The sequence below is a fragment of the Sminthopsis crassicaudata genome, chromosome 2 (genome assembly GCF_048593235.1).
Source record: "Sminthopsis crassicaudata isolate SCR6 chromosome 2, ASM4859323v1, whole genome shotgun sequence".
NCBI lineage: Eukaryota > Metazoa > Chordata > Mammalia > Dasyuromorphia > Dasyuridae > Sminthopsis > Sminthopsis crassicaudata.
The window spans coordinates 473,138,758-473,198,718 of NC_133618.1; the positions used below are offsets into that span (position 1 = coordinate 473,138,758).

Sequence of the window (59,961 nt, forward strand, 5' to 3'; positions counted from 1 at the left end):
AGAGGTTCAGTTTCCTGGCATGGTGCAGGTATACTGTCCAGATTTCACAGGTACACAACAATAAGGTCAGCACAACTGCTCTGTAGACCTTCATTCTGTAGTCTGTCTAATCCCTCTCCTCTCTCACACTTTCCTTCTGAGCCTCCCAGATATCAGCTAGCTCTATCAATGCATGTGTCAATCTCATGATCAATGTGGAGATCCCTGGAAAGTAGCCTGCCAAGATAAGGGAACTTATCCACAGCCCTCACAACTTCATCATATATTGTAGCTGATAGTTCCACATATGGATGGTGTGAAGCTGGCTAATGGAGGACCAGTGTTTTCTGGGTATTAATTGTTAGGCCAAAATTAGCACAAGCTGCAGAGAATTGATCCATATTAAGGGACGTTAGTTCTATATCCTCATTTTTTTCCCCATTCATTCTGTGAACTGCTGAATATTCTATGAACTCTTGAACTATTTAAAATTTTTATTGTTATTTCATGTTCAGGACTTTTTATCTCCTATGTAGGCTTTGTGAAGTGAAACCTTAGTATCCTTACAATATATGAAACATGGTAAGTCCTAAGCATGTATTGGCTTATTCCATGTGATTTAAACATTAGGTGGAAGGGGGAGAGAAGAGGGGGAGGTTGTGTGTGATTGTGAACAAATGTTTCTTTTATTCTGCATACTTCTTATTTTACTGATATGGACAGTTAATTTAAGTTTTAATAAATGGAATCTACTGCTTTTGCATAACTTCTAAGGATGAGTATCTTGAAGAGGAGACTTTTATGTTTATATTTGCATTTGCTCCCCCAGGTCAGGACCCACATCATCTTTTGTTATTAACTATTAAAGGCCCATAGTAAGGTATCAACTTCATAGTGGGGAAGTCAAAATAAAATTCAAGTGGTTCTCTGAAGGTGCTATCTAGCAATTGATCTAATCTGATCATTCACTTATTGCCAAAAGTCACAGGAAATAGAAGGAAACCCAGTGGCCAGATATCTGAAAAAAGAATCCTTCCTTGAGCATACTTATTACATTGACTCTCTTTTTAGAATGTCACATTGCAATTCAGGTACCTCATTAGGGAAATACTTGAGTGCTGGTTCCCTTACAAACCTGTGTAAAAGCAATGTTTTGATTAAAAATAATTTTTTTGACAAAGTCAAACTATAATAGCGCAGTTGCTGAAAGAAGCCCCTCCTTGGTCCCAAGGATGAACTTGACTATCTCCTCTTTAGCAGAGGTCAGCCTCTCTGACTCGGATCGGTGTAAGGAGAAGCAGTTCACCCAAGAAGGGAGAGCTATTAGCTTAGATTCCCACTAAAGCTGTCACCATGATGATGATAGATGAGAGAAGGTTCTGAAAATGAACACATGTAAGCCCCAGCTCTTGGGACTTAGTCCCCAGTGGAGGGAAAGATGTTTTGTTGAATTAATCAAATCTGGCTAGGCTTCCTTCAGGGATTTGAAGGTCAAGCTTCTCTGACCACCAGTGGAAAAGTGATGGAGAGAGATGAGGCCGAAAAAAAGTGAATAATAGCCCTAACATCAAGCTAGTCCGACCAAGTTTTTTTTTTTTTTTTTTTTCACTGACTCAAGAAAACGCATTACTCCTCAGAGACTAGGTCAGTAGCTTTGGCCCAAAGTTGACAAAGGTGTGAAAATTTTGGGGGAAAAAGATTTCATGTGACTCACGGTCCTTTTTTTTTTTTTTTTTTTTTTTTTTTTTTCCATTTTTGAAAACTCCGATAATAATCTATCGCACCCGGGAGGACCAGGACTTACTTCCCACTAGGGCTAGAAGCAGCTGTGACAAGCTGGGACTAACTTCTCTTCCTGATACCTTCAGAACGTGCTGCGGGTCCTGTCCCTGCTATCTGGAGAGGTCACTTAAAAAAAAAAAAAAAAAAGAATAAAAAGGGAGCTAACCGAGGGGACAGAGAGAGCCCTTCCCGGAGAGGGGGCCGCCTGCCACCCGCGGCTCCTCAGGCAGGTGGAGGGAAGGAGCCGCGCACTTTGCATTCCACCGTGGGCTGGTTGGCCGGCTCCCCCTCTGAGGTGACACCGTCAGGAAGAACAATGGTGCTCACACTCAGTGCCACCGGCAGAAAGAGGAGAAAATCCCCCGAGACCCTGACAAGTAGCAACTCTATTAGGATCAAAGGCAAAGAGAGGGTTTAAGGTGCAAAGCCAACTGGAGAACAAAGAAGTCTTTAAAAGGAAGGCAGCGCTGATGACTAATTATGCCATGGAGCAACCCGACGTAGGAGAGGCTGGGCAGCGATCCCTCGCTTATCAGGCCTCCTGCGGTGGAGGGAATGGGTAACCGACGGAGGGAAAGCTGGCCCCGACCCGGACCGTCGGCCCTGGGCAGTCTGCTCCTGGGGGCCGGACGAAGCCAAAGCGCTCTCCCGAAGCGCCTCGGGTTGAAGTGCTTCTACGAGGGTTGGCCAGCACCCAGCGGCACAGGCCCTGCTGAGGGATCGGAAAAAGCCTCAGTGCCCTCCGCTAGCACTTATTAAACACCTCCTCGGCATCCGCCGGACTTGGGCTAACAAAGAAAGGCAAAAATAGTCCCTGCCCTCAAGGAGCTCACCATCTAACGAGAGGGACGGCTGCACACAATCCTACACCTTTTTCTCTTACTGCGCAGCCTCTCTCGGCGATTGTGTCGATATTTGTAAATTATATATTATCCATGTACATATAATCCTATGTGCGTCCATGTACGTATGTATGTATACGTGTATCTACCTTTTTTGTGCTGTCGTTTTGCGACTCTGGTTCCATTTCTGGTTTTCTCGGGAAGATCCTGGAGTGCTTTGCCATTTCCTTCTCTAGCTCATTTTATCGGGCAAATAGTTAAGTGACTTGCCCAGGGTCACAAAGCCAGGACGTCTCTGAAGGCAGATTTGAACTCTGGAAACTTTTTGTCAATGTCAAGAAAACACTCCGGAGCTGGCGCCCACCCCCTAGCTGCCCCCCCCTCACTTTTCCTCTTTCCCCCCTCTCCCTTTCCCTTCTGCCTCCCCCTCTCTCTTCCTAGACAGACAGACAGACAGACAGACAGTCCTTTGCAGCGTTTTGTGGCTTCTGCTCTTACTGCTCTCCTTAAAAGGTCACTTCCCCTTCCACAGGGCTTAGCTGGAACTGCCCGGACGTTAGACAGCCTTGCCTACTGCCCAGGGTGTGGACGGAGGGCGCGTGGCCCACTCGGGGCCCAGAGGGGTTGTCCCTCTCTCCGGGGAGGCTGGGCTGCTCTAGTTTTTCGAAGCGGACCAGACTCCTCGCCGCCGAGATCCCCCGATCCTTCCCTCTCTCTGGACCCCTTTTCCCTGCCGCGTTACTGAGAACTTGTGCCTCCGCTTGTGGCTGAGTTGCCTTCTGCTATTGCCTAACCTTCACATTCCCAAATTACAGCGCACCCTCTGTTAGGTGTTGCAATTGTGTTGGTATTCCAGGCGCTTGTAAATACTCGTGCAAATCAGTTTTTCTGATGTTTGACTGCAGGGCGAGGTGTGTGTTTACAGGCCTCAGGAAACCAGGGGACGCATTTGCAGCCAAAAGGGAGGAGCAAGCAAGCCAGCGCCAGCGCCGAGGAGTTAGGAGGGGTTGCGCCAGCCAGCGCTGGCTCAAAATGTTTGCACATGCAAACCACAGGCTTCCTGGGATTCGTGGGACCTCCTTTAGTCAGAAACATTCCCAATTCTGAGGCACTGGGCAAGGCTGTCGCTGACACTTTAGAAAGACTTTAAAGAGCAAATTTGGTTTAAAAGAGAAAAAAGAGGTTACATTGTGGCCGTAGAGATTTCCGTGGGCTCAGTACCACTTCTGTTTGCTGTGGAGCTCTTTGTTCCCTGTCACCCAACCTGCAGCGCAAATGATTCACTTCTTCCCTCGGGGGCAGTTCACCTTCGCCTTTGCCTTTCCCCCGGCTCCCGCGCTCCCACTGGCCACTCTCCCGGGGAAGCCTCATTCTTCTCCGCGGACGGTTCTGAGGCAACCGCCCCGGCGCAAAGCCCCCTCCCTGCTGCTGTTATTCCTTGGCTGGGTGTCTCGCTTGCCTCAGTGCAAGATGGAGTTCAAAGGAGAGATGTCAGGAGTCAGTTGTTCTATGATAATAGGAATGAAGATAAAATATTAAATGCCGCTGACTATTTGCCCTCTTCTTTGTATTTCTCAAAAAAGAATCTGCAGCCCATTTCCCAGGGTCTTTAATTGGCACCTGAAAAAATGAAACAATTCCTGTTCTTCAGTGTTGGGGGGTTATTGTTTTCTGCAGAGGCCCTAGTTCGCTGACTGTTTCCCAATTTCAGTACATTTATATGTGCAAATGATGGGATCGAGAAAATATGTGTTTGGAATACTATAACGAACTGAAAAAATTATGAGGTACACTTTTTACATGCCAAGTATTAAATTCTTTTTTTTTATTAAAGCATTTTATTTTAGGTATTAAATTCTAAAATTAATTTAATTTATTGAAAAAATTTAGCTAGGAGGGACATTGGAGATTACCTAGCCCAACACTTTCATGATATAGATAAAAGAAAAAGGTCCCGGGGAAGGAAAGTGACTGCCCCCAAATCACAGAGTAAGTAAGAAGCACATCTGGGAGTCGGGTTCAGGGATTTTAGTCAAAGGTTCTTTTCACCACAATATACAGCTTCTGGTTTCTACACAGTAGCCAGCTAGCAGAAATAGAATATAGGAGTTTACCTTCCTAGCCAAGTTACTGATTTTTTTAATTGAAGTAGGGTTTGATGATAATACCTAGTGCTCAAAGCCTTTGTCAGTTTTTTATGCCCAAAGCAGAATAATTATGCTTATTAGACCCCACCATCACCAACAACGTAATAGGGGAAGAGGACCCAACTCCTGAAGATTTAAAAAATTTTTTGCTGTCCATAAAAATGCTCTGATTTTGGTTCTTAGCAGGGGTGTAATGCAAAATATTTAACAACCAACACTGGGAGGAAGGGAATGTACATTAGCTACACTTTAAAATTTAACTGTATTATTAATTTTCTCCATCACTTTGGTCTAGACAATTAACAGAACAATAAATCAAGCCCCGATATGTAGTACTTGCCAGTTTCAAGGTATGAATGCTTGCACTGAAAACTTAGCAATTGGCTCTCACAGCCTGGTTTGAGCTGAATCCAGCACACTCCTGGTTCAAGGTCTTGTAATATAATTCCAGGCCACACTGCAAATGAGCTGTAGGCTTGTGAATATCTATTCACTTTCTTATCAAACAGGAGATGGGGCTCTTACTGTATCATTTCTTCTATATAAAAATGATACTACCAGCTCACCATCAGAAAGACATACATAAATGTTCTGTTCAGCAGAGGGCAGGGATAGAGCTGATCTTTCATCTATTCTGTTTCTAGGTTGCCTTGGGACCAGCAGCATGTATTTAGGGGATAAGCTAGAGATGAGTCAAGATTCTGGACCATGAATGGAGTATATAAGAATGTGGATCCATAATTTTTGCTTCAGCAAAACAGTGCTCTATCTATCACAAAGAGTGATAGGGAAAATTTTTTTTTTTTAAATCTCAATTTTTTTTTTACCAGTTCAAGAATCAATTTATTCATAAGAATTAGTAATTAAACCAAATACATTGAAAAGTAATTTTTCCCATTTAAAATATCATTATCATCATAACTCTATATTTTTCACTTTAAGAAATAATATATACAAATAATTGAAATGTAACTATTCCTTAATTGGACAGGATTAATGTCATTTTTTTAAAAAGTATTTTATTATAGCTTTTTATTTACAAGACACATCCATGGGTAATTTTTCAGCATTGACCCTTGAAAACCTTCTGTTCCAACTTTTCCCCTCCTTTCCCCACCCCCTCCCCTAGATGGCAGGTAGTCCCATACATGTTAAATATGTTAAAGTATATGCTAAATACAATATATGTTTATATATCCATATAGTTATCTTGCTGCACAACCTGAGAAGGAAAACAAAAATGCAAGCAGACTAAAACAGTAGGAGTGGAAATGCTATGTCCACACTCATTTCTCAGTGTTCTTTCACTGGGTGTAGATGGTTCTCTTCATTACTGAACAATTGGAACTGATTTGGATCCTCTCATTGTTGAGGATGGCCACGTCCATCAGAATTGATCATCACATAATCTTGTTGAAGTTTATAATGATCTCCTGATTCTGTTCATTTCACTCAGCATCAGTTGATGTAAGTCTCTCCAGGCCTCTCTGTATTCATCCTGCTGGTCATTTCTTACAGAACAATAATATTCCATAATATTCATATATTATAATTTATTCAGCCATTCTCCAATTGATGGGCATCCATTCATTTTCTAGTTTCTGGCCACTACACAAAAAGGGCTGCCACAAACATTTTTGCACATGTGGGTCCCTTTCCCTTCTTTAAAATCTCTTTGGGATATAAGCCCAATAGAAACACTGCTGGATCAAAGAGTATGCACAGTTTGATAACTTTTTGGGCACAGTTCCAGATTGCTCTCCAGAATGGTTGGATCTGTTCACAATTCCACCAACAATGTATCAGTGTCCCAGTTTTCCCATATTCCCTCCAAAATTCATCATTATCTTTTCCTGTCATTCTAGCCAATCTGAGAGGGGTATAGTGGTATTTCAGAGTTGTCTTAATTTGCATTTCTCTGATTAATAATGCTTTGGAACATCTTTTCATATGGCTAGAAATACTTTCAGTTTCTTCATCTGAAAATTGTCTGTTCATATCCTTTGACCATTTATCAGTTGGAGAATGGCTTGAAAATCTTCATTTTTCAAAGTTTATTCCTTCTTGTAATTATATTTCACCTAGAAAAAGGAAGTGTTTCTCAACATTGACAAAAGTTTCACCTTCTATTACTGAGGAAGGTGTTGACTACACATTAGATTTCTCTTCGATCATCTTATACCAGTTCAGCCAGTGTGTGTGTGTGTGTGTGTGTGTGTGTGTGTGTGTGTGTGCAAATCCACACATGTGCAGAAATGGAAAGAGTGACCATCAAACAAGGATGAAAGCCTGAAGAGTTCCAAATCTTCCAGGTGATTGGGAAAAACACATTGCAATTCTCACATTTAAAAATCTGAGAAGGAAGAATTTCATTCTATACAGCCAAGAGGAGGAAAAAGTGCTTATCTGTTTATATTTTTTAAGTTACTAAAATTATAGGAATAAAAGAACCTAATCTAACTATAATACAAACTCTCTATCCAAAACCAAGAGCTGACATTTATTAAATTGAGAGGTAATAAAGGCTTTCCCAGTAACACTGGAGATAAAGCAAGAATGTCCTTTATCTATTACTATTTCAAACTATAATTGTAAGACAAGAAAATAAATTTAGGAATAAGCAAAAGCAAAGAAGAAACAAAATTTTCTCCATTTATAGGTAATATGTTTGTTTAGAGAACCCTAGAGAAACAAATTAATTGAAACAATAGCTTATTAAAATAGCATAATATTAAATAAGTTAGAAATCATTAGCCTTTTTGTATTTTGCTAATAAAATACAGAAGGAAGAAAAAGAAATTCTATTCAAATAATCACAAAATACATAAAAGGTTTTATGAAGTTTATATAAATACAGCTATAGAAAATGTGGAATAAAAGGTTTAATTGGAAAGATAGAATTGTTCATAGTTTGTTTTGACAATATAATAAAATTATTTCATCATCAATTATCTAATTTATTATCCATCTAAATAACAACAAAATTCATTGGGAAGAACAAAAAATCTAGAATATGAGCAATTAATCTGGGGTCCACAGGTTCTCTAAATGGTCCAGGGATGGATTTTAGGAGGTATGTGGACTTAAACAGGAAAAAAAAATTATGTCTTTTATTGCAATATCATTGTGTTGTTTTTTTTTTTTTTCAGTTAGCCTACATACTTTACACTTTTCATGTAAAAACATTTTTAAAAAGTGCCCATAGGCTTTACTGGATACCCTGAGAGTCCATTATATAAAAATGGTTAAGAACCTGTAGCTTATAAAATAATGAAAAATAGTATGAATGAAGGTGACTTCCCAATACCAGAGATACTGGTTTAAAAAAAATTGAAAACTCAATCATTGGAGCAAACTAAATAAAGAAGATTCAGACACAATTGAACACAGTAGTCTGGTATTTGATAAATGTGCAAACACAAAAATTCCCTATTCAATGAGAACTTTTGGGGAAACTGAAGAGCATTGGCAGAAAATTCAGTCAACCCATGATACAATAAACTCCAAATGTATGTGCAACTTAAATAAAGTTAAACTATAACAAAAATTAGGTTAGGCAGCGTGACAGAAAGAATAAAGATACAGCATTGAAGTCTGGTTTTAAGTTCTGCTTTTAACATATATTGATTGTATGACCCTGCGCAAGTAACTTAACCTCATAATGCCATAACTCCATAAGATTATAAGATACGAAGCAAAAGCCCATCTATATGGATAAAGGGAATTCCTATCTACCAGTTAAATCATAATTTTCCTAATTAAAAAAAATAGAAGCAATTGGAAGAAAGTAATATTTCATAATCTATGTCTTAAGGGACAATTCTTAACATGAACAAATGATAGTTTACCATGAAAGAAAAAATAGACAGTTTTGATTACATAACTTTTTTGATTACAAAACTTTTTATCAAAGAAAATCTGGCTAGCATAAGAAAAAAACCCCACTGTACATGAGGAGAGGGGATTTTTAGAAAATATTTTTTGATAAAAGATTAATATTTAGGATATGGAGAGAATTGACATAAGCATATAAGACAAAAAATCATTCTCTAATTAATACATGCTCAAAATATAGGAAGAAAAAGTTTTCAGAAGAAGGAATGCAAATTTTCAATATGTGGAAAAAACACTTCAAAACAACATATTAAGAAAAGTATAAATGAAAATCTCTTACCTATCAAGTCGCAAAAATGATAAAAGACAGAAAGAAAGTTGGAAGGACTGTGGAAAGATAGGGACATTATAATATAATTTTGGGGGAACATACATTGGCTTAACTGTTCTGGAAAACAATTTGGAATTATGAACAAAAGTCAGTAAATTATTCCTACCATTTAATTGGTACTTCCTTTAGAGAATTTAATAACAGAAGAAAAAAAAAAGGTCCTATAGATAATCAAAATATTCATAGCAGCTCTCTTTGTTTGGAAACAAGAGGGTGATTATCAACTAGGTGAATGCCAGACCAAATTGTGGAATATGAAAGTAGTATAATAGTATTCTACCTTAAGAAAACTTGAGTGACATGAAGCAAAGAAAGCGAAATTTAGAACAATATAGAGTACAGATTATAGTAATGTACATGAAAAGAATACTAAAAGACAACTAAATTCAGATTAATTGCAGTGAACAATCTTGGTTTCAGAAAATAGAGGGTGAAACACAATCTCCCCCCTTTTAGGAGAGAAGGATAGTGGGCTATATATATGTATGTGGTTGCTTTGATGGTCAGTATTTCTTAATTACTTTTCTTTGTTACAAGGAAAGCTGGGTGTGGGGGTGAGGAGGGAGGGATGACTAGGTACTAGGAACTGTGATTTTTCTTAATAGAATAAAAAATAATAATTTTCTTTATTTTAGAAATAAATTTTGTTGTTTAGTTATTTCAGTCATGTCAGACTCTTTGTGACTTCATTTGGGGGTTTCTTTGCAAAAATACTAGAGTGATTTGCCATTTTCTTCTCCAGCTTATTTTATAGATGAGGAAACTTAGACAAACAGGGTTAAATGATTAGCCCAGGGTTACCCAACTAATAAGTATCTGAGGTAGAATTCAAATCATTTCTTCCTAACTCCAAGCCCAGCGCTCTATTAAGTCACCTAAAAAACCATTTCCTTGTATAGAATCCACCAGATTGGCTGCAAGTGTTCAGCCTCTGAGAGTTGAGAATGGCTGGGGTTTACTCTGGTGGAGGTTTGATATAAAGGAAAACTTGAATAATTAGTCCTATGCAGAGTAGGATGGCCTGTCTCAAGAGGTAGTAGCTTCCGGTTCACTGACGGTTTTAAAGGAAAGTCTAGATAACTCTCCCAATCCCCAATGATATTGCCGCAAAAGCTCCCCAAAGCTTGAGTGGATACTTCTTTTACTCAGCTTCTAGGAGTAGCCCTGAGGAGTCAAGGGCACTCACTGGTGTGTTTCCTCCTTTGATTATACCTACATATATGTTTGTATGTGAGCATATCTATCTATATACATATATATGTAAATGGATAATCACCCTTCCACCTTGAAACATATAGGATCAGCCAGACTAAATCAACTTTTAGAAATAGGCATTGGCTTTTATTTAAAACAACCTCCTTCATTTACTCCAACTCTATGACATATTCTTAAAAATACATAGAGAGTCTAGGAGAAAATGGGCTCAAATGTAGCCCACATGTGGCAAAAGAGATAACTCCTGGCTCCTAGGAGTCCTTTTGCTATAACCCTCAACATGTTCCCCTTAGGTATGAGGTAGTTCTTCTGCTGAGATTCCTGTTGAGTTTTGAGCTCAAAGATCATAAGTCTGGCACAAAGAAATAATATAGTGAGAGGGGACTTGAATTATCTAAACATTTTCAGAGCCTCTTTCTCTTCCCAAAGCATGGAAGCTAATAGTTTTTTGATTTGCCTTAATGATAACCTCATCTTTCAAAAGATGGAAGAACCAACAAAGACAAATTATATTTTTAATCTGCTCCTTGCTGAAAAACAAAACAAAACAAAACAAACAAACAAAAAACACACAGGGACGAATTAGTTGCTGAAAAGGCAATAACAGAGACCTGGGGGAAAAACAATCATTTTATCTTTGTCTTTTTTGATGGAGGAGTAGAAGAAAACTGGGAATACTCAGATGTGTCTCTAAAATTTAGGAAAAGCTGATTTCAAAAGGTTCAGATGAGGGAGCAATAGAATACCATAAACTAAAATTTTATATAGGAAGATATCAATCTATAAGAGATTGGAGACTCTAAAGAATGAAATTCTGAAAACACAAAAGGGAAGGAGTTCTGATGAAGAGGAAAAAAGGGAAGGGTATAATATAGATGCACAGGGAACTCACCAACCAACATAGCTTTTTTTCCCCCCTTAAGGCAATTGGGACTAAGTGACTTGCCCAGGATCACACAGCTAGGCAGTGTCTCCAACTTGTATCTTAAAAAGCTACAGATGGCAGATAAGCACAAGTGAAAGAGAATGAATACAAAAGTGTGATGGTCTTGCAAGAATAGATTTAGGAATAATAAATCTCAGGATGAGCTGCAGTTAGGAAGGAAAGCAAAATATAATTTTTTTGTTGTTGTTAGTTTGTTTTTACCTATGCTTGGAGGATGAGTGGCTGGGATGGTAGTGACTCATGATGAGAGAGAGCTTCAGGTTTTCTTTTGCTTCTTTTTTGTCAAGTAAGGAGAATGACATTTGGACAAGAAAGACAGAAAAAAAATGGCTATACAGTTGATAGTGAAATAAGTGAGGAACGAGCAAGAGGATACTGGTCAAGTGAGTGGTACAGTGGATAGAATTCCAGGCCCAAATTCAGGAAGGCTTATTACTTTGAATTCAAATCTAGCCTTAGACACTGACGCTGTGTGACCTTGAATGAGTCACTTAACCCTGTGTGCCTCGGTTTCCTCATCTGTAAAATGAGCTAGAGAAAGAAATGGCAACTACCCAGTATCTTTGCCAAGAAAATTCCAAATGGGATTACGAGTCAGACATGACTGAAATAATAGAAAAAACAGCCAAGAAAGAAAACATTTAGTTTGGTCTTTGATAAATTCAAATCAAATGAACCAGATGAACAATCTTTCAATACTAAAAGAACAAACAGATAAGAGGCAATATGGTGCAATGGAAAATGTACTTGATCTCAAATCCAAGGACCTGAATTCAAATTCCACTTCTACTACCTTTGTAACACTAGACAAATTATTTAATCTTTCTGACTCAGTTCTACCATCTGTAAAATGAGAGGGTTGAACTAGATGACCTCTAAGATCCATTCCATCTCTAAATCAATGATCCTGTGACATAGATTGTTGAAGAACTATCAGTGACTTATGACTATGGAGAACTAGAGCTGGATTTAAGAATGGAGACTGCTGTTCTAACTTCAAAACGAAAAAGCAGGGAAAGAGAATTGGATTTTGAAAACCATAGGCCAGTGAGCTTCATTTTTCTATTGAGCAAAATTCTAGAATGGATTTCTAAAGAAACAGTGAGCAAGAATCAAGAGAATTAAATAGAAATCCCTAAGAGCCAGCATGGTTTTATCAAGAGGATGCCAAACTAACCTCATTTCCTTTTGTGATATGGATGCTAGATAGGTAGATTAGGAAATGCAGTAGATCTAGTTTATCCAGATTTTAGCAAAGCTTTGACAAAATCACATTGTCCTTGGGGAAAAGAAGAAATGACATAGACTGGGTGCTTCAAAAGTCAAATTCAAATCTCTCTGATAGAAGTCTTGTTTCTTAAATATATAAGAAACTGAGCCATAAGAATAAGAGCCACTCCCCAGTTGACAAATGGTGAAGAGATATGAATAAGCAAGTAGTTTCCAGAGAAAGAAGTCAAAGCTATCAAGTCATATGAAAAAAAAAATGTTGTAATTCACTAATAAAAGAAATGCAAATTAAAACAACTCTGAGGTATTACCTAATACCTGTGAGATTTGCTAAAATCACAGAAAAGGAAAATGACAAATACTGGAAGGGATGTGGGAAAATAGGTTTACCAAATACACATTGGTAAAGGTGTGAACTAATCCTACATCCTAGAAAGCAATTTGGAATTATGCCTAAAAATCCATTAAATTGTACATACCCTTTGACCTAATAATACTACTACTAGATCCCAAAGAGATCAAAGCAATAAGAAAAGGATGCATATGTACAAAAATGTTTATAGCAGCTGTTTTTATAGCAGCAGAGTTAGAAACAGGGGAAATCCTATCAATTGGGGAATCGCTGAACAAATTGCAGCATATCAATGTGAGAAAATACTATTGTGTGGTAAAAAATAATGCAGGATTCCCATAGACTTGAGGTGGAAATGCCATCTGCATCCAGAGGGAGAACTAGGAGACTGAATGTGGATCAAAGCAAAGTATTCCACCTTTTGTTATTATTTTGTTTCCTTGTTTTGTTTTTTTTTTCTTGTTTTTTTTCACCTTTGATCTGATTTTTTTCTTCACAGCATATCAAATATGGAAATATGTTTAGAAAATTGTTCAACCTATAGTGGATTGCTTACTGTCTTGGGGAGAAGGGAAGTGGGGCAGAAAGGGAGAAAAGTTGAATGTTGAAAACTTTATTTGCATGTATTTGGAAAAATAAAAGACTATTTTTTAAAAATGAAGGGGATAGTTTCAGAAAAAACCTGGGGTGACTTATATGAGCTGATGCAAAATGAAGTAATGAGTAGAAGCAGAACAATTTTCATAGTAACAGAAATATGTAAAGATAATCAATTCTAATATTTTGTAACTCTGGTCAACAAAATGACTCCCCACAATTCCAAAGGAATTAAAAAAAATCTCTGGATAGAGCATTGATGTACCTAGAATATGTTATAATATTTATTTCCTCTTTATTTAGCTTGTTCTCCTCTCTCCTATAATGATTGATGTGGAAATTTGTTTTTTTGTGTGACTTTGTAATGGCTTTTGCATTTCTTGCTTTCTCAGTGGGCATGGAGGAATGGGGAGAGAGAGATGGGGAGAGAACCTGGAACTAACATAAAAAAAAATTAAAAAAAAAAAAAGCAGCAGCAAGTTGGACAGAGACAGAACTGGTTGAAAGGTCAGACCTAGAATGCAGCTATTAAATGGTTTGATGTCACCTTTGAAGATTTTCAGGGACCTGTGCTATTCTGTTACCTCCGGCAGATAAAAGTGCTGTGTCTGGAGTCAGGAAGATGTACATCCAAATCCATCCTCAGACACTGTTTGACTGGGCAAATCACTTAACCTCTGCCTGCCAGAGTTTCCTCAATTATAAAATAGAGAAAAGATGCCTACTGGGAGGTTTCTGTAAGGGTCAAATGAGATCATATTTGTAAAGAGCTTGGTACACAGTAGGCACTTAATAAATGTTTGTTTCCTTCCTTCTTTCATCTGGATATTCACAGATTGTTTACTTATCAGATGGACAAATCCCATAAATGGGAGGCATAGCTAACATGCTGCACAATGGAATCGGGATTATGAAAACTCAACAAATTTTGGGACAAATATGAGAATAGCCAATAATATTTCCTTCATATGCATAAGATGTGGAAGGTGTGGCCAGACAGGTGTTTAGTTTCATAAAAGATCTGCTTCTGCTCATCACTTCATTTTGCATCAGTTCATTTATCTCACCAGGTTTTTCTGAAATCATACTCTGCATTATTTTTAAATAGTATTTTATTTTTCCAAATACATGCAAAGATCATTTCCAACATCCACCTTTGTAAAATCTTTCTTTGCAAAAACTCTCCCTCTCTTCCCTCTCTTCCCCTTCCCAAGAGAGCAAGCGATCCGATATAGTTTAAACACGAACAATTCTTCTAAATGTGTTTCCATATTTGTCAAGCTACACAAGAAAAATCAGAACAAGGATTGTGAACTCCATGGGTATCTGGTGTGAGATTTCAGCCAAGGATGCTAATACCTCCTCCAGCTGCATGAAGAGGAGGCAGAGCATCCGGCACTAGGGAGATAATGGTGCTTCTTTTTTTTAATTTTTTTTTTTTATTCATTTTTCCAAATTATCCCTCCCTCCCTCCACTCCCTCCCCCCGATGACAGGCAATCCCATACATTTTACATGTGTTACAATATTACCTAGATACAATATATGTGTGTAAATACCATTTTCTTGTTGCACATTAAGTATTAGATTCCGAAGGTATAAGTAACCTGGGTAGATAGACAGTAGTGCTAACAATTTACATTCGCTTCCCAGTGTTCCTTTTCTGGGTGTAGTTGTTTCTGTCCATCAATGATCAACTGGAAGTGAGTTGGATCTTCTTTATGTTGAAGATTTCCACTTCCATCAGAATACATCCTCATACAGTATTGTTGTTGAAGTATACAGTGATCTTCTGGTTCTGCTCATTTCACTCAGCATCAGTTGATATAAGTCTCTCCAAGCCTCTCTGTATTCCTCCTGCTGGTCATTTCTTACAGAGCAATAATATTCCATAACCTTCATATACCACAATTTACCCAACCATTCTCCAACTGATGGACATACATTCAACTTCCAGTTTCTAGCTACAACAAAAAGAGCTGCCACAAACATTTTGGCACATACAGGTCCCTTTCCGCTCTTTAGTGATAATGGTGCTTCTGATCAGACCCACCTGGACTATTCCATTCCATTCTCAGTGCTGCGTTTTGGGAAAAACATTGATAATGGAGAAAGGGCTCGGAGAAGAGCAGCCAGGATAACCAAGGGCCTCACCTGCATGCCATATGAGTTGAAGGAACTGGGAAGATTTAGCTCTGGCAAAACTTAGCATCTTCAGGTATGTGTAAGGCCATAGTATGGAAGAAGGATGGGAATTATTCTGCTTGGGCCACAAAGGGGGGAAGTTGCAAAGATAGAAGGAAAAAGTTCCTCACAACTCCATATAGTTAGGTGAGGGGAAGCCAGTAGCACAGTGGATAGAGCTCTGGTCCGGGAGTTAGGATGGTTTGAGGGCGTGTGGCCTAAAGCATTTCCTGTCCGTGACACCCTGATTTCTGTCTGCCTTAGTTTCGTCAAGTGTAAAATGGGAATAATAATGGCACCTGTCCTCCCAGGGTGATTGTGAGAACTAACACTCTATTGGAAAAGTGCTTATGGTGGCTGATCCTGATCCGGGGCTTATTTCTTGACTGCTTCCTCCTAGAACGCTTGCTCCCAAGGTTGAATGAGGGGTTTGGGTACGATTGTAGAGGGAATCCTTGCTTAGGCACAGATTGGATTAGGTGTCTGTTAGGGCTACTTCCAGTTCTGGGATTCTAAGACTTGACTGTTTTCTTCTTTTGTAACTGTGGGCAAACCTCTTCACCTAGCCTCAGTTTCTCAATATTGCTTCCCCAAACCCCTCCAGTCTCTCCACTGAAAATAGCTATTGGTCTCAATCCATGACCAAAATCAGAGCTCCGGGACTGTAGCTAGTGGGAGGCTGTGGAAACCCTCCCTTCCCCAAGAACTTGGAGCAGAAACCACCTCAGAGGGCCCATGGAAGGGAGATGGGACATCTCAGTTCCTTTTATTCTGTTCAGGCTGCAGAGACTGCACAGGAGGCAAATGAGCCACCCCATTTTTTTTTTCCCTTTTCTGACTAGGCAAGAAGACCCAGGCATTCACACCAAGTTCTTGCTGACTGAGAAGCAGCCAAGCTCACCTTGAGATCTGAGTGGGAAAGAGCAGTGGGTTATGGGGGAACGATTCAGAATGGCAAAGGGGACTTCTGGTAAGGGACATCATAGAAAGAATTTGGAGAACTACATTTTTTCTAGTCTAATACAGCATTTGCCAGGCTTGTTTTTGACCATAAAGCAATGGATTGTTATTTTATGTGGACCTGGAAGATGGAAGGGGTACAAAATTATTGGAGCCTTTTTTGTGGTTACCAAGGATACTGACAACACAATGCTTGTTTGGGCTAATGAAAATCTATCACTCTGATAAAAGCTGAGCCATTTCTGACAACTGTGTGTTAAATGAATCCTGCCATTCTTGACAGTCAATTTTAACTGTGTAGTAGATTTACTTGAAGATAATTTAAAAAGTAGTGGAAATTAATATTTTGCTTTTATCATGAGCTAATCCAGAATATTTTCAGCAAAGCTATACCAAACTCGTCTTGTGTCTGTGAAAACCACCCAACTGGTCAAATTCTTCAAAATGAAATGTGTGAAGCTGGATACATACTACATAGCGGAGTATGTAATCCTGGCCAGACCAGGAGTGGAGAGGGAAGGCCCCCGTTTCATTTAATTTCTGCACATCCCTGTCCAGACAATCTAAACATATGCTTTAATGTACATACATTCAGAGGAAATTGAAACTACAATAACTTGGGTTTCCTTTCTAAGCTTTTTAGTGAAGTTCTTTCCATTTGAATATTGGGGAACAGCATATAATCTTAGTATGTCAGAAAAGCATTGCGATTCCCTCTTGTCAATAAGACATCAGAACAGACATCACTAATGTGGGAGAGGTCAATTGGAGAGTACAATGATGTCACTGGACTCTGGCTACCCGGAGATCAAATAGGAAGTTTCATCTGTGGGCTTTAGTGATAGCACATTAACACTGCCTTTGCAGAACTGGCATTCAATTGTTGGATGGGGTGATGGGTTTTACATTTTAAAAATTCTACAAAAATATTTAAAAAGGAATAATCCTTAAAAAAAAAAAAACAAAACAAAAAACTTGCTATAATCCTGGAGATGGAGAGTAAGAGTACCAGGTAACAGTAAGATCAGAATGTAAAGACCCCCTCCAATCCCTTTTCACAGATGACCAGAACAACCTGGCTAGAAAAAATGGAAAAAGCAGCTTCTTTAGTGGCATTTCTGGGTGCCAGGCTTTCCTGCCTGTGAATGGGTGAGCAGAGGCTCAACCAGATTGGGTGGAGCATTTGGCTTGAGCTTCTTTCACCATAGCCAAAAGATCTTTCTTAATTGTACTCCCAGGAAACACCTTGGAAATCACCTAGCACACCTCCCAAGAGTTATTTTTCATAGGATCACAAACTTAAAAAAAAAAAAGTACAACCCACTAACTACTGAATGAACTTGTATTTCTTCAATAATCTAGTATACTTTGCCAATCTTAAACGGCCTATATGAATCAGAGATACTTTGCGCACCAGTTCTATCATCAGCTGACCCAAGTGCTTGTGTCTTTGTGATCTCTGGGCTAAGCAAGTGGCTGGGACCCCGTTTGAGTGGAGCCCCTTGTCCAGACTGTGCTCAAGACAGAAAATTACAAGAGTCAACCTCCGAGAGTTTACCTTCTGCTTGGAGTAGTAAAGTAAAACGAGCCACTCTCTTCAGCTCTATGGAACCTTCCTTAAATAAAGCCAATGGTTTTCCTGGCTTTCTCAGAGGGAAGCTCAGCTGAACATTTAAAAATCTGTCATTTTCATGCATCTTTTAGTTTTCTCAGATGTCAGAGTTTGGCTTAAGTAAAAATTAAGATGCAATAAATCCTATCAGCTAGAAACCAAAGCAAAAAATAAAACACATGAAAAATGAAATGTGCAAAAGGTTTCTGAGTGCTGGAGCCTGTCTGTGCCTAGAGCACCTCCCCATCCCTCTGGGGCTGGGGCTCATGATACTTCTGCCAACGGAGGCTTTCCCCTAAGGCTGAGCCTCTTCTAACTAATTAACCATTGCCATGCCATGCTCTGGTTTCCACATTTTAATTGCGGCTTTGTACCATTCTGAGCCATCTACACTGGACTCGTCACAAACTGGATGCATCTAGGAGAGGGGCTGGGCCCAACAACAGGACCTTTGTGCTTTCAGGTCCAAGCTGAGCCACCTTGCCACCCCTCCCCCCAAGTAGTTCTCCGTATTGACACAACTTTTTGCACATTCCCAATAGGTGGGTAGTCACAGGAATCAAGATATTAATTTTTTGGTATAAAATATCTTTTATTTATTGTAAGGAGTACAGGTTACTGGTTTTAAAAGAACTGTTGAAGGATGGATTTTCAAGTTGTGTGCATTGACTTTTAAAGTCACCATCACACCAGGTGGCAGCATTCTTGTGTAGCAGGACAACCATCCCTTTCAGAAAGGGGTGCTGTAGGAGTGGGGTATGATCCCTTTGGCCAATCATCTTTTACATTTTTGACTGTGCTTTGAGAATGCCTCATTCGGGGGACAAGAGTTTTTGAGGGAACAATCATAAGAGCAGTCAGAACTTTGTCCAATAGTTTTAAAACAAAAATAATTATTTTTTAAGCTTTATGAGAAACAGGAAAAATTGATTTTGCTATTTAGTCAAAAGATTTTGCACAAGGTATTCAGGCCAGTAAGTGTAAAAATATGTTTTAAATGTATTGATAATTTGTACATATCGTTTACAAAGACTTTATGTTTATTAGAATTGTTATTTTGACAATTTCTGTACATTATTCAGAAGTTTCCCAATTAGTGTGAAAACATATTTCCTTGTTTGTATTTAGAAAGAAATAAAACTGTTTATTAAAGTAATTCAGTACAGATACCTGTTCTCAATTATGATTTTGTATCACATTTTGTTATTTTACCCACTGGTCAGAAACACATTTTTGAATCAAAATATTAAGACAATAATCACAACATAATAGCAACCCTCAAATCTTTAGTAGTTGAGTTCTGTTGTGCTTAAGTCTTTCTCTAGGCCAGATATAGTCTCACACAACCACCAACAAAACTGGGTGCCAGAAAAGTCAAGGAAGACACAGAGCTGCCTTCTTTACAGCTGTCTGTCCATTAAGCATGGCCTAATGTTCTCCATTCTCTTCTCCTGTCAGACACCCAAGAGATGGGAAATATGGAAACCAGAGTTTTGTTGAGTTTAAAAAAAAAATTCCAAACAATTTTGTTAAAATTAGATTTTTTTTTTTTGAAGAATTTGAATTACTGTGGGAATAGCACAGATTGGCACTCCTTTCCACTGTCCTTTTCTAGAGGTGCTGGCTGTTTTTGTGTTAACAGGCAGGGAGCAAGGCTCCTAATTCAGTCTGTATAGCTATCATTAAGCACAGCTTTTATAAACATGGAAATTAGCTCTGGTGGGTGTGGTAGTTAGGACAGGAAAGGGATGAGGGGAAATGGAGATTTAAAATTAAAATTTAAAAAAAAAAATACAAAAGCATTCAAAATCAGTGACCAGAACTGCTAGCTAAATGATCATATCCTAGTTTAAACATTTTTCCTTGGAAAAAAAATGTACTTCTCCTAACGGAGTAATTGCTTCCCTACATCTTCCTCTGTGTTAAGGCTGCTTGTAGCTAATATTGGGGTGATACGGGCCAAAGCATATGCACAGCACGGATGTACGGACTAACCGGATTGGGGCCCATGAGCCTTTGTGATGTGCCTTCACACATAGCTCGAAGCAACTGCTTTGTAGGGCCATAAAAATACTGTCAACACCAATAGAAAGAAGTAGAGAAAAAACAAAACCCTAACATTTTTAACTTAAGTTTAAGAAACAAAACACCCTGACAAAGTTTTCTGTCTATTGTTTCTACTGGGTTTCCTTTTGCTTTTCCCAAGTGAGGTACTAAAGAGATATATTTAACCTTTATAGCTTCCTGGAGTTTCCTTTTAGGGCCAAGACTAGAATTCAGCACCTCAGTTACCACAAGATAGGAAGGGCACGACTGGAATGAATGAACTAGACTCCAGTGTACTTAAACACTGGGGCCTAGGAAATCAACACCAAGAACACAATTCCCACCACTCCCACCCCAGAGGATGGACGAAGCCAATTATTTCTCTGGTTAAACCAAACAAATCTCAGGAAATTCAACCCAAACTTATCTCTGGGGCAGAACATGGAGACAAGGGTTAATCCTCAGAACTGCATTTCAGTCCATTAGAGAAATGTTTATGGCATGAAGTACTGTGTAAGGAATACACGACAATATACATTAGGATCTTTACAATATTAAATGCATAATATACAACTCTACGGGTATCTTACAGAGGAAGGTGAGTGGTGTGCCATCTGCTCAGATATGGCAGGACAGGGTCGCCTTTTCCATCAGTGAGTGTATAGAGTGTCACACTATATAAAATCAAAGAAGGACTAGCTTAGCTTTACAGCCCTCCAAACACCAGACAAGCCTGGCTCAGTACCTGTTAGCACAAGGGAGGGAACAGGCCCCAGTGGGCTCATTTGCTTCCGTTCTGGGTCTAAGTTTCTGTCGAATTCATCGTCTGGACTGAGAGGCCCCAGATTATCAGAAGAGCTCAGTCCCTTCTCCTTAATGACCATGTTTGTCTAAGAACAGTTTAATTAAAATTCAGTGTCTACAACAGGATTCTATAAATTAATGTGGGAGAAACTAAATTGTGATTAGCGCACGAATTAGTGACTGAGGCCCCCAATCACGCCATACAGCAGTGAGCAGGATTTCACAGAGCGCTATTTATAGGCTGGCACCTGCAAACACAGTGCTGTCTCCTGAGTTACAGAAGCGGCTGCTGCTTGAGTCAGAAGAGATGATAACTGTTTTCATTAAAGAAACATTGTAGGGGCCAAATGAAAGGGTGGGGAGAGACCTTCCCTAAAGAGGCAAGTGTGCCATCAGTATTTCAAAAATACTTTTAAATTAACGAGAGAGAAAACAAACGAAGATGTGTCCTGTCCTGCAGAGCATAAGGGTGGCTCTCTTTCCTAAGGGGAGCCCTGCCGCCCGCCCGCCCGCCGCCCCCCAGGGCCCGCAGAGGCCCGCACATACAAGAGGAGTGGTGGGAGGCCGGACGGGCATCTTCCTGGGCCTGCTTTGCTAGCACAAAAACTTCCATACTTTGGCCTTGGTTGGGTCCTGTCCTGGGCTGGGGCTACTCCCAAGGTGGATCTTACTTTTGAAAATAGGCCACAACGAGTCACACTGACAGTTTCCTTTTTGTAAAGTGTTGAGCACCAGATAAATATGCATCGGTCCTTGTCTGTTTCTCCAACCTCAGCAGAGAAGCCACTTTCATTTTAAATATTGTAGAAAAATAAGCCATTTACTAGCATGAACAATCACAGACGTCAGACACACGCATGGAAATGTGGAGCACGTGACGCGGCGCCTCGACGAGGCGACGTCCAGCCCAGCGTCGCACTGGCCTTAGTCTTTCGGGGGCTCGGGCTCCGGGTCGCGAGGGGGATGGGGGTGTGGGAAGGCCGTCCACGGGGCTCCCTCCAGGCGGCCCTGTCACCCAAGCCCGACCACACAGCCCTCGGGCACTGGAAGCGCCGCTCAGGTCCAACGCCACCGCTGCCGGGAAGTAATGGCGCTCGATGGCGTTCCCGCGCAGCCCTTGTCCGTCTGCCACCGTGCTCCAGGGCTTTACAATGAGGACTGGCTGGGTGACCACCACTCAGGAGAACCCCCGACTGGCCGAGGAGCTCCACACCCAAGCTGCTAACACTGTTTTCCGGCCCCTTGGTGCCTCCCACAGGGGCGGCTCGGCACCAAGACGGCGAGGGCAGGCCTAGTCCAGGGGCTCCTGCTTTATCCGGATCGTAGTCGGGGCCTGCTGAAGCCGTCTGTCCTGCCGACACAGCATGTATTCACTGAACTGGGAGGAATCCACCCCTCCCCCGCAGCTGGCAGCCACGCTAAAGCCTTTCTGAAACAGTCTCTCAAGGACCTGGGAAGTCAGAAACACAGAATCAGCACGGGCCCCCGGCCCAGCCCCGGCTCCTGAGGTCACGCTCAGGATTTAAAGCCTCACTTCCAATGACGACATGTGGAAACCCATGTTAACCCGACACGGATCCCGCGCCAGGCGGCTCAGGACCGCGACCATCCTCTGGCTGCGCGGGGCAGCGGGGGGAGCCTGTGGGACCTGTGAGCACACCTGGCCCCGAGGAGCTAATGTGGCGTGCGGCCGGCCTGGGCGCTCCGATCCCTGTCAGGGTTAGTGATTGCTTGGGCCCGTGGGCCGAGCAGGAGGAAGCCTGTGTTCCTGGGGTCTCCCTGGGAGCAGGGCCTCCACGCCTTGTGCTTGAGACTCAGGAATACTAGTGGGCAGCAAAGCCCCTCCCCAGGGCTGGCCTTCTCACCCAGAACCCCTCCCCCGGCCATGCCTAAAACTAGCGGGACAAATTCTCTCCAGTTTTCCCCGAGTCTGAGCAGCTCACGAGCCGAAAGGGGAGGACGGATGACCCTGCCAAATAATTAAGGCTCATATAAACGATAGAGATGCTGCCCAGGGCTGCAATCTGCACTCAGCTGTGAGCTCCTGGAGCCGCAGCCGGCAGGGCCTGGAGGCAGGAGTCGTCCAGCTGGTGCCCGGGGCCGGGGGGAGAGATGTCCATGTGTCCAGACACTCAACTCTTCCCATGAGAGACCTGGGGGAATCCAGGGCACCTCACCTCAGGCAGTGACAGACGTGGGGACCAGGAGGGAGCTAAGACGGACAAGCAGAAGAAACGGTCAGATCTCCTTTTTTAATGGACAAAAACCACCCTTCGCCCTCTGCTTCCCTAGCCTATTTCCCTGTTCAGAAAGGCGCTGGGCCTGGGCTGAGGGACAGGACTGCCTAACCAGATACCGATCCAGCACCTTGTCATCCTCTGACCTGTCCTATAAGATCCAGATTTGGTCAGGGTGACGGGAAGAGAGGGAGGGAGCCACGGAAGGCACATAGCAGTGTACGGCAGATGGCCAGACCGAGCCTTCCTTCTAAATACCTGGACCCAGGCAGGATGTGTGTCTCTCTCACCCTGAATTTCTGGCTCCACACAGAATTTGTGTGGCCCCTCTGGCTTCTAGCAAAGGCATCTTAAGCCCTACGAAGCAAATTTCGAAACCCCCCCCCCTCATGCGCCACTGGTATCTCCACAGGGATACAGACTGGAACTATGGCTTCACAGATCCAAGGAATTTCCAGATGAGAAATTCCCATTACCAATGCAGATCGGCACCTTCTAAGGCTACACACAAGCCAGGATGTGACTATGGTAGGACGTGAATCCAGGTCTCCCTGGCTCCATATAAATGGGGGTGAAAAAAAAGATCTGAATGAAGTCATTTCAAAAACCTCATTTACATACATGTATATGTCTCTGTACACGTTATATACAAGGATGTATTAGATATGTCTGATAGATTCATCTCCATAGGATGTCCACATATGTCCAAGAAATACGGCTGGACTGTAGTGTCCACTAGTGGTAGCAGGTGCAATGCTATGCCTAATCTGAAGCTGACTTGTACTTGCTGAGCAGTATGGACCCACGTGGCCCGAACCACAGGAAATCAGATGCCAGGACTTTCCTCGGCAGATTCCAAGCTGAGAAATTTCAACCTTGAGAAAATCTGCTCTCTGATGCCCTGGAGGAAGTGTAGGGTTGGGAACCCTCCCCATGCTCATGATTCTTTTTCCTCCGTGTGTAGGAAGTCCCTAGTCTTACAAGGTCTTCAACTCCCAGAGGTGAGGTCTTTTCTAATCTTGCTCCTTCCCAAGTACAAAACCTTTACCTGCCTATTCAGCTCAAACCCACCGGAAAGCTCTGCCCACAATCATATTCTGTGGTCCCCAGCACCTCCAAGTCCACATCTGGTCTTGTCCCACCCTCTTTCTGGCACCTATTTAATTTTGAGTCTCACATGAGGCTCCGAGTGTTAAATAAAACACATTTGGTTGAAAATACTCTGGGCCGTTTTTATAGAACATCATTTTGCCAAAAAAAAAAAAAAAAAAGAAAAAAGAAGTGCAGAGATCAATTTTTTTAAGTCCCTCCCGCAGGCACCATCACTTAATTATGAGGGAGACATAAATTATGCATCGACACATTGTTGCCTTCTCTGGAAATGGCACAGAAGCTTCTGGGGTTTGGGCAACTCAGTCTCTCCGTCATCTGCCCCTCTCTCTCTCTGTCTGTTTCTCTTTGTCTCTCTGTCTCTCTCTCTGTCTCTCTCTGTCTCTGTCTCTCTCTGTCTCTCTCTCTGTCTCTCTCTGTCTCTCTGTCTGTCTGTCTGTCTCTTCCTCTCTCTCTGTCTTTCACCAGGTTTGCATGGGAATGAATACAATCCCAAGGCATATTCAGGACTCCTAACCATATTTCCTGGCAAGAATTGGGTGGGAAGGAAAAAGAACGGGAAGGAACCTTTTTGGTCAGTACATATCAAGATGGCCCAGGGAAAGGAAATTCGTAGTCACAGGGGCCAGACTGGGACAGCTGGCTGCAAGGCCCAGGAGGCGGAGAGCATGGCCACCACAGGACCTGCAACAGGCTGCCAATGGGCGTGGGGCCCGGGACCCTCACCTGCACAGAGTTGAGCCGGCAATAGCCGTTCAGCGGGAAGCGGATGACGTGTGTGGGGTCCTGGTTCCATCCAGCATTGACAGAATTGCACATGACATCCCCAGTCTCCGGGAAGACTTCCTCGATAAGTGCCTTCTCCCCACTGAGGGCGATGCGCTCGCCGAGATCGGGGGTCACACGGACCACGAGGCACTCGCAGGCCTGGCCCCGGCGCCGCTGCTCCTGCTCCTGCTTCCAGCGGTCCAGCTCCCTCACCATGGGCTGCAGCTGGTAGTAGCGGGCCTCTTCATACAGGAGGCTGAAGTCCTGCAGATGGCAGGGAGCACCCGAGAACAGGAGGAGATGCACTGTCACGCTCCAGTCTGCACCCCAAACCCGCTCCCTGAGGGGCCCTCCCCAGAGGCAGACAGCACTGAGGCCCACGGACCAAAAAGGATTCGTCCACATCAGCTCAGGAAGAGCCCAGGCCCTGGGTGCGTAATGGATGAGGGGCAATCTCAGTGTCTGCCTGGGACCCAGCTCCTGGATGAGCCTGCTCAGTGCCAGGTCCTCATCCATGATGCACACAGCGGCCTCTTGGGTTTCTTTTAGTCTTGGGGCTCCTAATCTGTATGTGAAAGCTAGGCCCCAGACTTTGGGCTGTGACCTTTGGACCTGGGTCCTGGGGTGGGATCAGTCAGAGCCTTGGGAGTATTCACAGCCTCCCAAAATCTCCTGACTGTTCACATTTGCCACAGGCTCCTGGTCACACAGAAGTGACCCTTTCACTGGCTAAGTGGGCCCTTTCACTTCTACAACTCTGGCCCCAAAGTAGTATCTTCTTTGGCAGGAAAGAATTTTATATAATTTAAAGCCAGTTTATTTTGGATTATGATCCTTCTTCCCAAATAACCTGGGACTTCACACCTAGGTCAAGCCTGAGACCACTGCCCATTGGGTGGAGGTCAGTGCTATGATTTCCAGAGCCACCTAATTGTGAGAATACTCTGATAAACAAATCAAATCATCTACAAATATGAGAAAATAGAATTAGTTTAGAAAAACCAATTTAGCCTTTGGCTTCATCGTTTAACTTTTTATGGTATCCATGACAACCAGTGGTCCATTTATTAAATCACAGCAACCTCTACCATCCTGTGTCAGTGGGGAACATGATGGAGTGGCCTGGGCACAGGTCAGCAGCCAGATTTCACCCAGGCAGCCAGGAACCCTAGTCAACATCCACCCACCTCACCTTAAAGTCATCTGGAAGCAGGAGTTTTGATGTCCGCAGGAAGCTAAGGACGTATCTGAATATCTCCCCATCCCGATCAATGAAATAATGTTGCTTCAGACTATCTAGCACGATGGGCTCTGTGCCATTGAACAGACGACTTATCCTGAGATGGAAAAAGGAAATAAAGATGGTTGGAAAGGAAGAGACAGAATGCGTGACTTGGATACTGTGATTGAACTATAAACTTGGTGGAAACTGAAGATGAAGACTTGGAAGGGCCCTTAGAAGTAATCTAGCCCAATCCCCTTCATTTTACAGAAAGGGAAACTGAGGTCTAGAAGGGACATTTGCTCAAGTGATTGACAAGAGTTGGGTTTTGAAACAAGATGCTCCAATTTCAATCAGTGCTCTTCCCATCATGCAGCACCACTTCCCAAGGACTACAGTGACTCTATTTAGGAGGAAGCTATAGTGGGATACAGGAATGGGAGCAGCTCTGACTCTCGGTACACACCTGGGAATGGACAAGACTGCTTCTCTCCCCTTCCTCCAACTGCCAGCAGGCACACTCAATCAGACTCATAATTATTCACAAAGGAAGTGGAAGGATATGATGGTGATAGAAAGGCTGGCATGAGAGTGAAGTGCATGGCCTTGTGTGCAGTGTACTTGAGTATGCTCAAAAGACAGACACCAAAACAGAAACTGGGAGTTACCCATCACCCCAATGGATTAATTGTTCTCCTTAGGGAGAAATGTCTCTGGCTCCACTTGGAAGGAGTCACTAAAGTTACAAGGAAGAATTTCTTTAGTTCTGTTCTATTTGTGTAGAGAGGAGCAGTGACCAGAGCTGTACATAGGGTTTAGGAATAGGGGAACACTTACTGTTCCAAAGAAGCCTCCAAGGCCCCCTTTTGGGGTATAAATCCAGAGAGCCCATAATGGTGCTTTGGAGAATTCTTTAAAAACTCTCATACCATTATTTGAGACTCTAATTTTTTTTTTGGAGAAAATAGGGAAGACCTAAGGGACATAAGATTTTAGATAAATCTATTTTTAATAAAGTGAAAATTGAAATTGTAAGTCATCATTTGATACCAGCCTAGTGTGAAGCCAAAACCTTTTCTCCCACCCATAGAATTAGAATGAAGCTGGCCACACTTTCTGGGTGAAATGCTAAGTTCAATTTAGTGAAAAATAATTTTCTAAACCTTCCACCAGTAAACTTTAAGAAACAGCCATTTCTGGGGAGGGCAATATATGACTCTTACATAGGGTAATTTAGTAAAAATGACTAACTTGAGATTTAGACATCCCCAGTTAGGTCCAAGATATGGCAAGGTATGTGCAAGTTCAGCGACCAGCATTCTCCATGTTGTGAATAGATAAACACTATGATCCATGACCTTCTCACCACTTCTTCAGCCAAGCTAGGACCTAGTAGTACTCTGTGCATCTAAAGAGACTAGCTCAAGCCTAGAATTTGGGGAAGTAGTTTATTAGGTTATCCTGGGGAGAGGGCAAAGGACAAACCAAGGGACTGCATGCATGATAGGCCCTTCTGCTCTCAGGGAGATGGCCTGTAGGACTGGCTAAGCCAAATGGGAGAAGGCAGACTCACTGAAGAGCATGTTACTAAATGCATGTTCCCCAAGGGCATTAGCCTCCTTGTAAGGAGGTCCAGCTCTCCAGTGCAATGGGCAAAGAAGTCTTTCTTGTGCCCTATTTGCTTCTCTTGAATTATGTCCATGCACATTCTGTGGCTACTACCCCTTCATTGTGCATGTTCTTTCCAAGTATTTCCTGAGATCCAATGCCACACTTCCCATAGAGATGCAGGCAGGGAAGGAGCTTCCCAGTGTGCCTAGTATAGGAGGCATTAACAGAGTGGGTTCAGTTCTGAAAACGCTGAAGGATGGAGCTTATTTGGTCTCGGTGTCTAGTGAAGAAAGGATCTTGGTTCAGTTTGCCTCAACAGTGTTTGATTTAATTAACCCCATATTCCCAGGAACATTACTAATGCCTGGATAAAACTCAAAGTTTCAGGTTCTGGACACTGCAGGCTGAGGCAGCTAGATCACACCTTGAGCTCGCTATAAGGTCACACTTCCAAAACAACCTCTGGACTAATGCCTCTCTTCCATAGAATCTTAGGACAGTCATTGAAACCACATGATTCAGATAATGGAACCAAAGATCTAGAGCTAAATAAGATCCCAGAAGCAACTAGTCCAACCCCTTCATTTTACAGATGAGAAAACTGAGGCCTGATAAGTGACTTCCCAAGATCACATAGACTGCCTTCATCAGATAGGATTAGAACTTGGATCCTCTGAACTTTCCTTTAATTCCTTTTTTCTTTACATGGAGGAAAAATAAAATCCAGAGAAAGGAAGTTATTAGCCCATGGTCACCCACATAATAGTGGCAGATTTGAGGTCTCTCGGAATTAAGGCTCATCTAGAGACTATTTGAGGACCAATAAGCATGGAAAAAGAATGATTTTCTGGACATTTCTGTCAAGCCCTACATCCTGTTGACTTTGATGGGGAGGAAGGCCTCCCAGATATTTCACTTACTCTGCTTATTAGGAGTATGTCCACCAGGCACTGGGCGTGTCTGATTATCCCCCAAACAAGAATAACCAAGGCCGGGGCATGCAGTACCCAAGCAGGAGAAAATGGCTTAACCCCAGCAAACCTACCACTTCTTCACTGGTGTGCATGCCGATGGCTGCAATGCTGAGCTTAGCCCCAGCCACAGACTGGCTCTGACCCCACACACAACACTGACCACCAGCCTGAACCCTAACCATTGGTACCATTCTAGACCCTGAGCCTGGCGACAGAATGACCCTGATCACAGCCTGTCAGGCTTGGAAGGGGCCTTAGAAGTCACCCAGTCCAATCCCCTCATTTTAGAGATGAGGAAGTAGGCCCTAGCTACTGTCCCGGGCTTGATTTCCTGCTTGTGAAGAGATGAGTGTGGATGGCTCAATGCAGCCCACAGGTAAGTTATGTCCTCATCCTGAGGATGTTCTAAAGAGACACTGGGGATGGTACAGGGAGACCTGGGAACATCATGGGAGGACTGGAAGGATCTTACAGGACCTTATGCAGAACAATGGGCTTATCACTGAGGTAATGGAGAAATTAGAAACAATAGTGAGATGCCATGTAGAAGGTGGACAGCAGGTGGGTTACAGGGGCCAGTCATAAAATGAAGTATGGAGCAGGGCTCTGCCTCTGTTTCCTCACAGAGATCCTAGGATCTCTGGGGATTCTACATTAGTCCCGTGAGATGCAAAAGGCAGCAAATGACACATAGTCAACTTGTACCCAAACTATTGTCACTTTAAGTCCTACTAGGCCCAAAAGAAAGTGGGAGCCTTCTCTATAGGCCTGTGGGCCAGTGGAGTCTCCCTCGATCTCTTCCTTCAAAGCAGGCCAGATGCTGCGGATGGTCCTCATGAATCCCTTCTCCCTCAGTGGGCTTCATTGTTCTTTTCTCCTTAATATTCCAATTATCACTGCTTTTTTCTGACTCCACTTTACTGAACCTTTTTGGAAATCATTCTTTAAAACACACACACACAATGTATTTTTTTTTTTTTAAGAATTGGTGCAAAAAGAATAAAAGATTAACACATGAGAAAGGATCAGATTGAGGAAATCTAAGACTCTAAAGAGAATCTCAGAGAAGCCACTGTTTGTATAAAGACTCAACTAAACCTTGTCCTGGGTCCATGGCTGTGAGAGTACACTGACTAATTATATGAGAAGGCACACGGCTGTGGTGTGATGCACAGATTGGCCATACCACAGGAGTTGACAGCCCTCACAGAGACACAGTCTAGTCTGCAGTCATGACAGCAATTTGGTTTGGAGTCAGAGAAGCTGGGCGTGAACCCCAGCTCCCTCACTTAGCACTCATGTGACAAGCAGCAAATAATTTTCTCTTATTCCTTCATCTATAAAGTGATATGGCTGGTCTGGCCTCTCTAGCTTCCTTTCTAGCCCTTAAATCTATGTTCTTATGTTCCTAATAAGTCAAGATTTATTAATAAGCCAAGAGGTCAGGTGAGGGTCTAAAATCAATTCATAAAATAGAAGCCATAGGGAAGAGGCGGGTGGTTATATGATTGCCCTCTCAAAAAGTAACCTACTTAATGTGAGTTGAACTTTTCCTCTTGCCCCATGTCTCCTGACAACTGCCCCTTTTATTTTCCTAATGAGAAGTCAATCTTAGCCAGCCACATGTTTCTGGCTTCCTCAGGGGCACCACGGGACAGAAATTTCCTCTCCCATCTCTGTAGGTTATTACCCCCATGCCATCCCTTCCCACCATCACCATTTAGCATACTTAACCTCCTTCAAAGCTCAGCTGACGTACCACCTCTCTCCAACTGCTAGTATCTTTCTAAAAATCATTTTGTATTTATTTTTATGTAAACAAATTGTTTTTCTTTCCAATTGAATACAAACCCCTAGAAAGTAAAAACTGTCCTGCTTTGTCTTTGTAGCCCTGGTACAATCCAGACTGGGGGCATTAGCGAAGGCTTGGTGAAGGAATGAATGAATCAAGTCCAGATAACAGGCTTCTTCACCAGGTGACTGACACTAACAGGTAGGGGAACAGAGAGGCAGAAAGCCGTGCAGGACAGCAAACACACAGGCAGGCAGGCGGGCAGATGGGCAGGTAGGCAGGCAGGCGGCACTCGGGGCATTTGGCTGAGACCTCAGGCTGTGGGGCTCACAGAGGGGATGTCATATGAACGTGATCAGATGCCTGACAGCAGTGACATCGCACCAGTGGGCAGGCAGCATTCATGGAGGATGCATCCATTTGCAGCCACAGCTGCCCACATAAAAAGAAGCAGTTAAGAGGAAAACCACAATTTGCTCTTCTAAGATTCCCCCACATGAAGAGATCATGTGCACATGGGACAAATGCATGTGGGCAAGATGGAGACATGATGCGCTTGCACACGCATGTAGGCTGCTGTTACACTGACCAGAAGTGGTGGAGGCACATGTGGGTGCACCTATGTACGTGGCTCTGTTAAAGCAGATCTGAGTGCATCCCTGTGCATATGGGCAGACTCCCACATGGGGGGACCACAGCTGAAACAGCACGGATCCTCTGCTGCAGCCTTCCTGCCCGTGTGGGACCCACCACATACCGAAACTCGTTAGCTAGCAGGCTGGCTGAGATCACAGAGCATGCTCCAAGAAAGGATTCTTAATAAAACACAGCAGATAAACAAGGACAATGGGACATTGGACCTTCGGGTACCAAAGGCTGTAGCTTTCTGAAAAACAGCAATAACCTCCCCCTCAGAGGCTACAAGCGTCTGCTATGCAGATGGCCACAGGGCACAGAGAGGGAAGATGATAAGGATATAATTCTGGGTTTCAAACCCAGGGTCATTGAGAGTGGGCATTCATCTGGTCTCATCTTCCCGGATTTAGGCTCAGAGCTTCTGGCCCTTTTCCTTGCAATACTCTCTCTCTCTGCAGCCCTCTATCAGCACAGAACTTGAAACTCTTCCCATTTCCCCTGACTACTCAGTTGTGATTACATCACAAACGCAGTTTTGCTATTCTCAGGGAAGCTATTCCACAGAGCGTTGTGGGCAAAGGTTTTATTAATTTAACTCAAAAACGTCGTCAACTGATTAAGGGTTGATCTATCTAAAACAACTCGGGAATGCTGCAGACGGGAAAATTGAAATTAAATACCTGGCCTCTGTCTCTCTTCATAGACACATCGCACTATCTGTGTTGCCCTCACACGTTGCTTTACACAGTTCCACATCAGCCCCCTCCATCATTTGTTGACATGGGCGGCACAAGAGGCCTATCACCCCATACTTCAGTTATAAATGATTACCTATCTATTCTTAGAGCCCCTCCACATTGAGCCAGAAACACCCACTTTAGTCTAAGGGAGAGGTAGAACTGCTCCAAAGTCTTTCTGATCACCAACAAGTAAGTCAGCAATCCCCCGGGTTTCATCTCCAGCTGACTTACACTTTGATGGGTTACACCATGGAAGTTTCTATTAAATATGCCTGTTCCTGAAGTGTCAGCAGGGATTTCCTTAAAGCTGTGGGAACAGATGTGAGGCTCGTCACAGCCGCTTCAGTGCCAATGTGGGCCCTCTCATCCCCTCTGCAAATGTCCGTCCTCATCTGCTATAAATTCTTCTCCACTGGGAAGAGACTTCTGTGCAATCAGAACGTCAGAACGTCTTTATGCATAAATTTTCAAAGCAAGCCTCTTGGCTTTTGGGACATTGGTGAGCAAACAAACATCCTACATCCCAGGTTAATTTCCTCCCCCTTATGTTAAGTGACTCTCCTTCCACAGTCATTTCCCTTTTGTGCCATCTTGGAAAGGCTCTCAGGGATGCTGTCAGGGGACCAGAGTCAGTTCCATGCTCACAGAAAGCACAAAGATCCTTCCTGGCCCCTTGTGATGCCAGATGGGGTCATGGAAAGAGGCCTGAATGCATTGACTACCTGTCTGGCCTAACCCCCTGGGCGGGCTTCAGTTTCTTTGTTTCTAACCCGAGGGAGTTAAACTAGATGACTTCTAAAGTACTTTTTCATTTCTTGGTTGATGATTCTATGACTGACCCCCAAAGCCACAGGCCTGATCTCCGGCTTCAGGATATGGGCCTCCATGGAGGCTCTTGTTGCCACAGATAAGGACATTTCAGGCCCAGGGTGAGGTGGAGCTGTACTCTGTTGGCAAAGGAACCCAGGAAACATTTAAGTTCTAGACAAGAAAAGACAATCTAACTCCACATTGTGCCTAAAATATGGACTTAAGAGAAGGGACAGGACAGCAATAGAAACAGAGCCTAAAAGGGTCCATTTATCTGTCCTCCAGAGAGGATGAGGAAGATGATGAAAGCCAGCCTTTATAAAGTTTGCCTTTATAAATTTTCTCTCATTTTATTATTCCCATTTTACAGAAAAGGAAACTCGGTGCCCTGGATGACACAGCTAATAAGTATCTAAGACCACATTTGAACTTGGGTCTTCTGACTTCAGGTCTAGCACTCTATTGATTGTACCCCCTCCCTAGCTGTCTCCATTGATGATCCACAAGAATTAATATAATCCAGGGTTTCAGTGGAAAACAGAAACCGTCTTCTGGATATGTGAGGTGACAATGGAGAAAGGTGACTCACCAGAGCATTCCCAAATAGCCTCATTAGAGAAAAATCTAAGCAGCTGAACCCAAGGTCCAGTTCTGACATTTCCTCGTCTGTCATCATAGCTGCCCCAGTCGCCAGCCCTGTTCTTTGGGAGGGTGCCAAAGACAGCACCAGAAGTATCTGCTTTTGGCTCTTAAATCACAATCATTTCTAGCAAGTGAATGTTTACTAAAAAGAAGAAACTTAGCTGAAGTTCCTCAAAGGGTTAAAATCTGCAGTGGGATGAAATGACCTTTGACCGCTCAGTAGTTAGCATGTTTTACAGAAAAGGGCACACAGTGGTCAGTCAAGTTCAAGGCTGCTCAGGAGTGTGGGACTGGCCACCGAGGGCCAGAAAAGAGTGATAATGCAGTTGACTAGACACAGCTTTGGTCCACACAGAGTTCTCCCTAGTGATACAGCCATAATGGCAAGTACCACAGCATCGATCCGTTTTGGTGCAAAGCCACTTTCCAAAAACAAAACTTTGTTCCTAAAGAACTGTCTTTCCTCATGCTAACAACAGAGAGTCTGTGCCACCAGGTGCTTGAAAAACTATTTCCTATAACACACAGTAATGAGGAACCAATTCCCTTTCTGAGCTCCCAGGACTCAGCTGTCCCAAGGAGGTCCTTAACCCCAGGCAGACGCAACACAGGGAAGAAGCTTCTCTGACCCACTACCAGGGACATGGTGGCAGAAAAAGGTCTCCCTTCACTTGATGTCAGGCAGGTGTATGCAAAGAAATTTTAAAGCAGCAAGGTCTTCCTTACCTGGAGTCCGGATACTTGGTGAGGGTAGCCAGACTGCTGGTATACATGTGTCCCCCTACGTCGATGTGCACGGGAGCGTTGGACTTGGTAAGCTGAGCTGGGAGAGGGATTCCCTGAGCTGCCAGGGGAGAAACTGGGGACCGTGTGAGAGAGAGTCGGGACATGCTTCTTCCCTCCTACAAAAGCAAACAAAACAACAGGACAAATTTTCTTTAGTGTTGCTGCGGATTTCCTTTATTTCTGGTGTGATCACAGATCTAATCAGATCACTTTTGCATCTGCCTGATCACATATTCAGCTGACAAATTTTTGCCACCACTGTAATTAAGTGTATTTGCATCATTTTCTTCAAAGTACCAGAGGGTAAAGGAAAGATGCTTATTAGCAATAAGAAATCAAGAAAAAAAAATTTTCAAGGTGTCAGCCTCCAGGGGCATAAAACAAACTGCAAAATCCTAATTAAAGGTCGCAGGCTTATGTGTTAGATGTGAAATATCCCCTGACAAACGAATCACCAATTTGTGAATTGGGATTCAGGGGTTTTTGCAAGTTTGTCTCAGTAACGAGACACCTCTAAATTAGTGACTTCCTCAGCACCTAAGGCAGTGAGTTTATATATGTAGTAAATTTCACATCAAACTAGGAGCATTTTTGTTTTAAAAATATATAATAGGCATGCCAGATCAATACCTATCATTTGGGTTTCACCACTGAATGGAAGGAAAGAAAGCGTAGACTCCTTGGCAAGAGGGAATCTTGTGCTTCCACTGAGACGAGCTGGAAAGGCTCTCACCACCTTCATCAGAACTGACATGGGAAATAAGAAATCATCATACTCAATCTTATTAAGAACCTATCCTTCCATATCCTTCCAAGAATATCTGTGGCAAATTCCAACAAAATAGAAAGGTAACTGACTTGTCTGCAACCATAAAATGGAACTGTCTTTAGAAAGTCAGCCTCAATTTTGAGGAAATCCGGATACTTGGATTCCCTACCGAGGGGGGGGGGGGGGACTCTGTCCTCCCACACAGTGCAGTCCAGCACTGCTTCTCCTCCCATTCCCTGCCCACCACCTCCCCAGGTACCAGAAACCAGAGAAGGCGATCCTCCCCTCATCAGATTCCAACAAATATGTCCTTCCCCACTGCAGGTACCCCTCACACAACATGCAGGAAGACCTATTCCAGGTTACACATAGACCAAGGTACTCCTCTGCCTGGCACCATGTCCGATCCGTCACATGCAACATACATGTACATGTTTCAGAGTTTCGTGTCTATCACGTCTGTTACCAACTGTAATGAAACATATGCTCAGCATTATCGTTATAAAACATTTCAGAGACTAATCTAATTTTCCTGGTATTTTGTTTTGCAGTCATGCTCCCAAGCATGGGCTCTCTTACATCAGCAAAGGGCTTTACAGCCCACAGTGAATTTTTACTTGTACCAAGTGCCTTTCCCACCTCTCTAAGAAGCCCCAGCTGTCATCTGGAACCTGAGTGTCCACTTCATTGGGACAGACTTTTCTCAGCAGCTTCTCCTCCAAACCTCTTAACCATCCCACCAGGAGACAAGACCCAGCATAGAAGAAAAGCCTCAGACAGGCCCTTTAATGAGGTGCAACAGCAGCTGAGAAAACGTGACTTTTGTCCTCAGAACGGCTCCCCCCCCCAACCTTTCCCAATGACAGCAGTCTGCTCCCTTCCCATAGAGGGGGAGATCAGAACAGCCTCCAGCACTTCATCAGCAGCAGCACCAAATCTAAATCTATTGTCTTAGACTCCAGCTCCCAGGCCTCTCCCACAGGGGCACCCTAAGGCAGAAGGTGCAAAGCTCGAGCCCACCCCCCAGCAAGGTCACAGTCATGAGATAGAGGGCATTTATAAACAGGTCCCATTAAATAAAAAGTACAGACGTGGCAAACAGCAGAAAACAACAGCTGCCTGGGAAGGCAGCTCTGCGAGTGTGGCTGGCCTTTCTCTTCTGTGCCCCATATTCTCATCACTGTCATCCCCGTTTCGAGGAGGGGGTTTGTGTGGCTCTGAGATGCTGTTTATTATTACTAATGACACTGTAGGCATGCAATGTATCCACACACACATCGGCTCTAGCTTAAGTAAAAATAAAATCCTCCTTGCCTTCTGATGTACTTATCAGGGTCAGCTATACTTTTTTTTTTTTTTTTTTAATTCAGGAAGGATTGATCAAATAAGTTTCAAGAAACCCATGAGAAATAACTTCTTTGCTAATAGTTTCCCATCTAAAAGTGATAACCCTGTCTTAAAACAAAATACATTTTAAAATAAAAGCGGGGGGGGGGGGCGCTTGGAGACACTGACATGTAGCTGGGCATATTCAAGGGATGCTTCTCTACCAAGATTTGGTTTCATGTTTGTGCCAGAAGATCCCTCAGATCTGGAGGTTGTAGCATTCAGGACCTGTGCACACAGCATAGAGATTTAATTAATGGGACTCACTGGAGGGTCTTATCCTCAGTCCTGGCTATATATACACCACCAGGTCTCCAGAAAAAGAGGAACATAGATACTAAAACAGTTCCCACTGGGGATGAAGCATTCTGGCTCAACCTAGACCAGGGCTTTTAAATTTCAGGGAAAAGTACCTATAAAAAAAGCTTTTCTTTTATATTGTAATTTAAGTCATTATTATAATTCCATAAAATTATTTGTGTCAATTAAGTAACTCCCAAACTTTGCTTCTATTCAGCAAACATTTTAACATTAAATTGAAATATGATGGGTCTCAAATTCTATCTTCAACTTCTTCAAATCTAATTTTATTTTAACTATTTACAACTCACAGACAATTCCTTGGTTGCTGTTAACCAGGACTTTTATGCATAACCCAGGCATTAACAAAAATCCCTCCTGCATGAGGGTTTAGGACCCTCAAATCTCTATGACCTGCCTGTAATGAAAGAGATTGAAAGAAGGTGTCCAAAAGCAAATAAAGCTGACTCAGAAATAGCCACTGCCCAGAGGCCTGTCCTCCTTCCAGCAGCAACACCATCCCATCCCAGAGGATGAGGCAGCAAATCTCGACAGAAACACAAGACCCTGCCCACCACAGGCAAACTCTCTAGGACAATTTCCATAGCCCCTGCCCTTTCCTTTCCCAAACCTCAAAGGCACACCAGATCACTGCCCGCCCCACCGTCGGGCATCTCCTCCACAATCACCATACACCTGATCGCCATACACAGGAATGGACTTACCCCATCACCCCCCACCCCCTGCGCTCCAATCCACCATCACTACATGCCATTAGTGCACATCCCAAACACCACCATCATTGCACACCGAGATCTGCCCCAGCTTCCCTTCTTGCCTTTCCAAGCCGGCTGCATAAGTACTGCTTGTAAAAGCGATTTGCCCATGCAAAGGGAAATAATCAGAATGCCACGCTCATTTACACACAAAATGAGTTTGTGTCCCATTGTGTTCACAGTTGTTCAGCTCTCTAGGGGTGATTAAACTCGCTGTGCGGCTCCAGCTTGAGATGATTTCACTGAATCGTTTCTCCGTGAAGTTGCTTCTTTGCGAAGCTGTTATTTTAACCATAAAAGGTAAACAGAAGGCAGTTGTAAGAGCGCCATTGAGCTCGCTGGCTGGCTTGCTCACTCAGAGCCCAGGGCTAGGCGCCTTGGGCGGGAATGCTGAAAGACTGCAGAATTTTCCAGGGTGTGGGCTCCTGCTTCAGGCTTGCAGCAACTCGGCTCCTTTAATGCACACTCCTCGGATACAGCTCAGATCCCACTCACAGCAAGGCTTTCAAAGTCTCTCAACTTTGGGGAGATGCAGGTTTCACCTGGGCTCACCGCCCAGGGCGATGGGAACCACTCCCAGTGGCTGCTGGGGCAACAAGGAGACGCAGCCAGCCCGGGGCTCAAACCAGAGCAGGCCGGGCAAGAGCAAGAAGCTCAAGGCCCAGCAGGGAGAGCCAAAAATCAGGGAGGGGGAGACAGAAAGGCTCAGGGCCCAGGCCGGGAAAGAGACAGAAACCCCGCTCCTGGCCCAAGGAAGGGTTAATGGTGTCAAGAGAAGAAAATAGGTGGGGGGAGGGCAGTGGAAGAGTAGAGTGGATGGGGGAGGAAGAGACAAAGTTAAATCAAGAAGCAGACACTTAGAGAGGCTGCAGATGGGAAACTCTCCTAATTAAGGATGTAAAAGCGCTTTGTTCCCAAAGTTTATTGTTGCCAGGATAAAAAAAATTAATTGAAACTAATGCTGTTATTCACTCGTGCAGTTTAATTCCTTCATGCGCATTTAAGACATAAAGAAAACTGCAGGTTTCAGGATCCGCCTCCCCAGCCCTAGAGGGTGGGTGGGGGAAGGGTACCTCTGGCTGGGCAGCCTCCGCCTGGGTGCATGCATGTACTTGCCTATGTATACAGATGTCTGTGTACACATCTGTGCACGTGTGCTCGGCAGGGTACGGATACGTATCTGTGCCTACTAGGGTCTGGGAGTGTACACAGGCGTACCTGTACCTCAATGTCAGTGACCCTGTGTCCAAGTTGCCTAGGTGCCCCTGAGCCTGGGGTGCTCGTGCTCGCGGCAGGAGCGCCCGCTCAGGCAGAGTGCTTGTCCTTGGTAGGGTCAGACCACGCTGCCCACTTTCCGAGTCCCGAGTGCCTAGATCCTAAAGAGAGATGACGCTGTCTCCTGGGGTTCTCCTCCCTACTGGTCCCGCTGCCCCATCTCGGCCACGAGGCTGGGGGTGTGGGGCGGGATCTGTCCCGGCTCAGGCACACACTTTACTTTTAATCCCTCCCGCATCAGTTTGGGCGCCAAAAGCATGCCAAGCGTGGCCGCTTGGAGCTGGGCCCCGCGTGTGGTCACTTCCGACCGCTGGCTCACATTGGGCCCCGTCTCCCCCCAGACTGCCGGGAACTTTTTAAGGGGGAGGCAGAAGTGCAGCTGCTTGTATATCAAACTCCCGAGTACCCCCAGCGGTGCCCCCAGGAGACTCCAACCACCCAGGCTCCCCTGAGTTCAGCCCCACGTGGGTACGTCCTTTCGGGCTCCACTCAAGGCCAATGCTCCCTCCCTCTCTCCCCCAACGCCCCACTGGTTCTGGTCAATCCAATTGTGCCGGGGGTCCAGGGGACGGGATTAACGTGCTCCAAGGTCCCACAGCCAGCGGGCCCCTAGGGGCTCCACGCACTCAATGCCTCCTTCTCAGAAGCAACCCCTTCCCGCCCCCTTTGTGCGGCCGCAGAAGCCAAACCACCGGCCGGTGCCTCCAGCAGGACTCCGGCACGCTCCAGCCCCACGGGAAGGGGAGCACGAGCATTAGTCTCCAAGTGGCAGTCGCCATGTCCCCGCCCCCTGGGGAGGACCCCAGACCCTCGGATTCCCCAGCCTTTGCCACCGCCTCCCGCTGGTCCGGACAAAAGCTGCGAATCGCGCGCCCCTGCCCTCCCCAAGCCAGGGCCGTCTCGGCGCCTGGCGCCCCCTGCCCTTTCCCGGATCCACTCACCGCCGGGAGTCCCTCTCCTCGGCTCCGCGGCCCCTGGCCTTCCTCGGCCCCACAGCGCGCAGCAACCCCCACGCTAGCCGGCCTCACTCAGAGCCTCCCGCCCTCCCCTGGGCGCGGCCAGGAAAGGGGCCACAGATCGGGCGGGGGGCGACCAAGTGTCCGGCCCTGCCGGCCAGGGTAGGAGAGGGGGCCCGGGATCCGTAGCTGGGGCCTCGGCGCCTTTAACGCCCCCCCACCCCGCCCCCGCCTGTCCCTCAGTCTCCGAAGCGACTTTGTCCGAGTTGGGGAAGACACTCTCCGAAAAGAGGGCGCGCAGTCCCCAGTTCCGCGCGGAACCTCCGCGCCCTGATCCTTACCTTGGACATGGGAGACGCGGCGGCGGCGGCGGCGGCGGCGGCGCGGTCACGGGCCCCCCGGCCCCGGCCCCCGCCCGCCTCCTCCCGCCCGCGGCTCGGGGTCTCGTGTGTCCGGGCCGCTTGGGCGCGCTTCTTTTCTCTGGTTTTTGGCTCCACGGGTCGGTTCGGTCTCGTCCTGTAGTTACTTTCTCCCGAGTCCCCCCCACCCTCCCCCCACCCCTCCCTCCCTCCCCCGGCCCCTCTCTGCGCTGTCCCTCGCCGAGCCGGGCAGGGCTCTGCCCCCCCTCCCCTTCCTCTTCTTCCTCTCCCTCCTCCTCCTCTTCTTCCCCGGCCTCCTCCTCCTCCTCGCCTGCCTCCTCCCCCTCCTCCTTCTCTTCCTCTTCCCTCCCCCTCAGTCTTTCCCCCTTGCTCCCCAGCTTCTTTCCCCTCGCTGCCCGTCTCCCTCTCCGTGTCTTTCTCTCTCTCTGATAGCTGTTGAAGAAGGGGGGAGAACCAAAACAAAACCCTTTAAAATCGAAACCCGCCGAGATTATGCTCTGAAGAGAAAGGGCAGTAATCTGTCTCTAAATACAGGAGTGAAACACACACGCGCGCGCACACACACACATACACACACATACACACACACACACACACACACACACACACACACACACACACACACACACACACACACAGGCGACTTCTAGCTCCGGGCTTGGCAGGCGCCTTCGGGGCAGAGGATTAGAGCTACAATTAGCTCAGCCCTGCGCCCGCCCCAGCTAATTTCTCCATAAAAATGTGATATTTTCCCTTTTTTTTTTTTTTTTTTTTTTTTTTTTTTTTTTTTACTGGGAAAACCAGAGAAGCCTCACCTCTTTCGCTCTCTTTAAAAATAAACCCAATTGGAGACCCTCCCTCCTTTCCTCTTCTCCTCCCTCTCCCTGGTGCCCGCGAGAAATCCCCCCTACTGATGACAGGATGCTCTCTGTTCCTGTCCCTGTCTTTCTTTCCTTCCCACTCTCCTGCTCTCACCCCCTCCCCCCGTCTGTTCTTGCTTCTTTCGCGGTCTCGTTTGCTCTCGCTGTCCTCAGCCCCGTCTCTGGCCCTGGACCTGGCTCTGTCTCTGCCTTCCTTCTCGTTCCGCCGCCCTCACCCCCGCCCGAGCACAGCCAGACCGGGCTATAACGGTTTGAAATGTGCAGGGCCTCCGGCCCTCTCGTCCAGTCCTCCAGGAATCTCCCAGGGAGAGGAAGGGGCCGCCGAGGGGACTGGGCAGGGGCGGGGGGCGAAGCTGATTTTAATCACTGTCATTTCGTCTGATGTCATATTTCCCCCGGCGTTCTCAGCTGGGCATAAATTTTCGGCTCCCGAATAAGTAACACAGGGCACGTTTCTCACATTTCTCTGCTCCTCGGCTATAAAGAGGGAGCCGCCGCCGCCACGGGGGTGACGGGGGGAACTTGTTGAGAAACTGGGCTGGAAGTTAGCGTGGGGCTGAACACCGATATCTGGGGGGAGAGGGGGCTTTCCTTCCTTTCGGCCCTATCATCCTTCCTCCCTCTTCATCTTATCTCTCCTCTATTTTCTACTCTGCTTCCTTAAGTCTCTTCTCCACACTTCTCCCTTTCTTCCTTATCTCTTCTTTCCCCTTCTGTCTCTCGCCTTTCTTACTTTCCTTTCATCTCTTGCCCTCCACTCATCTCGTCTCTAGCTTTCCTCTTACCTTTTTTTTTTCATTTTCTCATCTCTTTCCCTCTTCTTACTTTCCCCCTTTTCCTTCTCTCTTTTTCTGCCTTCTTTTCCTCCCTTTCCCTGATCTCCCTTCTTCTCTCCGCCTTTTCACCCTCTCTTGCTAATGTCTCGCCTAGTAAAGCGCCCGCTTCTCCTGGAGCCATTAAAACCAAATGACGTCTATGGACACGCGGAGCTATTGCGGGAGGAGGAGGGAAGAAAGGAGGGGGTGCCTGGCTACTCGCCCCGGGCCAAACGCGCCATTTCAATTATAGTGCGCGGTGACGGTGAGATGGAGATGTCTGCGGCGAGGACTTCCCAGACCCACCGGGCTGGCTTCCACGGGAGCTCGGCTCCGCCCGCCCCCACGCCCCACGCGGATTGCGAGGCCCCTTCGCATCCCCCCCCTTTTGCCTTTACCACCTCCTCCTTCCACATCGCTTCCCTTCTGCTCTCTCCTCCCTACAACCAAATCATCTACGCTTCCAATAAGCTTTCAACTCCATTCCTCGCCTCTCCACTCCTCCCCCACTTCCTGGGGCTTTATCTGACAGCAAATAAGGCCATGTCCACCTGGGTTCGTGGTGGGGCCCGTACGGGCCTGCTTTCTTACTCCTCGGGGTCCCCGAGTCTGCGCTTCTCCATCACCCCCAGGCCGGGGAAACACTCCCCATCCCTACTCTCGACGTGGTACCACAAACACTCTCCCTCCCCGGACTGGGGCAGGGACAGCCCAAGACCCGTCCCCACCCCGGACCAAAGCAAACATCAGTGACCCACCACCTTCCTCTCTCTCCCGCCCCCAAAGCGGGGCGCAAACCCGAGTCCGCGCAGAGGGCGAGCTGGACTCAAGATAGTCTTCCTTTCAACGCCCCCTGGCGGCTGCACGAAGTCAAGGCCGCCGGCTGCTGGCCGGAGTCTTGGCCACGTTTCGGCCGCCCCGGAGGGCTCGAAGAGGGACCCGCTTTGGCCTTAGTCTGCAGGCGCTCAGCGATCGGCTCCGAATCGACGTGCTAGGGCTGAGGTGCGGCTTTCCGCCCGAGAGGGGGCTGACAGGAGCCCTGGGACCATCCAAGGACAGAATGACGGGTGGGCCCCCAAACTGAGGCATTTTCAAAGTTCTCCTATATGGCAGGAATAAACAGAAACTTTTTTCCTAAGGGTAGGTTTTATTTTTTTAAAGCACAAACTACAGGAGAAGAGGGAAATTTTCTCATTAAAGTTACATCCCTGCAGTTAGTTCAATTACTTGATATATGCAGAAGATGTTGTAAATTTAAAGATTTAAATAGCTTACAAAGATGCCGGGGGCGCCATCAGTTAATTTCCTTAATTTATGGATTTTTAGCTGAGCTTCTGAAATGAAAAGGGGAATGAGAACTAGGTCAGCGGAGAGCTGGGGATGCACTCCCCCTCCCGCTCCCCTTACCGGGCTGGGTTGGCCTGGCCTTGGCCTGGTCCCACCAGGCCAGCTGGGTTTCCGAGCATCATCAAAGCCCTAGGCCTCCAGCCCGTGCTCATCCCCACTGTCGGGGTTCTTGGGTCGTTGGCAATTTAATTTGTAGCCACTTCTGGGGGCCACGGCAGCTCCCTGTCACCTGCGTGAGACTGGACAAAAGGCATCCGTGATTTCCTGCCTCCCTTGCTCTCATCTCAGCGAGTGTGGTGGGAGATAAACCCAAAGCAGGCGTATGTGGGCAGTATTCTCCAGCTCTTCTTGGGTCAAAGCAATCATTCTGGTAGCCAGGGTAGCCTTATGGGGCAGCGTTCTTTCCCATTCCCCTTCTGGGCCAAAGTCTGTGTGTACAAACCCAATGGAGAACTGAGACAGCTACTCACAGAGACTGGTACCCTCTGGCCCACTATTGCTGAACTAACCACATATGGGAGACAGAAGTGGTCTGAGACCCTAGTTATCCCAATTATTGCAGTGTACTTCTGCTCTGTTTTGTCTGGGTAGACTCAGCTCAAGTGGCCGGAAATCCTGAAAGCCCTGGAGGAGATGCCTGTTCTTCTCTGACAGCTGAGGCCGGAGGAAATGGAAATGAGGTGAGATCAAATGAGACAATGAATTTATAAAGTGCTTTATAAATGTAAAACACTATATGAACATGAATTATTATTTTGAGTCTGGAAATCAAAGTATTGGACTGGACTGTTTGCTTAGAAGTGGGACTTTGCACTGCCCTGTATGTAGTCCTTCCCAGTTGTACTGGACAAATCAGACCAAAATTCTCTTAGAGGAATCAACAGCACAAAGGCAGTTGTTTGAGGATTGAAACCCTATATCTATTAAAATCCATTCTATTTCACACATCTTAATTAGATAGTTTGTGGTTTCTAGGAAAGGACATTTCATTTTTCTATTCATATTCCCATCCACAAGATTAGAAGGTGTGTCTTCCATATGCATCAACTGGGTTCTTTTTTCTAGGAAGGCCTGCTTTGTTTTTGTGATTCAATATGTATGAATATATACATATGAATTAATACTTAAAAGATTGCTATAAACTAAACAGTTTTCGGAAGCAACATTGCAGCATGATTAGTATTGGTATTCACGATTTAACATTTCTTTTCCCACTAGATGAAGTTTCTAAGATTTGCAAGGTACATGTCAAGGACGGGTATATAAATGGATTTTTATTTATTCACAACTCCAAGACTAATTGCTTCTCTTTGCCTCAAGGCCAAGAGATTGGTTTTAATATGACACTTCAAAAGTATTCATAGAACTACAGAGATACCGAGTGTCATTGTTTAAGCGACAACCTCACTATGGTGCTGCTGACCCCAAAGCAAAAACTTCCATTTTATTTTGAATTCCAACATGGCCGGTTTTCAAAATTTCACTTCCAGTACAACTCATCCACACATAGCCAAGGAAAGTGTTAACTACGGGGAATGAAGGGAGACAGAAAGAGCCATTTAAAAACACAACTAATTTCCTGAGTAGAGCTATGCCTTTCATTTCCAAAATTTAGAATCTCAGTATCATCTTCCTTAACATGGACATGTCCGTAAGAAAAGTAATTTGGAGTATAATTGACCTCTTAATGCTTTCAAAGCATCTGGCCAGATGTTGAACACCTCTTCTACTGAGGGATATACTGAGCACCTCTTCTTTGTGAACTTTTAAGTTCTATAAGAATGTGAGTTACTGTTACTATTACTTAGTATCACAGAATAGGATGGGGTTAATTGATTTTACTTAATCAAGTCACCCCATCCTACTTCAATGATAGGTTTCAGCCAACATATGATAAGGTGTTTGTCATAATCATTTTGGAAATATCCAGCCAGACATAATATCTTTTTGGAGACATAATCAAGAATGGAGACACAGTGAAACATTACAGCTAGTGAAAAACCATATTTTTCCATTGCCCTACTCTTGTGGTCTGGATTTGTTATGAGCATCTATTCAAAGACAATTTGGGTGAATATCAAAATTTGGTTAGTAATGAAGTCCTTGCAGTTCAAATTTTCAAGCACAAATTTGGATTTATTTTAAAGTTCTCCTGAAAATGTGCTAAAAGGATAAAAAGGATAATGTTAGAGTTCCATCCAACTCCTCCTCTTGGCTCTTCCTGATATTTCCAGTCAGTCTTCACTCTGATTTTATATGGCTTCTGCTTAAAAAACTGCCTGAAAATAAGTTCTTTTAAGAACCAAGTAAAATTTAAGATTGCATTATCTACCTAGTCACACCTTCCCTAGGGTATAAGCTTTTGCCTTCTGCCTTCTGACAACAGCTATTGGGCACTGGAACAGATACCTCAATCTCTTTCTCAAATCCATCAGTTTTCATCTGCTATCCTAGGTGACAGAAGTGGAGATAGCTCTGCCAATTTTCCAGGAAAGATAAAGATAATAATGTGATGTAGTGGGAAAAAAATAGAATTTGAATTCAAAGGACTTGAGTTCAAATTTTGGCTCTTCTAATGATTATTTTCGAAACTCTGGCAAAGTCCTTTTCCCTCTCCAGACTTCAATTTTTCTTGTTTATAAAATGAAGGAATTAGACTAGAACATCTTTAGGTTCACTTCACAAATCTTCTGAAAATGAAAGATTAGAGGTGAGACTCCCTTTCTCTTGCTCATGTTTCCACAATTAAGTTCAGCTGTAATTTCTCTCTGGCTTGTCTAGCCACACTAAAAGCTCCATCCTTACTGCGTCAGAAGTGTCTTCCCCCCCTCTTTTTTTTTAAGTCTTAAGGGGACTTGATCTTCCTTATTGAAATCTCTCCCCAAGCTTCTTTGAGATATCAGAGTGAGTTTATGACATCAATCTGGGAGCCTGATGAAGAAAGGGCATGTTTTAATCTAAGTTGTGTGTACACATGTGCATATGTCTGCCTACAAATAGATTTCTATATGTCTCTATTCTTTTATTTTATATCTTTACCTGTAAAAAAAGGCATTCTAATTTCTGCACTAACATTTCACTGAGCCATTTGAGAAAGTTCTATAGGAATTATTATTAGTGTCACAGAGTAGGATGGGGCTAATTGATTCATTGGTACATGTCACATCAGTAAGTTTTTCTTTGGCCACATCCTCCCCATTGTCTCTCTTCTCTGTTCAATTCAGCTATTCTTTCTCACTTGTTCCATAATCCTTTGGCTCTCCAAGTTTTCTTCCTATTGCTTTTCCCATCTGTATTTCCCTGCCAAAGTGGCAATGCTCACTGACTGCCCCCTGATTAGAAGGTGTGCCTATATTATCCCCTGAACACATGAAGCAGCTGAGGAAAAAGACCGGCACTAAGGGCTCCTGAGGAAAAGTATACTACTTTGAACTCTTTTAATGACAATCCCTTTGCTTCCAGGAAGAGGTTTCCCCTCTCTCCACTTCCCCTCCCCAATAAAACAACCTTAGAACATCTGACCTGGTTCGAAGCACAGATTTAGAATCCAACTTTTGCCAACCAGTGGGTTGTTTTAATAGGCCAATGAGCAAATACTTGTTTCATCATTCCTGTCTGGAAAGAAACAGACTCAGACAGAGGAAAAGAGCTGGGCCCTACCCTCACTGAGGTTTCAGTCTGGGAGGGTTAGCTCATAAGCACAGAGGTCAGTGAGAGGAGAATAAAAGGCCAAACTACATTTTGTAGGTTATGCTGAATGAGGGGTATGAAATCCCCTAAATTCTTGACTTCTTCCCAGATCAGAGAAGCAGGACCAATGCTTTGCTGATACACATCTGATTTTCATCTTACTCTTTTTTTGAACTCATATGAGCCATCACTCCCTGAAGGAGATCCTTCAGGACTAAGGTCACCCAGAAGTCTAATGTGAACTTTGTCACATATTTTTCAGTTATTTCTTTAGGTAGTTGGATAATTTGACCTCCTCAGACAATCCAGTTTGTAAAAGTATTATTTTGCTGTGGTCTCTGATCCTAAAAGAGATTCATTGTACATGTCCCATAATCTTGATATTCTTTGTGGAATCCACATACCTCTCCAACCTTTCCACCTGAGGAAGCTTTAAAGTCCAAGCCAAGTGCTGGCTCCACCATAAAGCCTTTTGTGATCATCTCAGCCCTTGGTGGTCCATTCCTACAGAAGTGAATTCCATAAGCATATACAACTTGTGCTGATCTTTTGGCTTGCCTTGTGTACAAAGTTTCCCCCCAAATACATATACTCTTTGGTTGTTAATAATGTATGTGTACCTAAGAAAGAAGAGAAAGAAAAGTTAAAGTCTGATAAAGTGTGTATACATATTGGGGGCACACCCTATACTATATATTATGTGATATCTTTAAGATAATATCTCCCCAGTTAGGTTGTAAACTCCTTTAGAGACTTGAGCCATATTACATACTTCTTTCTATCATGTATAACAGGAGTGAATGTGACAGACAGAGAGATGGAATCACTAAGACTTGGGAAATGGTTGGGAGGATAAGAGGCTGAAGAAGAATAAGATGGAGAACTTGGAGAGCAGGAAGGATAATGATATCCATTTAGTCTGGAGAGTCCACGGTTCTCTGATGTCTCCCTAGGCATAATATCTTCAAAGAACTTAAATATCAGGAGGAATGATGTTTCCCTAAGAACAAGATTTCCTAGGAGTGAGTTTCAGAACTGAAGTTTTCCCAATCATATTGATTAATTGTGCTACAGATTTGTTATTTATCATCAACATTCACTGTCCCTTTTACAAACATACCCAAATCTTTCCCCTTTCCCATATAAAAAAAAATCTTCCATTGATCTTGCCTTCCACTCAGAAGGGAGTGAGTGATGAGAAGGGATAGACTGGATAATATTATAGTTAGAAATAACAAGATTTAGTATTCAATTAGCTATGGAAAACTGAGGGGTAAGATTCTCTCCCTTTTTTTTTGGATGTTGCCTCTATTTCCTCATTACCTACACACTTACAAATTCCTCACAATCTGTCTTCTGATCCTACTAAAACTACTATCTTAAGATAATTCAAATGGCCTTTTCTCTGCCATTCCATACTGGAAGTCACCTTATTTATTTATTTATTTTTTAACAGAATCAGAAAATCATCTAATTTCAGAGTTGTCAGGGACTTTATCAACCACCTACTCCAACCCACACCCCAAAAAGGAATCTTTTGAAATACATGAGACTTTTAATCATTTAGTCTTTGCTTGAAGACTCCTCATGAGGATATTAGCTATTTTGAGACAGCCCCTCCTGCTTTTGGTTAGTTTTAATGTTTACAAGTGCTTTTCTTTGATCAGATTTAAATTTGTCTTTTTGTAAGTTCCTGCCATTATTTCTGACTTTGCCCTTTGGAGCCAAGGAGGTAAAATGAAATTTCTCTTCCATATGGTAGCCCTCCTAATAATTGAACACATTTATCTTGTACAATCTGAGTCTTTCCTTCTCCAAACTAAACAACCCCAGTTTCTTCAACCAATCTTCATCGAGCCTAGACTGCCGGTCTTTCACCATCTTAGCTGCCCTCCAGCTAAGGAGGATGCCTTACAGCTTATCAATTTCCTTCCTAAAATTTTAGTAACTAGAACTGAACAAAATATACTACATATGACCTAACCAGAGCAGAGTAGAGAGGGATGATCACCTTCTTATTGCTGGGAGCAATTCTCTCAATAAAATCTTTTTTGATTTCTTTATCATGCTATTGAATCTGTTTGCAATCCATCCAAACCCCTAGATCCTCACACAAATTGCCGTCTAAGCACATCTTCTCTTTCTTATATTTGTGAAGTCTTTTTTTTTTTTTTTTTAAAGTTTCAAACTTTTGCTATTATTAACCATTCCCTCCTTCTGGATACTCCTTCATCCCTAGGCTTGCATGTTATTTCTTGGTTTTGTTTTTCTTGTCTCCTGTCTGATTATTCTTTTTAGGCCTCTATTTCTTGGTCATCTTTTTTCTCTCTCCACTAAGTTCGGGTAGCCTCCAATGCTCTGTCCTGGGCTCTTTTTTGTATTCCTCTCTCTAAACTCAGTGCCTTGGTGATGTCATTAGCTCCATGGGTTCAATTAATATCTGTATTTAGACTTTCATATCTATATATCCCATCTTAATGTCTCTCCTGGACCATAGTTCTTTATTATCAACTATCCACTACCAGGTACATCTGCCTGGGTGTCCATTAGGCATGTCAAACACAACATGTTGCAAAATAACACTCATTATATCTCCCCCTCCAAGCCTGTCTCACCACAAAGCATCACTATTTCTGTAGAACGTACCACTACACTTCTAATAACCTATATTTACAATCTTACCCCTCAGTTTTCTATAGCTAATTGAATACTAAATCTTGTTCTTTCTAACTATAATATTATCCAATCTATCCCTTCCCATCACTCACTCAAGCCTTACCTTGGTTCTGGCCCTTAACACTTGTTACCTGGATCATTGCAATTCCCACTTTTCCAAACTATCTTCCACACAACTGCCAAGTTGATATTACTAAATCTTAGCTTTTACCATGTCACTCCCCCTGCTCCAAAATCTTTAATGGCTTCCATTTGCTTATAGGATAAAAACAGAAAATTCATAACAGCACTTAAGGACCTAAAAAAATCTAAATCCCACTTTTTTGTTTTTTTTTTTAAACATTCTCTTTTTTAGTCAAATTGATTTACTATATGTATTCCATAAATGACATCTCATCTCACTTTACACAGGTGATTACCCCATGTCTAGAATTCTCTCCCTTCTCACCTTTGCCAAGGTACCTTCAATTCAGCTTAGATACCATTTTTTATAAGAGGCCCCTTGTGGTTAATGCTGTTTCTCTCTAGAAATTCCTTTATATTGTTACTTTCCCCCATTAGAATGTTAGCTCCCAAGGTGGAGCCAAGATGATGGAATAAAGGCAGGGGAGCACCTAAGCTCTCCCCCAAACTCCTCAAAATCCCTTTAAATAATGACTTGAAACAAATTCTAGTGCCCCAGAACCCACAGAAAGAGTGAAATAATTTTCCAGTCCAAGACAATTTAGAAGGCCAGCACCAGGGTGAGAGAGGATCTCAGTCCAGCACAGGCTGGGCCGTGAAGACTGGGTCCCAGCAAACCAGGAGTGGTCCTTGGGGCGACTGATTCAGTGGCAGCAGCTCCAGTTTCCAGAAGTCCCAACTCACAGAAGGTGGGTAGGGGGATCAGACAAGAGGGTTCCTTTGCTGGCAGGGGCAGAACTCTGTTGCTTTGCTTGTACTTGGATCTGGGTCATAGTCCTAGGAGCTGGTGCTAGTGTGAGGAGGAGTACCAGTTCAGTAGAATTGGTAGCAGGGAGCAGGGACCCTTGTCACATTTGCCAGTATGGAAAAGAGTGCTTATGGTGGCTCACAAATCAGTGCACAATCCAGAAGAGCAGTAAACACATTTCTCCTTAGATCATATTACCTTGGAAAAGCCAAAAACTTACAGTTCCCAGACTTACCATTGACAATAGTTGCATAAAAAACCTTGAAAAATCAGAAAAAAAATTCTGACCATAGCAAGTTGCTTTGGTGACAAGGAAGATCAAACACACACTCAGAAGACAACAAAATCAAAATTCCCGCATCCAAAATCTTAAAGAAAAATATGAATTGATCTCAAGCCAAGAAGAATTCAAAGGGGATTTTAAAAATCAAGTAAAGGGGGCAGCTAGGTGGCGCAGTGGATAGAACACCAGCCCTGAATTCAGGAGGACCCAAGTTCAAATCTGGTCTCAGACACTTAACACTTCCTAGCTGTGTGACCCTGGGCAAGTCACTTAACCCCAGCCCCCCCCCCAAAAAAAAATTCAAGTAAGAGAGATTGAGGAAAAATTGGGGAAAGAAATGATAGTGATCCAAGAAAATCATTAAAAAAGAATCAACAGCTTGGTAAAGGAGACAGAAAAAATACTGAATAACATAATACCTTAAAAACAGAATAGACCAAATGGCAAAAGAGGTACAAAAACCCAATGAACAAAAGAATATCTGTAAAAGCAGAATGGCCAAATGGAAAAAGATATATAAAAATTCACTGAAGAGAAGAGCATCTTAAAAAGTAGAATTGGTCAAATGAAAAAGAGGCACTCATCGAAGAAAATAATTTATTACAAATTGAATTGGACAAATGGAAGCTAATGACTTTATAAGACATCAAGAAATAATCAAACAAAATCAAAAGAATGAAAAAATAGAAGAAAATGAGAAATACCTCATTGGAAAAACAACTGAACTAGAAAATAGATTCAGGAGAAATAATTTAAGAATTATTGGACTAACTGAAAGTCATGATAAAAAAAAGTGTCTCTAGACATCATCTTTCAAGAAACTATCAAGAAAAACTGCCCTGATAGTCTAGAAGCAGACAGTAAAATAGAAATCAAAAGAATCTACTGATCACCTTCTGAGAGAAATCCCAAAATGAAAACTCCCAGGAATATTATAGCCAAATTCTAGACCTCCTGAGTCAAAGAGAAAATACTGAAAGCCACCAAAAAAGAAATAATTCAAATATTGTAGAATCAAGAAAACACAAGATTTGGGGGCGGAGCCAAGATGGCGGAGAAGATACACTGAATTTCTAAGCTCCTTTCTTCCCTCAATACTAACTAGTTAAATCAGCCTCAAAAATAATGCTGGACTGATAAAAACCACAAGGATTAGAAGCACAACTTACCAGCCAAAGAGATTCTGGAATTTCGATAGAAAAGGTCAGTTCCGAGGAGAGAAAAAAAAAAATCAGCACAGACAGTGTTGGATTGGGACTAGCACACTGTGCCAAATGGGCTGGGGAAAACTCTGGGATCAGAGAAGCCACTGAGATAGAAGAATCTGTCATAGGCTGATAGCTCTACTCTGCTTATAAAATAGCAGATCAGAAGAGAAATCAAAGCCACATTAAAGCAATAGCCAGAAAATATAATCACCCCGAACTGGAAGCGACCTAACAGATCTCAGCACAGCTGTTTAGCTGCCTGCTGCTGTCCAGGGCTTTTCCTTGAGGCAGTTAAGAACCTGAACAGTGGGAGACACAGCTCAGGGCAGTCTCTAATCTATATAGTGCAGGGCTCAGGCTGAGGCAGTAGAATTTTCCCAGTAGCGAAATTCCAGCAGCAGCGGAACTCCCATAATAGTGGAACCTTTGTAGCAGGGACTATGCTTTCCGGGCAAACACTTCTGGTTTGAGCACAGGGGCTTTTTGTGTCAGCTGATAATATCCACAGCCCCACAGGAGGCTTTGGCTGGGGTTGTGACACTTTTATTGTTCAGCCTCTAGTCTCAGGGCAGTCGCTAGGCCACAGTGAGGATCCTTCACTGGGTACTCCTCGTTATGCAGCCGTGCTAACCATCTCTAGGTTACTTCTGGGGGGAGGGGAACTCTCTCCCAGAGCTCTCTTTTAGTCCAGACACAGGATAGCCCCGAGTGGGAGGAAGCTGATAAATTTCCTACCCAAAGGGCAGACCCCACTCAGAGTGTTAATAATGAGTAAAAAGCAGAAGAGAACAATTGACACCTTTGATATAGAAAAAGAGCGGGTATCCAACCACAAGGAGGCTAACAGCAGAGAGTATAACACGCTAAAGGGGAATGATACCTGTCCCCCATCACATAACTCTCTCCTAGAAGAGACTATTAAATAGTTAAGAGAGTTTGAAGAAAAATGGGGAAAGGAAAGGGAAGCTATGATAGAGAATAACAACGTCCTGAAATTTGAGTTGGAAAAAATAAAGAATTCACAGGAGGTGCAGGGAAACAAAATTTGTGAATTAGAAAAGGTTAAAAAAATCACAGTAAAGTAGGATTTCGGAATTGGAAAAGATAAAAAATTCCCAAGAAAGTAGGATTTGTGATTTGGAAAAAGAAAATAAATCACTAAAAAAAAAAAAATTAGTGAAATGGAAAAAAATACAACAGAGCAAAATAAAATAATTCATTTAAAAACTCAATTGGACATATACAAAAAGAACTAAAAATGTGAATGAAGAAAACTCATTAAAAATCAGGACTGAACAAATAGAAATGAATGATTTATTGAGAAACCAAGAATCAGTCAAACAAAACAAAAAATATGAAAAGTTGGAGAATAACGTCAAATACTTACTGGGAAAATCTATAGACCTGGAAAATAGATCTAGGAGAGATGATCTGAGGATCATTGGACTTCCCGAAAATTATGATGAAAAAAAGAACCTAGATTCTATTTTACAGGAAATCATCAAAGAGAACTGTCCAGAGATAATAGAAACAGAAGGGAAAATAGGTGTTGAAAGAATTCGTCCAACACTTTCTGAAAAAGACCCTAAAAAAAGAACTCCACGGAACATTGTGGCTAAGCTGCAGAACTATCAAACAAAGGAAGAGATATTGCAAGCAGCTAGGAAAAACAATTCAAATATCAAGGTGCCACAATAAGGGTCACTCAAGATCTGGGTGCCTCCACATTAAAGGATCGAAGGGCCTGGAACCCGATATTCCAAAAGGCAAAGAACTAGGACTGCAACCAAGAATAAACTACCCAGCCAAGTTTAGCATTTTCTTCCATGGAAGAAGATGGACATTTAATGAAACAGAGGGATTACATTTGTTTCTAAGAAAAAAACCAGACTTAAACAAAAGATTTGATCTACATCCACAAGACATAGGAGAAGCAGAAAAAGGTAAAAAAGAATTCTTGAGAACTGTATCTCTGTTGTGGATATACAGAAAATCCACATGGATAATTTTATTTTACTTATATAACATAAAAAAGGGAAGTAGTAAAGGGAAGGGGATAGTATCAGAAAAAGGGAAAGGAGAGATAAAAAGAGGGAAACTACATCCCAGGAAGAGGCATAGAAAATCTACCACATCTGAGGGAATTTAGAGAGGGGGAGAAACATGATGTGAATCTTATTCTTATCAGAGTAGGCTCAAAGAGTAAATAATTGACATATTTGTTTTTCAGAGAATTCTCTCTCACCTCATTATAAGGGGGGAGAGGAAAAGGGAAAAGGAAAAGGGAAATAAGGGAAGGGTACAAAAAAGGAGAAGGGACTTAAAAGGAGGGGGGAGGGATACTAAAAAGGGAGGGCTGCACATCACAAATGCGGTCCATAAATTAAATACTGGGGAAGGGGTTCAGGGGGAACAAAGGGGAAAAAAAGCATAATCAGGGGATAATATGATGGCAGGAAATACAGAATTAGAAATTTTAACTGTAAATGTGAATGGGATGAACTCTCCCATTAAACGGAGGCAGATAGCAGACTGGATCAAAAATCAGAACCCTACAATATGTTGTTTACAGGAAACACACTTAAAGCAGGGCGATACATACAGAGTAAAGGTAAAAGGTTGGAGCAGAATCTATTATGCTTCAGGTAAAGCCAAAAAAGCAGGGGTAGCCATCCTTATCTCAGATCAAGCAAAAGCAGAAATTGATCTAATTAAAAGAGATAAGGAAGGAAACTATATCCTGCTAAAAGATAGCATAGACAATGAAGCCATATCAATACTAAACATATATGCACCAAGTGGTATAACATCTAAATTCCTAAAGGAATTTAAGAGAGTTGCAAGAAGAAATAGACAGCAAAACTATAATAGTGGGAGATCTCAATCTTGCACTCTCAGAATTAGATAAATAGAATTAGATAAATCAAACCACAAAACAAATAAGAAAGAAATTAAATTAAAGAGGTAAATAGAACATTAGAAAAACTAGGTATGATAGACTTTTGGAAAAAACTGAATGGTGATAGAAAGGAGTATACTTTCTTCTCAGCAGTTCATGGAACCTATACAAAAATTGACCATATATTGGGACATAAAGATCTCAAAATTAAATGCAGGAAGGCAGAAATAGTAAATGCCTTCTTCTCAGATCACAATGCAATAAAAACTACATTCAACAAGAAGTTAGGGGTAAATAGACCAAAAAGTAATCTCATCTTAAAGAATGACTGGGTGAAAGAGCAAATTATAAAAACAATTAATAATTTCACCCAAGATAATGACAACAATGAGACATCATACCAAAATTTGTGGGATGCAGCTAAAGCGGTAATAAGGGGAAATTTTATATCTTTAGAGGCTTATTTGAATAAAATAAAGAAAGAAAAGATTAATGAATAGGGCCTGCAACTTAAAAAGCTAGAAAAAGACTAAATTAAAAACCCCCAACCAAAAACTAAACTTGAAATTCTAAAATTAAAAGGAGAAATCAATAATAGTGAAAGTAAAGAAACTATTGAATTAATAAATAAAACCAAGAGTTGGTTTTATGAAAAAGCCAATAAAATAGATAAACCTTTGGTAAATCTGATCAGAAAAAAGAAAGAAGAAAATCAAATTGTTAGTCTTAAAAATGAAAAGGGGGATCTTTCCATCAATGAAGAGGAAATTAGAGAAATAATAAGGAGTTACTTTGCCCAACTTTATACCAATAAATTTGATAAGTTAAGTGAAATGGATGACTACCTCCAAAAATATAGGCTTCCTAGATTAACAGAAGTGGGGTAAACTGCTTAAATAATCCCATTTCAGAAAAAGAAATAGAACAAGCTATTAATCAACTCCCCAGGAAAAAATCCCCAGGACCAGATGGATTTACATGTGAATTCTACCAAATATTTAAAGAACAATTAGCCCCAATGTTATATAAACTATTTGAAAAAATAGGGAATGAAAGAGTCTTACCAAACTCCTTTTATGACACAGACATGGTACTGATACCTAGACCAGGTAGATTGAAAACTGAGAAAAAAAATTATAGACCAATCTCCTTAATGAATATTCATGCTAAGATCTTAAATAAGATATTAGCAAAAAGACTTCAAAAAATCATCCCCAGGATAATACACTATGATCAAGTAGGATTTATACCAGGAATCCAGGGCTGGTTTAATATTAGGAAAACTATTAGTATAATTGACCATATTAATAATCAAATTAATAAAACCATATGATCATCTCAATAGATGCAGAAAAAGCATTTGATAAAATACAACATCCATTCCTACTAAAAACGCTTGAGAGTATAGGAATAAATGGACTATTCCTTAAAATAGTCAGGAGCATATATTTAAGACTGTCAGTAAGCATAATATGCAATGGAGATAAACTGGAACCCTTTCCAGTAAGATCAGGAGTGAAACAAGGTTGCCCACTATCACCATTACTATTCAATATTATATTAGAAATGCTAGCCTCGGCAATAAGAGTCGAGAAAGAGATGGGAATAAGAGTAGGTAATGAGGAAATCAAACTGTCACTCTTTGCAGATGATATGATGGTATACTTAGAGAACCCCAGAGATTCTAATAAAAAGTTATTAGAAATAATTCACAACTTTAGCAAATTTGCTGGATACAAAATAAATCCACATAAATCCTCAGCATTTTTATACATCACCAACAAAATGCAACAGCAAGAGATACAAAGAGAAATTCCATTCAAAACAAATGTCGAGAGTATAAAATATTTGGGAATCCATCTACAAAAAAAAGTCAAGAATTATATGAGCAAAATTACAAAACACTTGCCACAAAAATAAAATCAGATTTAAACAATTGGAAAGACATTCAGTGCTCATGGATAGGCCAAGCGAATATAATAAAGATGACAATACTCCCCAAACTAATCTATTTGTTTTAGTGCTATATCAATCAGACTCCCAAGAAACTATTTTAATGACTTAGAAAAAATAACAACAAAATTCATATGGAACAATAAAAGGTCGAGAATATCAAGGGAATTAATGAAAAAAAAGTCAGAGATGAAGGTGGTCTAGCTGTACTTGATCTAAAGCTGTATTATAAAGCAGCAGTCACCAAAACCACCAAAAGCATCTAAAAAATAGAATAGTCGATCAATGGAACATATTAGGTACACAGGACAAAATAGGGTACAACTATAGCAATCTAGTGTTTGACAAACCCAAAGATACCATCATTTGGGATAAGAATTCATTATTTTAAAAAAACTGTTGGGAAAACTGAAAATTAGTATGGCAGAAATTAGATATGGACCCACACTTAACCCTATATACCAAGATAAGATCAAAATGGGTCCATGATTTAGGCATAAAGAATGAGATCATAAATAGATTAGAGGAACAGACCTTTCAGACCTGTGGAGGAGGAAGGAATTTATGACCAAAGGAGAACTAGAGATCATTATTGATCACAAAATAGAAGATTTTGATTACATCAAATTAAAAAGCTTTTGTACAAACAAAACTAATGCAAACAAGATTAGAAGGGAAGTAACAAATTGGGAAAATATTTTTACAGTTATGGGTTCTGATAAAGGCCTCATTTCCAAAATGCATAGAGAACTAACCCTAATTTATAAGAAATCAAACCATTCTCCAATTGATAAATGGTCAAAGGATATGAACAGACAATTTTCAGATGATGAAATTGAAACGATTTCCACTCATATGAAAGAGTGTTCCAAATCACTACTGATCAGAGAAATGCAAATTAAGACAACTCTGAGATACCACTACACACCTGTCAGATTGGCTAAGATGACAGGAACAAATAATGATGAATGTTGGAAGGGATGTGGGAAAACTGGGACACTAATACATTGTTGGTAGAGCTGTGAAAGAATCCGGCCATTCTGGAGAGCAATTTGGAACTATGCCCAAAAAGTTATCAAACTGTGCATACCCTTTGATCCAGCAGTGCTACTACTGGGCTTATATCCCAAAGAAATACTAAAGAGTGGAAAGGGACCTGTATGTGCCAAAATGTTTGTGGCAGCCCTTTTTGTAGTGGCTAGAAACTGGAAGATGAATGGATGCCCATCAATTGGAGAATGGTTGGGTAAATTATGGTATATGAAGGTTATGGAATATTATTGCTATATAAGAAATGACCAGCAGGATGAATTCAGAAAGGTTTGGAGAGACTTACATGAATTGATGCTGAGTGAAATGAACAGAACCAGAAGGTCACTGTACACTTCAACAACAATACTGTATGAAGAGGTATTCTGATGGAAGTGGATATCTTCAACATAAAGAAAATCCAACTCACTTCCAGTTGATCCATGATGGACAGAAACAACTACACCCAGAGAAGGAACACTGGGAAGTGAATGTAAATTGTTAGCACTACTGTCTATCTACACAGGAATCTAATACTTAATGTGCAACAAGAAAATTGGATTTACACACATATATTGTATCTAGATTATACTGTAACACATGTAAAATGTATGGGATTGCCTGTCAACTAGGGGAGGGAGTAGAGGAATGGAGGGGTAAATTTGGAAAAAATGAATACAAGGGATAATGTTATAAAAAAATTACTCATGCATATGTACTGTCAAAAAATTTTAAATTATAAAATTAAAAAAAAAAAAAGGAAAACACAAGATTTAGCAGCTCTACCTTAAAGGCTTGGACAACTTAAGATATGACATTTCAGAGGGCAAAAGAACTAGAATTACAACAAAAAATCAACTATCCAGCAAAATTAAATAGGATCTTTCAGGGGGAAAATGGGTATTCAATATAATAGAGGATTTACAAGCATTCCTGATAAAGACCAGAACTGAATAGAAAATTTAACTTTTAAATACAAAGTGCAAAAGAAATATAAACAAGTAAACAGGAAAGAGAAATAAAAAATAATTCAATAAGGTTAAACTGTTTATATTCTTACATGGAAAAATGATATTTATAACTCCAAAAAACTTTCTCATTGATAGAGCAGTTAGAAGAAGTAGACACAGACAGAAAGCAGAGGTATGAGTTGAATGTGATGGTATAATTATCTAAAAACAATAAATTAATGGAAGAGAAAGAAGAACACACTGGGAGAAGGGGAAAGGGAGAATTAGAATGGAATAAATTATTTGACAAAAAAACGACTGAAAGAAATTTTATAGTGGAGGGGGAAATAGGGGAAGTGGAGAAGGGAAGCACATGAACCTTACACTGATTGGAATTGGCTCAAAGAGAGAATAATATATATATATATATCTACTGGATGTAGAAATCTATCTTACCATACAGGAAAATAAAAAGGGAAGAGGGTAAGTGAAGGGGGAGGGGGACTGATAGAAGGGAGGGTAGTTTGGGGGTGGTAAAAGTCAGAAGCAAAACACTTTTGAGAATGGACAAGGTAAAAGGGGAGGGGCATAGGATAAATAGGAGAAAATAAGAACGCAGGAGGAAATACATAATTGGTTATCATTACTGTGAAAAAAAAAAGTTATCCAGTAAGTTTTTCTGATAAAGACTTCATTTCTTAAACATATAAAAAACTGAGTCAAATAAGACACATTCCTCAATTGAGAAATGGTTGAAGGATATGAACATATGATATTGATGAAACAAATGCAAATGAAAACAAGTCTGATTTACTACCTCATTTGTCAGATTGACTGTTATGACTAGAAAAAGAAAATGACATATTGGAGGGGATGTGGGAAAATTAAAACACTAATGTTTCGTTGGTGAAGTTGTATATTGATTCAACCATTCTATAGAACAATTTGGAACTATGTCCAAAGGGCTATAAAATCATGCATACCCTTTGACCAGAATATCACTACTAGATCTATATCTCAGAGATAAAAAAGAAAAAGGAAAAGGATACAACGATATTTATAGCAGCTCTCTTGGTGGTGGCCAAAAATTGGAAATTGAGATGTTCCCTCAATTGGGGAATTGATGAACAAGTTGTACATGATTGTGATGGATTACTATTGTGATATAAGAAATGATGAGCAGATTGCTGACAGAAAAATGTGGAAAGA

General features: G+C 42.6%; 1 protein-coding gene across 3 annotated transcripts; it reads right to left on the minus strand.

The window, feature by feature from the left end:
• Window positions 1-18,641: 18,641 nt before the first annotated feature.
• Window positions 18,642-40,227, minus strand: KCTD15 (potassium channel tetramerization domain containing 15). Of its 3 annotated transcripts, none has more exons than XM_074293213.1 (5): window positions 40,052-40,227; window positions 34,189-34,364; window positions 26,228-26,372; window positions 24,994-25,299; window positions 18,642-22,370 (listed from the first exon to the last, which is right to left on the minus strand). In XM_074293213.1, exons 1-5 carry the CDS (start codon window positions 40,058-40,060, stop codon window positions 22,212-22,214), a joined length of 795 nt encoding a protein of 264 aa, XP_074149314.1. In that variant the 5' UTR covers window positions 40,061-40,227; the 3' UTR covers window positions 18,642-22,211. The 3 variants fall into 3 exon arrangements, with proteins under 3 accessions (XP_074149314.1, XP_074149316.1, XP_074149315.1); XM_074293215.1 differs by lacking the exon at window positions 40,052-40,227 and adding an exon at window positions 39,696-39,838; XM_074293214.1 differs by lacking the exon at window positions 40,052-40,227 and adding an exon at window positions 34,879-35,009.
• Window positions 40,228-59,961: the final 19,734 nt, after the last annotated feature.

Coding starts and splice junctions, on each gene's coding strand:
- KCTD15 (XM_074293213.1), bottom strand. Junction 26,373..34,188: donor ACCAAGTATCCGGACTCCAG/GTAAGGAAGACC, acceptor TTTCCATCTCAG/GATAAGTCGTCTGTTCAATG. Junction 25,300..26,227: donor TGCTTCCAGATGACTTTAAG/GTGAGGTGGGTG, acceptor TGCCATCTGCAG/GACTTCAGCCTCCTGTATGA.